Raw genomic sequence first — 72,089 nt, forward strand, 5'->3', positions numbered from 1 at the left:
GCCTCAGCCCAGTTAACCCCTTGTCTCCCTGGCGAGGTTAGAGGGGGGCCCTTGGGGGGTAACCCCGTTAATCCCGGGCCAAACCCTCCCTACCGCCACACCTCCCCTGCTCAAGGGCCCCTGGTACCCCAGCGGCCTCCCCATGGCCCTGGGATACCACTGGCGCTCTTGACGCACTCAATACGTCCTGAGGGATTGGCCTGGCAAAATTGTCCTCCAGCATTGACCAGTACACAGTGGATTGTAAAGTCCAGTTCCTGCAAAGCCGGGCATTCTCCTTTGCCTCCCTCTGCCCCCCACCCAGTGCCTTGGGAACCAAGTCCATGGTGAAAGGGGCTCCTGTGCAGTCCAGGCTGCACACTGCCCAGAGACTGGCATGTCTCTGCATCTGCAGGAGACCAGCTATCCAGCACAGACCGTCGCTTCCCTGTCAACCAAGTCTGGGAAAGGGTTATGTCACCAGTCTGTAGGGACCCTACCTGCCCTGGCTCTGTGCCCACCCGTAGCTGCTCCGCGATACTCATGACTCTCCTCCCTGGCTGCCTATCTACCCACAGCCTCTCCTTTGGGAACCCAGGGGTTTCTGTCAGAGGGGTCACTCCTGGCCAGTCAGAACAAGGGACCTTCTGCCTACCTAGCCCATCCCTAGCTTCTGCCAGCTGCCTCACACCCCACTGATCTCCTATCTCCCCCTGCTCCACGGTGCCTCCCTGCCTAGCCTCCCCTAGGCCCAGCACCTCAGCCTGCTGCTTACCTCCCTGCAGCCCACCTGCACTCCTCTCCTCCCTGGGCAATCCTAACCCAGACCCTGGAACTACCTGAGTGCACCTACCTCCCTGACCTTGTCTCCCCCTTACCAAGGATGAGCTCAGGGGCATCTCTCCAGATGCAACCGCCTTAGCGCTTGGCTGGCAGGTATCCCTGGGGTGGCACAAGCCTGCCACTGCCCCGGATACCCCCAGCCCATAGCTAGACTGCAACAGGGGGTTGCTGATCTGAGAAACCCCCTGGGGCTCTGCCAGGGTAACGGGAAACTCTAGCTGCAATACCTGATGCTTTCCCTCCCTGGCTACCACTAGCCCTCCTTCTCTCACAGAGATCTGCTGCTGGCTACCTACCTGCAGCCTCCCCTCACTCCGCTTCTCCCTAGCTAATCCTAGCCTGGACCCTAGGGACACTTGAGTGAGGCCATCTCCCTGACACTGTCTCCCCATTACCGGGGATGAGCCCAGGGGCATCTCTCCAGATGCAACCGCCTTAGCTCCTGGCTGGCAGGTAATCTGGGGGTGGTCTAACTGTGCCACAACCCCTGGTACCTCCAGCCCATAGCAAGGCTGCAACAGTGGGGCTCTTAACTGAGAGTCCCCTTGCTGCTCTGCCCAGGTAATGGGGAAGCCTGGCGGCCCTACAAGCTGCCCTTCCTTCCCCTCCCCTGGTAACTGATGCGGGCTACCTACCTGCAGCCTCCCCTCACTCCGTTTCTCCCTAACTAATCCTAACCTGGATCCTAGGGACACCTGAGTGAGGCCATCTCCCTGACACTGTCTCCCCATTACCGGGGATGAGCTCAGGGTTGCTGGTGCAGATGCACCCACCTTAGCTCCTGGCTGGCAGGTAATCCGGGGGTGGTCTAACTTTGCCACAACCCCTGATACCTCCAGCCCAGAGCAAGGCTGCAACAGTGGGGCTCTTAACTGAGAGTCCCCTTGCTGCCCCGCCAGGGTAATGGGGAATCCTGACTGCCCTACCAGCTGCCCTTCCTTCCCCTCCCCTGGTGCCCCTATCTCCTGCCACCCCCCAGTCACCCCTAGAGTGAAACAACAGGGTACAGTCATAGGGAAACATAAGTCAGAGTCAGTCTGCGACTTGGTCTGGCTTACCTTGCTGGTCCCCGCAGAGACCGCCGCCTTCGTTGGTCCCAATTGCAGGGGGACTGGAGCGGCCGCCGCCGGCCCCATCTGGGCTGGGCAGCGCCGGGCCGCTGCCGCAACAGCACCCGGGTTGGGTACAGGGAAAACGGTGCAGGACAAGGGTCCCAGGTCTTTGTGGAGGAACTCAGCTCCATGCAAACTTGGTAAAATAACCCCCTCCCGCAACCCCTGTCCCTCCCCCCGAATAAAACTGCCGCCGGCAGGATGCCGGAGTGGCGGCGTCTTCTCTGCCGCCGCCGCTGGTTCTCCGCCGGGATCAGGTGGATGGCCGCTGCTCTCCGCCACTGTTGCTGATGCAGCCCGTCCAGGTTCTCCAGGAGACGTCCCGAGGAGGGTTGTCGCCCCGGCTGGGCGGGAGCCATCAGAGGATGCCGCTAACTGGGTCATCTTTTCCGCAGCTCGTGAGCGTTGGCCCTGAGGGGCTTCTTCGCCTGACCGCGCACGGTCAGGGCACTGGGCATTATTGTGGCCCATTTGTTGGCAGTGCCGCAGCAGCTGCCGGTGCTTCTCCGCCACCGGTGGACTAACCCCAGCAAGGGGCAACGGAGTCCAGAGCAGAGTTGCCTGAGCGCCGGGCTCATTCCAGAGCTTCTCCGCCGCCGGTGGACTAACCCCAGCAAGGGGCAACGGAGTCCAGAGCGGAGAGGCTTGAGCGCCGGGCTCTGGGAGGGGATAAGTGGGTCGGATCATCGCCAGCTTCAGCTGCTCGAGCCGCTCAGCCGGGGACATCTCTCCCTGCGCAAACATCAGGGCCAGCAATTCTGGGTAAAATGGACTGGCCGCCGCAACGGCCAATACCTCTCCTGGTGCAAGACCACCCGCTCCCTCCACAAGTCTCTGCCGTCCCGGAGCTGGGTCCCTTCCCTGCTCTCCGGGCGGTGTGATGGTTACAGCAGCTGCAGCTGTGGATCTTTGCTCAGCCTGCCGGGTTTCATGCTCACCCATTGCTGTCTCTCTCTCAGCCTTGCTGGCTGCTGCTCCCCGCGCCGACTTGATGCACTCCTCTGGTCTCAGTGCCCGGCTCCAGTCAGACGGATGGCCGGCACTTTGGTTCTGGAGGAAATGCTTCTCACAAGTAGGGGAACAGTGAGGAGGTGCCATATCTTGTGTTATATGTTGTACACTGTGTGTTCAATATCTTTAGTCCCAGGAACTTGCAATTACCATCAAGTTCCCACTGGATCACAGTACCCCGCAGAATACTGTAATCCAGGTCCAGTTCAGTCCCGCCGCTGCCACCAGTTAATTACAAGCCTGTCACGAGAGCTTGCGACAGGCTGTAATTGTACACCAAAAAACTATATATATAAATATATATATATACCTGGGTTTGAACTGGGACGAGACTTAGATATGATAAATAGAATTTATTCCTTGATAAAGGTGAACACAACAGATTATACAATAACAGGCAAAATATAGACACTTACGTAAAAGATGAAAATAATGAAAACAGTCCCATCTGAACTGGCAGTTTCATCCAGCAATCAGCCCAAGACATTGCATGGCGACCAAAAATGAAGACAAAGGATAGATGGGAAACAGCAGGTTATAAACCCTTTGTCCCTCTATCTGTAACATTAAGACCCTGGGATTGGTTTGCAATTATCTCCAGCCAATCTTTGGTGGGGGAACACATTTTAGGACAGGCCCCCCTGCTAGCTGGCACATCTGCAGTAGAACTCTGGGGGGTCTCAGACAACCAAAAGTTCATATTTACTGCAAATCATTGCATAACTTCCGCTCCGTAATACATACAGTCAGGTGAGATATATTACTGCATTCTGGGACACCTGACGCTCGTAGGAAGACCAAAAATTACATTGTAATATGAACATTAATAGAGATATTAATATCTGGCATTTAGCAGCAGTTACATATTCAATGTTTAGACTTCCCAAGATTGGCTTACTCTCGCCAATACACTTATGTAATTCTTAGCCGGTTCAGCCAAGGACATCTCATAGTATCCTTATATTTAATAAAGTTCTCACTTTTGATATCCTGTTGGGGAATACCTTTTGCTGGAAGGTGTGAATAACAAACCCTTCCCTTCCTTTTGCCTGCTTCCCGCATAAACAATTCCCCTGGGAAGCCAGGCTCAAATCTAGCAGGATATCCTATTTAGCATCCTACTGGCCACGTCAATAAACCTTTTGAAGTGGGCTTTTGCTTTTCGCATAACCAATTAGGTCAGTTACCTATTGATCAGGGCGATGTATCACACCTCTCTGTTGATATACACTTCCAGTGAATACTCATATGAGGCACCATTTGGCTCCTCATGCATTACAAAGACAGGCATTCTGCCTGTACATTAGCACACCATTATTAGCATTCTGCCTGTGTATTTCAAAAACTACAAAAAGTCACTTTATCAAAAATATATGTTTCTCTTATGACACCGTTATATTTTTAATATGTGTGTACTTGGGGGGTGACCCGGAGGCTGTACCCCAAGGCTCAGGGTCCTGGCTTACTCAGTTACCAAATTACCAGTTTTCAGGTAACTGTTTATTCAGCACTGCATATAAGATTAACCCCTTAAGTCCCAGTGGGTGGGTTATGCAGACCCTGATCCAGCAACAACATCATTTACACAGGGGAATAAGCATTTTCATGTTATTTAACAAGGGTTAAGTCACAGTTCTGGGCCTCAGCCCAGTTAACCCCTTGTCTCCCTGGCGAGGTTAGAGGGGGGCCCTTGGGGGGTAACCCCGTTAATCCCGGGCCAAACCCTCCCTACCGCCACAAGCATCTCACCGGTCGTCTTCTCTGTAGCTGGGGAACGTTGCCCCAAACTGGGGTTACTGGATCGGGGGGCACCAGGAATTGCAGCGGGGGTCACTACCCGCTTCTCTGCCTGTGGCCATGCTGGCACACAGTTGGTCGCCATTTTGGTGGCCATGAGGCATGGCACCCGCGTGGCACCATCCTCCGCTATCATGGTGGCTTGCAGGGAGGCACGATCCCCAGCATCAGCTTGGCTGATCTCTCCCTCAGCCACATCGGTGTTCACTTGACACTCTGGGAATAGAGTGTCAGCTCTGGGGAGTGCCTGAGTCACTGGCACACCGGCGGGGGTTGGGACCCGCTTCTCTGCCTGTGGCCATGCTGGCAGACAGCTGGTCACCATTTTGGCGGCCATGAGGCAGGGCACCCGCGTGGCACCATCCTCCTCCATCATGGTGGCTTGCAGGGAGGCACGATCCCCAGCATCAGCATGGCTGATCTCTCCCTCAGCCACATTGACATTCAACTGACACTCTGGGACTAGAGTGTCAGCTCCTGGGACTACCCGGCTCACAGGCGCACCCGTGGGGGTTAAGACCCACTTCTCGGACTGTGCCCATGCCGGCACACAGCCCTCCACCACTTGGGTGGACATGAGGCAGGGCCCCAGGGTGGCGCCCTCCTCAGCCAGCACGGTGGCTTTCATGGGGATACACTCTCCGGCATCAGCGCGGCTGATTTCTCCCTCGGCTCCTTTTGTTCTCAGCTGACTCTCTGATACTAGAGTGTCAGCTCTTGGGAGTGCCCGATTCACCGGCCCTCCTGCGGGGGTTAAGACCCGCTTCTCTGACTGTGCCCATGCCGGCACACAGTCCTCCACCACTGGGGTGGACCCAAGGCAGGGCACCAGAGTGGTACCCTCAGCCTGCACAGAGGCTTTCCTTCGGGCAGCATCACTGGACTCAGTGCAGCTGCCCTCTCCAGCAACTCCCTTGGCGCTAAGCTGCTCCCTCCCCTGCTCTGAGACTAGAGGGGGTGCAACCACCGATGGCACTAGCTCCACCGGCACACCTGCGGAGTTCTGGACCTGCTGCTTGGGCTGTGTCTTGTGGGACACACAGCCCCCCACCATCTGGGTGGATGCAGCACCGGTCGCCCTTCCGGGGACCAAGAGGCATGGTGCTGGGGTGGCACCATCCTCAGCCAGTACGGTGGCTTTCCTGCGGGCAGCATCACTGGACTCAGTGCAGCTGCCCTCTCCAGCAACTCCCTTGGCGCTAAGCTGCTCCCTCCCCTGCTCTGAGACTAGAGGGGGTGCAACTACCGATGGCACTAGCTCCACCGGCACACCTGCGGAGTTCTGGACCTGCTGCTCGGGCTGTGTCTTGTGGGACACACAGCCCTCCCCCATCTGGGTGGACGCAGCACCGGTCGCCCTTCCGGGGAGCACGAGGCATGGTGCCGGGGTGGCACCATCCTCAGCCAGTACGGTGGCTTTCCTGCGGGCAGCATCACTGGACTCAGTGCAGCTGCCCTCTCCAGCAACTCCCTTGGCGCTAAGCTGCTCCCTCCCCTGCTCTGGGACTAGAGGGGGTGCAACTACCGATGGCACTAGCTCCACCGGCACACCTGCGGAGTTCTGGACCTGCTGCTCGGGCTGTGTCTTGTGGGACACACAGCCCTCCACCATCTGGGTGGACGCAGCACCGGTCGCCCTTCCGGGGACCACGAGGCATGGTGCCGGGGTGGCACCATCCTCAGCCAGTACGGTGGCTTTCAGGGAGACAAGATCCCCAGCATCAGCATGGCTGATCACTCCCTCTGCCACCTTGGCCTTCAGCTGACTCTCCCGGAGGAGAGTGTCAGCTCTGGGGAGTGCCTGATTCACTGGCACTCCTGCGGGGGTTACGACCCGCTTCTGGGACGGTGCCCACGCGGGCACACAGTCCTCCCCCACTGGGGTGGACCCAAGGCAGGGCACCAGAGTGGTACCCTCAGCCTGCACAGAGGCTTCCCTGTGGGCAGCATCACTGGACTCAGTGCAGCTGCCCTCTCCAGCAACTCCCTTGGCGCTAAGCTGCTCCCTCCCCTGCTCTGAGACTAGAGGGGGTGCAACTACCGATGGCACTAGCTCCACCGGCACACCTGCGGAGTTCTGGACCTGCTGCTTGGGCTGTGTCTTGTGGGACACACAGCCCTCCACCATCTGGGTGGATGCAGCACCGGTCGCCCTTCCGGGGACCACGAGGCATGGTGCCGGGGTGGCACCATCCTCAGCCAGTACGGTGGCTTTCAGGGAGGCAAGATCCCCAGCATCAGCATGGCTGATCACTCCCTCTGCCACCTTGGCCTTCAGCTGACTCTCCCGGAGGAGAGTGTCAGCTCTGGGGAGTGCCTGATTCACTGGCACTCCTGCGGGGTTTACGACCCGCTTCTGGGACTGTGCCCCCGTGGACACACCATCTGCCGCCTGGGCGCTCAGTACCACGGCCCAGGTTGCTCCAGCCCTCTCCCCAGGTGGGAGGAGGGCAATGTGTCCCGCAACGCGCTCTACTACTGGGCAGAACTGCATCCTCTGCTTTACCGTCGCGTTCGGACACAACCGGTCATAGAGTGTTAGCAGTTCGCATACCGTGGTAAGAACGGCTTCAGGGGGAGCCACAGGAGGGTTGAGGTCCCCCTCCAAGACACTCTTGAGGGGCTCGCTCTCCGGGCTCACTGTCCCGCCGGTAGTGGCTAGGACCACTACCCCAGGAGTGCAGTCAGCCCCGCGGGCTTCATGCCACTCCAAGTCCTGGCATAGGACTGCCATGGGTCTGCCGTGGGTAGGCAACCCATACTTCTCACACCGGCCAATCACAGATGCATGATCCCAGGACACATACCTTCCTGTTGGGGACCACATCTTCTCCTTTCAGGCACTAATAACCTAAGTGACACTGAACAGTGTGATTCCCTGCTTTGTATAGCGTGTTTTCCGAAACTACTTGTTTTGAGAGCTTGCAATCCACAAGCTCACTTTGTCCTATAATTCCCCGCAGGAAGTTATAGTGCAAAGCCCTATGATCCCACCAGCTGCCACCAGAAAATAAGCCTGTCACGGGAGACCAGGCCCAATTCACATTTATATTTAAGGGATCAGTCACAAGGCAAAACAGGCAGTAAAATAAATTGCGGTTTATTCGGACAAGACCTCGGAAACACACAGAAATACAAGAAACAGAGAATATACACACTTACGGGGGTCTGGGGAAGAGATCTACCCTTTCCTAGTTGCAAGGCGCCTGTTCAGGAAAGGCTTACCTTGATAGGACCTTGGGCTCCTGGACCGAAATCCAGCCTGCTGGCTAGGCCTCCCCATGCTTCCAGGTGTGAATAGCTCTTTCACAGAAGCATCAGAAGGGAGAGGCCTGCCAGAGGCTGCTTGTCTTCAGACCTCCACCAGGAACAATAGAGAGAGAGATGCTTTTACAGCACGCTCTTATATAGGCTGAAATCCTATCTAAATCATTGAGGAGAGTCATAGCCAATTAAAGCAGGGATTGAAATTACGCATTCACTCATAGGAGGGATAAATTCAAAACTTGCCAATAGAAACCTTGCTTATCAGTTCTGACATCCAGAGCCGTTTTATACCTGGCTCCGCTGTGTCTACTTAGAACAAAGACATCTTAATCAACATCCTGCTCACCAAATGGTTTCCCCCCTCTGCCATTCCTCTCCTCTTAGAACTATGGAATCTATGCAAACTAGCCAGCATATTAACCATATGCCTGTGCTTTCTGTATAGAACCTTATAGTAAACATTAAAACACAATATAAAGTACACTTCCTTACAGAATATAATCTGGGGAACCTTATACTTATAAGGGAAATAAATTGGGGAGATTTGGGCTTGGAAACCCTTTCTGAGCTGGGGCATTGAAATGCTAATTCACATGTAATTCACATGCTAATTCACACTGCCTTGTGTCACCAACCTGGGTTTAAATCACAGGACAAACATAATACATTGGAGTTTTAAAACACAGAGAACCAACATTTGGACACAAGAGCTGACACTCTCAGCCCATACCATATGGTTTCAGGGGCAGCCAGCCGGGTTCCCCCTTTATTAAGGAAGGCCGACACAGCCTATCGTCACAAAGGTCAAAAGAAGAGGTTAGAGAATGTGGGAAGCCCAATGGAGAGAGGGGTCAATATGGCAGTTGGAAGTCCCCAAGGTGAAGAACAGGTGAGTCAGAGGAGATAAAGGAGCCAGGATTCAAAGTGACAAAGACAGAAAGGGGATGAGTAGAAGCAGGTGGGCGATAGATGAGCGCCATGTGAACGGAGAGGAGAGCGAAACTTGACAGTGTGAGCCTCAAATGAGGGAAAAGAGGAAGGAATAGTAAAGGTTCAGTAATGGCAGATAGAAGAGGAACTCCACCCCTGCCATTAGGGCACGGAGTGTGGGAGAAAGAAAGGTCACTATAAAGAGGGCAGCTTCCAGTGCAGTCAAACTGAGTGAACCAAGTCTCAGTTATAGCAGAGAGTGAAAGAAAAAGAAGTCATGCACATAGAGGAACTTTATGGAAAGGAAGTGAGCATTCCAAAGGGCAAAGGAGAAAGGGAGGGACGAGGGAGGTTAGAGGGATTGACACCAGAAGGAGTACAAGTTGTATGTGGGAGATGAGAACAAGAGCATTTAGGAATAAGGCAGGGAACAGGATTGGGCGAGATTTCCCCAGAAGCAAGGAGGAGAAGCTTGGAAAGAAAGAGAATGCATGAGGATAAATTGTAGGGGTGTGTTTTAGTGCAGGGGGTATAGCTGTGTAGTGTCAGAGGGCACAGGTAGGAAAGGAGTTCATGTGAACTGAGAAATGGAAAGGAAGGAGATATGAACATATATGAATAGTGTTAAAAACATAGTGAGGCTGGTAGAAAAAAAACACGTATTGTGAAAGAAGTGATGTCAGAGCAAATATAAATAGTAGTGACGGCATGGCAGCAATAGTTTAGTGTTGAAATGTGCGGTCTGGGATATATAATGTCCTCCTTTCCAGCGCAGTTTGAATCCAGGAATCAGGGCCAGTTTGTGTTGTGTTGCCAACTCCTGTTTAACTACCTGTTAAACTCCACACTGCTTGCCACTTAAAAAAGGGCCACTTTAAATATGGGGTGCTGCAACACTTGCAGATGATGCTTCCCTAGTCTGTCTTTAGTTATATAGTATAGGTCTACAAAGTCACGACTGAATTAAGTTCTACCCAGACAGCTCAATTAAAACATGTGAGGCACATAAAAACAAATGGTATTTCTAAACAGTTGTCCTACCCAGGTGTTAGAAGTTGAATTTACTAAGCTACGCACAGCAAAGGGTGATTTGGAGAGAGAGGATGCAAAGATGGTTTTTACCCTGGTGTTAAAACATAAGACCAGTTATTTTGTATATATTTTTTCGGCTTTAATAATCAAATGCTTTGGAGAGATTCTATGATCTTTGCCTAATTTCTTATAGCTGCAGGGAAATTACTAAGCCACACTTTTCTCTTATGTAATTGTAAATGAATTATGGTGCTATCATTAGCCACACAGATATGAGTAGAGAACAATGAATATAAGATAAGATCCAACTCCACAGGAAACCAAGTAAAACTTACTTCAAGAACAATTTAAATTTGATGTTACATAGATGTTTAATTAGGAGCGGTTCTAAACTTTTGTTAAATCAGTCACTAATAGGCATTTACTTTGAGAATATGTCAGATATCTGCATGATTAAGATAATTGGGGGTTATACAGCAGATTAGTTTACCTGGTTTTCCATCAGAAATTACTAAATAAGGGGAGTATACTTTTTTAATGGCTGACTGTATAATATTTGATAAGTGGAGTTTATTTAGGAGCGGGACCAGGGGAGGTGCATAATAGCTTTGTGCTCTCTAATATATTTATTAATGACCCTACAAATGGATTGGAAGAAAAGTTATTCCATTGTGCGTCTGGCAAAGATTTGCCACAGTGACTACTACCTTCTAATTCAGTACAGTGAGAGGTGGGGGTTCATCTGAATGGAGGTTGGTGAAAAACTGTACATATCCCTGCTTCTTATTGTGAATATGTGCCCAGGAGAGTTAAAACAAAAGGGTAAGTAATTCTGATCAAAACAAAGACAGCAATCTACAATTAAACGCCAATATTTTCAAAATCATGCACGAAAATAGCTGATTACATTATCAATGGTACACTATGAAGCCCTAAGTAGTGAAAAGGCTGTTTTACCAGGGGTTTGCTTTGTTATATTGGCATCTTTTTAATCCATGAGGAAAGGAATTTTGAGATCATACCTCCACGGAACATGTGTAACAACCCCCCCCCCCCCACCATGGTGTGATATTGGTTCACCTGTTGTATATCAGATAGCCTGAGTCCCCACACTGGTATGGGGAAGGGCAAGGTAACGACTTCTAATCTGCCTGGTGCACCCCTCCATCCTGTAGGGATCTGCCAGGGGCAGAGAGTGACCCCACAGGAACCTCTTTCCAGTAAGTCAGACAGGAGACATGGAACTTTGTACCATTTATTGGCAGGACAGCTGATTCCATCTCCCATGCAAGAGAGATACTCCATGACACCCTGTTGATGATGATCACCTTCCCTCATATCTTGCTGTTGCTTTGTCCCTGACTAGACCCCCAAAGGCTAGAGGCTTGTTGTCACCCCCTCACAGGGTGAGGCAAACCACTTTACTCACTATGGAACAGGCTACATCCTGGAACATATAATAGATGGTGGGATACCGCTCAAACCCAAGTGTCAAGATGTATAGAAAACCTGGTGCATGGGGAAAATATATGTATCAAGACACAGAGAAAGTGACAAGGTCACAGCAGTCCCCTTTTCACATTTGCACTCAAGGTAAAAGAAATAGTAATGTACATAAAGATATAGTATCCACCAAATGAACTATTGTCCCATAAAGAGTGTAAATTTGTACATAAGGATACAATATCCAGTAAATAAACTGATGTGTCCACAAAAACGGAAAAAATGCATATGGTCAAACAGGAGACCATATACTCCCGCTCAAGTTATACCTAGTAGCCAAAGGTAATGGCACAGGCATCCACTGTTAAAATACAAAACAATAACATTTTAATAATATCAAATAATGACGCCGAAACATAAGTCTTTTACCTTGAGTGCAATATGAAAAGGGGACTGCTGTGACCTTGTCAATTTCTCTGTATCTTGATACATCCTGGAATACACTCTTCAATTTTAGAAGGAAGCATCTTATATATGTGGGGGAGAGGTTATTTACTCCAAAACTGGGCAGGTCTGAGGGCAGAACAGGCATCCCCCCACGGTGCTGACACCTATACGCCACCCCCCCACCAGGCATGATGCTTCCAACTGTCACTAGCCTGCATCTGGCTATGGCTACAATTACATACAATTAATAGTGTGTTGCCGGACTCTCATGCTGGCTCATGAGGAATGATTTAACCCTAACACTGCCTGCACTTACCAGGACTTATGTGCAGGAGCCAGGAAACCCATAGCCAGGGACACTTGGCTACATAAGCAAAAGCAGACGTGCTTTCTACTTTGCATCAAAGTTTATTAGGAAAATACTTCTGCAAAAAAAGGAATATGATCAAATCTTTCAAATACATTAAAGATGTGAAGCATTTTGCAGAAAGCCTCTTGCTGCAGCATTCCTCTGTGCTCTGGAGCTGGACGGTGGCAGGCCAAAGGTAAATTCAAGGGCGTTCTACTTCAATAAAACGGTTTAGGATTCATTGAACAAAAGCCTCCCTTGGGATGGGCATAAAGGGGTCCTAAATGCCGAAAAATATGGTGTTTTGAGATTTAAAATCAGGTTTGGAAATGTTCAGGTGTTAACAAGTGGTCTCTATCAGGTATCATTGTCGATCTATGTTTTTGTGATTGTCATGTGCTGATAACACAACATATTGCATCATAATACAGAATAATACAGTTTCCATTGTATTCAATGTTATTGATAATACAGAATATCCCACAATGCATGAGAGAAATAACTTTGCTACATCTATTTTGTAGCGCACCCCCCTGGCTCTTTGTTTTCTTTTTGGCGAATGTGTGTGCCCCTTTGACAACATTTTGCAGATTCCAGAAAGTAATTTTATATTCTGTCCAAATGTATTGAACATTACAACTCAACAGCAACCGATTTAAAGTAAAATATAAAATAGCAGCTGTCTTACTACTACTACAATTTTCACTCATTGGCTTTTTGTTGTATTTTAGGACTCTCAATGGCATCATCACAGCTGTTATGTATGAGATTTGCCTCTTGCTACACAAACGCATACATTTGCCAGTGGCAATGGCTTAAAAGAAGACCAGACTTACTTGGTTTTGACTTGTAGGGGCAAATTAAGAAAATACTATTGCAATTCAGTCTATATGTTCCCCATAGTTCTGCACACCACAATTTGTGGTGGATGTTTTAAACGCCCCATTCATGCATTCCATGTATGGGGTAAAACCAGGTGTCGGTATCTATCCTGTTACCTGTCCATGATGGAAACAATAATGCAATACAATTTAAATGCTGCCATGAAAATTAGCTGGATGTGTAGTGGCAACTTTAGCTTGTTGTTGCTCTCAAAACAATTACATGTCTCCATCAAGTGTTTCAGATCTAAGATGATGAACACATTCACAGGCTTCATTGTCCTTTTTTTGAGGTATGCCTAGGCATACTGCAGTATTCTGCTGCAAAATTACCATTGAAACGATGATATCCTGATGCATGACTGGGTATGTTCATTCTCTGAAGCAGAAGGGTAGCAGGCGATGGGGAAACAAGGGACTCCTACTTCATGGAAAGGGTAGTTCATGGAGTAGCCTCCCAGCAGCGGTGATAGGGGGCTAATACAGTAAGTGAATTAAAACATGTTTGGGATAGACCTAAGGCAGGGGTCTGCAACCTTAAGGAAAAAGAGCAGTTTGAAAAAAAATTGACAACTATTTCATGAGCCAAAACACATGCATGAATAGGATTACACCTCCACAAACATCATACATACAGTATATACTGCACACACCACCCTTGGGTAAAAAATGCAAAATGTTTCAAAATATGCTTGGTCCTGTGTATTTACTTCCCCTCCTCACTCAATACCCCCCAATCTCTCACTTAAGCTGCCTTTCACTCACCCCCCCCCCCCCCACAAACACACAATTCCCCACTTACATACACCTCCCTCCCCATACATGCTTCCACGCTTTCCAACCCCCACTGTCATGTGTGTGAGATATATATATATATATATATATATATATCACGGAGGGTCCATTATTACCACTATTGTATGTGTATGCAGTAAATCTTAGTTTATATACATAGTGTGGTGTATTATTCTTTACTGTGTATTGGTTCCTGTGAGGGGTTATCCATCCCACACTGGGATCTCTCATAGGTGGAGGCGCTGCACTGCAAGGAGAAAGCTCAGCCCAGGCTCCCAGAGGCAGAGGCCTCCTGTGAGCAAACAGGTATAGCAGCACGTGTAGTTGCCTTAGGCATGGGGAAAGGGGGGACAGACAGACACATACGTACGTATATATAGTGGGTGTCCTTTTTAAGGTACAGGCAGTTGAAGAGTGGCTGGGATCCTACTTCTACCACGTAGTTAAACTTGTAGCTGGATATCTTTTTGCCGCACAATTCTAATAATTAGAATAGTGTGGCAAGAAGCTGGGTAATTAGTTCTAGGCTTGTAAGGCAGACCAGCATTAAGATGTTATATTATGATGTGTCTTATCTCTTAAAAGGCAAGGTACCAATTGATGTTGCCTGCTAATAAAACCACAAGTGAGATATTCCTGTGTCCTTATTACACCTGCGCCCACCCACACAAAAAGATGAGGGGACCTCGGGAATCCATTTAGTCACCACACACACCATGATTAATGTAGCACAGAAACAAACAAATCAACTCAAAAGGCTGTATTTAATTAATAAATACTTTGTGGGCCCACTGTAGATGGCCCAATCCACCACATCGTTTTCTACAAGTCATCAGTTGTAACTTTAATCAGATATGTCTGATGCATACATTTTCCCTGACGAAAAGCTCAGTTTTCTGTTGATGTTCTCCATACAGGTGTCATTCAAAAGAAAGGAACATTCCCCCAAATAGTGATTATGAAGATTTGAAATCAGTTTGTTGTATAAACTGTATAAAAACATGAATGTTTAGAAAATTCTCATTTCTTTCTTACTTCACACATGTATATTTACAGAGTTTTCTTTTAGAAGATTGTTGTGGAGTGAGGAAGCTTTTCCAAGACGATTAACTTTGTCAGCAGCTTGACGTACACAGGAGGTAGAGATGTAAGATTAAATCCAATTCCGCTCACACCAGGTATGTTTACTAATATCTTGTGGGAATTCTTGTAGTGTGACAATTGAGACGTATTCAATTCCATGATGAGGTGTGTATAGGATAACATGGCTTCATCTTCTGACTTGACATCTTCGCTTTTGTCGTATCTTAAAAAGAATAAAATTACCTCTTCAATCTGATAATTCACAAATCCCGCCATTTTAGCAAAGAACGTTATGAAGAAAACATGTTCAACCAATATATTGCAGACCATGGCTCATTCATTTATTTTCCCATTATTATAATAGGACTTTTCATGCAAATATATTACTGCTTGATATTTTATTTATAAAAAGTTTTACAGGGAAAATAATGCATTGAGAGTTCTCTCGTTTTCAAGTATGCCCTGGATACAGAGTTACAATGACAATACATGGTTACATTACACCCTGATCCATACATCCTGATATGGGCAGAGGTGCTCAACTTCAGTCCTCAAGCTCGCCCAACAGGTCAGGTTTTCAGGATAGCTCAGCTCCAGCACAAGAGGCTCAATCACGAGCCTCTGATTGAGCCACCTGTGCTGAAACAGGGACTGATTAAGCCACCTGTGCTGAAGCAGGGATATCCTGAAAACCTGGCGGGGGAGCTTGAGGATTGGATATGAGCGCCCCTGCATTAGAGCATATTATCTTCAGCAACACTAAAGTAGGCATGTTTAATGTACACAAAGTATTACATACCTCCAATGTGGGTGAATTTCTAAAAACCTTGACACGCCCGTTTGTGCTGCGGCCTCGTCTATGTGCACAGACACATCTGCACATTGGAAAAACAAATGCAAGTTTTGTAAGCCCGTCATGCGGCTATCCTGAACTGCATTAGCAGTGCACATGCATCCAACTACACATACAAATTAGCAAAAAAATCAGCCTTCAAATTCAAGTGAGGGAAGCGGGAACATGATGTAAACCTGCTGAAGGGGGCACCAGTCTGTGCAATGTTTGCATTGCTACACCTCCAGGGTAATTGAAGTGGGACACGTATAGCGACACTCCAGAGTAAGCTGCATTTCCCAGCAGATGTGCTATGATCCAGAACGACCCCATTTTATACATCCAGGATTTCTGGTAGTTATTGAGTCTGGCAAAGTAGTAAAAGAGCAGTATTATAAAGGATGTACATTTTTGAGTAATGGGATATTAAATATATGCACCCTGATACCGAGGGATTTTAAAGTTATACATAATTACCTCCAATACACACTATAAATGTTAAAAAACGACTTCAAAGTAACTTAACGGCCAGCAATAGAATTAGCACTCAACATTCAATATTTTTATTTTCAGACTTTTAAATGACGACATGTATTTGTTAATAGTCAATGGATAAAACGGTAACCTAAACTATATGAAACTGTATATAAACTAGCATTACTGTATTTATATCACTCTTCATTATAAACTTTTTTTTGCAGATATGCAGTCTTAAGTCCAGGAGTCAATACCAGTTTTAAATGTTACATTTAAATATGCATCCAACACTTATATGTATACTGCTTTTCAGATCACAGGTTGCCTGTACCCTGCCATTTTCATCTTCATGCTCTCTTGTGGTTTTCCAAGAGTTTTGTATTTTGAAACAATATTAATGCAAGAATGTTTTCTTGCAGGGACTTTTAAAAATGACCAACAGTTTTTAAGGGTCATTTGTAAAACTCAGCACGGTTACCCAAAAATTGCTAGGACCAACCAAAATGTCATGCATGCTGCATATTCAGTGACATCTGTCACTGTTGATTAGGTAATTAAAAATACATTTCCAAACATAGCCTAAATTATTAAAACATAGTTAAATAGTATTATAGAGCTGCTTTCAAATGTTGCCATCCCACATTAGATGTATGGTGTTGACAATTTTTATTTTGCTAAATATCTCCAGAAACTGGCTCCAATAATCCAAGAAACAATAATATTTGATTAGCGAGTGTGTACATTGAAAGTAGCATTTTATATTCTGGACCCCCACCTGAAAATAAAAATACTTAAGCAATTGAATCTGCTTTTCCTATTAAGTAAGAACTGTATTCTGATTATGAATGTGCGTCCTAATAATATAAAGATATATGTAATGCTTCCTAAATGTGATTAAAAAGTATTCATACAGAATTGTAAAATGTTTTCATACAAAAGGATTGCGCGTGTTTGTTCTTACTTGGTATGTAACGATGTAATTTACATCTCTGTAACCTATTTGTACTGCGGAACAATACCGTGCACCCCAAAACTGGAACAATCTACCGGAGACTCTCACAGCCGCCAGTCTAAGTTCTTTCAAAACTAAAGCGGTCGCACATTTTAATCTGGCCTGTAACTGTTACATATGCCTGTAATATATATTATCTCTAACTGTGCATGCAATGTCTTGAATATAATGTATACCCTGTTCACTTATGTGACTGTATTTGTAACCATATGTCATCTTAACGCTATGCCCAGGACATACTTGAAAACGAGAGGTCACTCTCAATGTATTACTTCCTGGTAAACCATTTTATAAATAAACAATAATAATAAAAAGGAAAGTCCCTTGTACTTACATGTGTGAGCATCCTTTAGAAGCCACTATGTTTAACACAGGAAATGTGTAAATGATAAACCGTAATTCTTTGTGAGGAAGGAAAGAATACAAGAATATAAAACCTACAGTTGGTGCGATCAGTATATGGGTCCTTCTGTCAACCAGGCCAAATGGCAAAAAGAAAATGCTAAATGCCAGAGCCCGAGGTATTGCTGAATAAAAATACCACAAAAACGGGGAAGTCTTACACGGCGGTTAAGGAGAATGTTGACAGTATTAAGAAAATTCTTTCTACCAATGGCAGCTGCAACTAACGCAGGGGGGCTCAACTCCAGTACTCAAGACCTCCTAACAGGCCAGGTTTTAAGGATGTCCCAGCTTCAGCATGCATGGCTCAATCTTCTACTGAGCCCCTGATTGAGCCACCTGTGCTGGGATATCCTTAAAACCTGACCTGTTGGCAGTGTCTTGAGGACTGGAGTTGAGCATCTCTGAACTAAAGAAAACAAGTAGTTATGCTTTTTAAATGTAGGGGGCAGACTGGAAAGTACTTCAGAAGTACCTGTCCTGCTCCTGTCCCCTATGCCAGCTTGGACAGGGCTAACATCATGAGGAAACGACAGACCGCTTCAGAGACATGGATATCGTCAGCACCTCTCCCCTGCATCTCTGCTGTTGGGGTCTGTTTGCTACTCAGCTGTGTTCACTTCACCTCAGACGCTCTTATAAACAACACCCAAGCTGCAGCAAAGGCGGCAGCCAAAGGGTATTATTGGATACAATATTGAAGCATCTCCATCTTCACACTTTACCTGCTCTCACAGCTCTACCTGTGCATAATCCCACCTCTTCCCAACACCAACTCCTTCAGTTAACAAGCAGCTATCTGGAACACCCCACCTTCTCACACCCGGTACCGTATGTTTCCACTTACCCTTCCTTATAGATTGTAAGCTCCTTGAGGTAGAGCCCTCATTTACCTACTGAAATTATATCTGTTAATGTGTAATTTTATTGTTTTCGTCCTCCAACCCTATTGTACTGCGCTACGGAATATGTTGGCGTGTTATAAATAAATAATATCTTCTTTCAGCATAAATATACTATAAATATTTTACTATTCTATTTACATCATATACACACAAAATTACCAATGCTGCTCTACCTTTTAACAATGTTGAAAATATTTCACATGATACTCAATTCAGGGTGCAAGTAGAAAAACAAAAAAACAAAGGGTACTTTGTAGCATTTAGGAGCGTGGTACTATCCTACAAATGGCTATATTGTTGTGACATCTAGGTTGTATCCTACTTACACAGAAAGGTATGAGTGGGTTGTTACTATGTTTAACACTTTTTGCTACCAGCTCTCACTTTGAGTTTTCTGTACTAATTGCTGGCAACTCCAATCATGGATGTATAAATGGGTGACACCCATCAGTATATACTGGCCATTTGTTATCCGAAATATTAATAGTGTTATGTCGGCTATTATATCTATGCTATAGGTGTGTGAGACCCTGTATCAGTGGTACTGGGAACATTGAAGTGATATCTGTATCCAATGTTCCCTCTATAACTGCATATACTCTATATATCCCATTTTGTGACTACTAGTCCTATAATGGTTAAATAGGCCCATCTATATTGCACTAATTGCTGACAACTCCAATGATGGATATATAAACAGATTACACCCATCAGCATATACTGGCTACGTGTTATCCCAAGCATTAATAGGGCTGTGTCAGCTATTATACTTATTTGATTACATCTATGCTATAGGTTTGTGAGACATTATACCAGTGGAGTGCGGATATCTGTATCCAACGTTAAAGGGATATCTGTACCCAATGTTCTCTCTATAGCTGCACTGACAGCTCTATACACCCAACTTTGACTACCAGTCCTACAGTGGTCCAAAATACCTATCTATATTGAGCTCTGGTCACTATATATTCACATGCATTTTTATTATTAAGGTTTAGATAAAATTATATTATTTTTATGATCCTTACATGATCTATATAGGAGTTTGTGTACAAGTTAGCTAATTCACCTACTATATCCTGATTCTATACCTAGATAATATATCTTTAGGACTTATATGGTCATCATTGCATATCCACAGCGAGTGCATATTGTAGAATATTTTGTGGACTATCTTAGGTCTTATTGTAAACGTGACTTCATACCCTCAAATCTTTGATACAAGTCACAGTACATATTGCAGCCAGCTCTAAAACTGCACTGACAACTGTTCTTCACTGAAGGAAACAAGCAGAAAAGACATAGGTGGCAGAAGCAAGTATAGTAACATTCTTATCTGCTGTGAATTTCATGTTACAATTATGTCACAAATAGTATGTGACATATCCGAATATAAGATTGAGAAAGAGACCACTGAGTTCCACTAGTGCACAAACCACAGCACCCAAACAAAGTCAATGCAATTAATCTTGAAAGAGAAAAAGAGCTATGTGATCACAATCAGTAAGTGAGTATATTCTGGTCATCCAATAAACTTGATGGTGGTAGCAGTAGCTTCTGTACCCCTATTGTACAAGTGGACAACTAATTGCGAATATAATGTGTACTTTAGAGACTCTAATAATGATCAGAACGCTCTGTTAGGGTATTTCACAATTAGGCTGCGCTTGTGCCGACGACGCGACAAAACAAATGCATTGACCCGTCGCGTGCGCTTATAGTAAGCGTGACGCAGCGACGGATTGGTCGCGATCGCTGGAAGTCATCTCTATTTGATTTTCAAGCGACCGTCGCGTCGCAGGCACTATAAGCGCAGCCTTAGGAGGATGCATGGAGCACAATTTTGCCTCTGGTTCAGATTCAGTCAAAATTATATTTAAAAAAAAAAAAAGCATTTCTGTGGAACATTGCTGCTTCAGGTACTTGAAGTAACACCGGCTTAAAGGATACTCCCCAATACGAGCTTTTATTCAAAATCGTGTTGTACCACAGTACCTCTCCCTCAGGCCAAAGCACACGTTTCCACAAAAGTGAATCCACTGCCACAGAGAGTCCTAAAATACATTTGATAAAACATAGAAGAGTTCATAGATTTGACAGTACTACACGCTAAACACAAAGTGAAGCCTTTCTTATTTATATTGCCAAGATTTGTTATAAAATAATCTCATTGTAGCAGAGTAGCTGCTGTACTAGATTACAGGAGCTAAATACAATGTAATGCTTGTAAGATTATTTCTGGCATTCCACATACCAGCTGTATTTTGTTTGCAACATATCCTGGATTCACAATAAAATATATTTAATATAGGCCTTTTCCTAATTTATTTTTAACAGTAGTTATATTGTAGGCCTAAAAAGATAGCTACAAAAAAAAGTACATTAAAGGGGGGAAAAAAAGAGGAATTTATACTGAGAAAAGAATGCATCAAAAGTTGCAGTATTGCAGTGAACAGGACTAAAATCACAAGACGATAAATTTTTGCATCGAATTTTCCAAAAACATAAAATTACTGGAAATAAATATTTGATCATTGGGAAAATGTGAAGGCATTCTGAAAAAAAAAAAATGTTCTCGGGTTAAGTGGAACTGCACCTTAAAGCAAACTATTACTCAAACAATGGCATGCTTATACTCTCACTAATTGTTTTGATCCTTTTTTTAAATTGACCAGCATGAGTGCTCTTCATAGATGCAACTCATGTATAAAAAGTCAAAACTACTCAGATGACCACAGGTACAGCTCTTAAATACACCTACAAGAATCGGAAGCGATCTTGGTCACCAGACACATTCTTATATCTGAATTTAAAAACGTGAGCAAAATACGATATTAGCATCTTTAACACCTAAATACAAAATAAATATTATAAGTCACAATATGGCCCAGAAAATATAATCAGTCAAATATTTTTAAATTGTTCGTTTCGTTCATACAACCATTCAAAACAAGTAACATTGTAAATATTTTTTAGTTATCAATGTTCATTTTAAACATCTTAAAAAAAGGTTAAGGCATCAGTTAACGATCTTGTGCTGGGGATGAAGTAGATTCTATACACCCCACAGAAAATAAACCCGCTTCAGTACTTAACACAGTATTAGCATTTCCAAGCCCTCAAACAATCTTGCCAGGTGCTTTTTGCGAGCTACAGTTTCACGTTAACTTACCTAGTAGCCAACTGACATGCCAACCCCAAAGATGCTAATAATAATAGTTTTTCCTTATATTTCCTGAACCTGTTCAAATGTCCTCCCCCGTCTGGATTATTTTAATATACTGCTAACAGATCTCCCTGCCTCACAACTTCCTCCTTTACAATCTATCCAAAATTCTGCTGCTAGAATAATTTCACTCTCTCTCTACTCATTTCCTCCTTAAATCCCTTTCCTAGCTCCCCATCAAATTTCAGATAACCTACAAAGTTCTCCACCTTACCTTCAAGGCTCTCCACTCATCTGCTCCTCCCTACATATCAGATCTGATCTGATCTCTTGCTATGCCCCAGCTTTTTTCCTTTACTTTACCCATAACGGTCTCGTCTCCACCCCTTTCACTTCTAATGCGCTCGCTCTCCATAAACCGTTTCCCTCGCTGCCCCTTACCTGTGGAACTCCCTCACACACGGTATAGACCAAGCACCTTCTCTCCCCCACCTTGAAGTCAAACCTCAAACCCCACCGCTTAAATGAAGCATTCCAATAGCCTGGACTCATGATTACTGTCCCACACCCACTCATACCAACCATTGTGGCCAAGCACTGCCATCTACTGCACTTACTCCATCCCCTGCTTTCTCTAAGTCTCCCAACATATCACTTAGATTGTAAGCTCTCCAGGGTAGGGTTTTCCTTTCCTATTGTCTGACTTATTGTATTTATATTATAATTCCCTGTATTGTATTGTCTCTTTGTAAAGCACAGAGTATACTGCGGGCACTATGCATACAATATCCCCATTCTCGGTCACAGCAAACAGCATCGCCATCTATCCACTCACCAAATCACATTCGCTGGGTGTTACATTTGCACCCTCACTCGTCCCCATTCACATTCTGCCTAAAAAGTTATCGTTTCTTCCTCCGCCCCCGTACTGCTCAAACTCTAATCCATGTATCGCACATCTTGACTGTTGCAATCTACATCAGTCATTGTCACAAGGTTTCAGAGTAAGTGCCTTTACTCACTGAGCCGCCCCCTCTGCATGTTGTTCCTGCATCAATATTTTCCCTCGCAATCATTTGCCCAGAACAATGTCTGCTCATTTACTCCTTCAATTCCTATCCTGGCTTCCCAAACTCCGAATTACAAAAGGTTTTCTTCCTCACCTTTAAAGCAGCAAAACACACATTTTTTTTTTAAAATACAGTATTCAAGCAGGGGGTGTCTGGAGCTGAACGGTGTTAATTTCAACTCCGGGGAACCCCTGAATCTTGGCTCCATAAGGGCTGCCGGTATCTGTCTTCAGTTTAAAGCTTTCGGTCACGTGGGCCATGGGATGACGTCATGGCTTCCTATTGGCCTGCGAGACATTTAAAGCAGCCATTTCGTTACCCCGACAAGCTCCCTGTCTGCATAGATACCGGTACCCTTTAAGGAGGTAACGTCGTCCCTTGTGATTTACTACTGGTCCACGCGGCACGGGAGCTTTAAACTGGAGGCAAGTATCGCAGGAAGCAGGGAATCCCGGAGCTGAAATTAATGCGACTGCGACAAAATTGCCACCGGCGTTCCACCTCAGGTCATCTTGCCACCGGTCACCCAGCTGCCATCTTTAAATGACCGCTCAACATGCTTTGCGTCTGAGGACGCTCCGACAGCAGTTGAGAGTGCGCCCAGCAGGACCCTCATGGTGGCCGCCAGCATGCCTGGCTGCCGCCCTGAGTATCCTGCTGGACGCACATATGGGCGCACTCACAAATGCTGTAGAAGCGGCGGCCGAGCGAGGTGCCCAGCGGCTGGGGAGGACATTTCAAGATGGTGGCCTAGTGACCGGTGGCAAGATGACCAGCGAGGAGTTGTCCGACGGTGATTTGGTAGCAGCCAAAATCACAATCCGAAAAAATAAAAAAAAACACATAAAAGGTGTTACAAGGAGTGCTGCTTTCATCCTTTGGACTCTTGTTCCTATATCCCAGCTTTGATTTTTTTTCTATACTCCTGAACTCTGCTCATAGCCATCTCCTTTCCACCCATTTCCCATTTCCAGGTCTCTATACCAATAGTGTAGATTTCCAAACAACATTCTGAATGAAGCATTTAAAACAGCCGGGACTAGCGGTTACTACTCACCATAGCCACAAGTACCCAATGGTACTCTTGGCAAGGTATTGCCATCCACTTGACTTACGCCTTCCCCTAATGTCCCTGAGTCTTCCAACATACCATTTAGATTGTAAGCTCTGTGACAGGAATTTATTTTTCTTTATATGCTTTTATATTTCTTGCACTTATTGTATTATATTTCTCTGTATTCAAATGTCTGCTTAGTAAAGCGCTGCATTCAATATATGTGGCATAGAAGTATAAGGCCGAGGCCCCGCTGCTCGCGCCCGCACGGCCGCCCTGCTTCCCGGCAGCGCGTGCAAGACACTGCACCGCGATCTGCAGCCCACTTTTTTCCGCGCGGGGGGCGTGGCCAAGTCGGGTCGGGGGCACGGCCTTGAGAGGGGGTAATGTCCCTCTCCAGGCTATGCGGTCCCGCGGATGTCACAGCCCTCCCCCCCCCCGTCTCGGGGAGAGACAGTGAGCGGATCTGTGCCCTGTCACCCCCTCAGCAAAAACGGGGAGAGGGTAGCCACCTGCCTCCCGTAGCCGCCTCCCCTCTTCATTGGCTGACTGCTCCACCACGTGATGCGTCAGCGCTTCTGATCACCAGAAGCTTGCATCGGCCGGCTGACGCGTCACAGCACACAGTCAGCCACGTAGGAAGGAGCCAGCGGGGACCTCCAGACTGGAGGAAAGGAGTTGGTGACCCGCGGCTGTGCACGCTGCCGACCGCAGCGGGTCCTTAGCCTAAAGATATATAGACACAAATACATCACTTTTATATGCTTGCTCTCACACGTAATGGGATAATGCACAATACATATAGATCGATTTTTAAATATTATACCCTGCAGTCTGTGAAAGTAGTGTGACTATTACAAATCAGCATTTCAAGATAATAGATTGTCCAATGTTTCTGAGATATACACAATGTCCAGACTTAAGAAAACACATTGTAATAAATCAAGTAAACTTACCTAACCAAACACATCCAGCTGGGATTGCATGAGAAAGGATCTTTAAGACCGAAATCCTTTTCCTTGTAAGTGTCAGACACAGCATGAGCCCCAGGAATATACATAGCTCAGATCTGAACACAACGATGGCCAATGCAGAGAGCCAAATAAATGGGCCAGGTTTCTGCTGTATCCAGGATGTAAAAGCGAACAAAACTGAAATCAAAAAGGATTTCACCAACTCAAACAAATGTATTGGCAAACAAAATCATGAAAATATATGCAGTTTGCGCTATATTTTATCAGATTAAACATGAAAGTTCTTTATATATATTGTACACAAATTTTAGAACACACTAGTTATAGACTTAAAAGCCCATGAACAACATCTATGAGGAATTTTAAAGCTTGGTCCCAAAAGAAAAAGCCATAAAAGTTGTTTTTGTAAACTCTGGCCAGATGGTCTTACAATGTAATTATATATAGGAGGAGAGTTTTAACACCACATAGTATGTTTTCAACAAAGGCCTTGTGTCACACGCATAGATGGGCAAATCAATGATGCATTGCAGTAAAAAGCTGCTACTTAATAGTTTCGAACAAAAGACAAAAAGCCCTAGTGCAACATCCAACTTGACAAATTATATAGTTAAATACTTATCTGTTTATCTTCTCATAAACAAGGGTTGTTTAGTTCAATTCTTTGGTCAAACTATGTTAAGCCTACCACCCTTTCACAGTATGGTCCACCTGCAGGTCCTTTGATTTGGGTTCTTAGCTTACAGGGGTTGTGTTGTGTTTGTTAATTTCAGTTGGCAAAGGAACTTCGATGTAAGTGGCCCCCCTCCTGCCTGTTTTCATGCTCACTCCTTCCACCATTTTAATTGCAGTTCTTGCTAAGCAACTATGAATGACCAGCCTATAAAAGACAGTTCTCCTTCCATTACAGAGGTTATGAGAGCTTTTTGCAGGTACAGCAGTGTTAGGACCTACAGATGGGTCACACTGTGACATGGTTGTAGGCTTAAAAACTTTGGCCACAGAATTGAACTAAATGACCCTGGCTTATGAGAAGATAAACAGATAAGTATTTAACTATATAATATATGTCAGGTTAGATGTAGCACTAGGCCTTTTTGTCTTTTGTTCTAAACAGGAGGTCACAATCCTAGTAGCCCTCCTCGACACATACACACACGTATCTGTACCGTGTATGCTGAGCTTAATAAATCAAAAACGAATAGACAATATTGTTCTGTGGCTAATGAAATGCTTGTATTTGTGCGAGCTTTCGAGATACGCTGATCTCTTCTTCCGGCGGTGTTACAATGATAAAGCAAGAAAGGGTTTTAATTAAAAACAGTGAGTCCTGGAATGTATCTGTGACTAAAGCCTATTCCTCCCCCCTGTGCAGTATGCGATTTATGACTTAAGGTGTTAAATGGTCCCTGAATGTTAGTGATGTAAGAATGTGTGTGTGTGTGTGTATGTGTATGTAAATATTTATAAAGCGCCCACAGTGCTTTACAAAAGGTGTGTGTGGGAGTGTATGTATGTATGTATGTATAAATAAATAAGTGGTGGATTTGGGTTCTGAGCTTACTAGGGCTGTGTTTGTTACTTAATATTTTCCCCTAACTTATAAAATCCATCTTCCAAATCTACCGGTGTGGACATGAGAATAATTTGTAAGCGTGGGTGCCAGTTTAGAAAAGGGGGATAAATTACTCTGATTAAAGGAATTCCACACAAATATTCTCTTCATCATTCATGCTAGTCACACTGCAGAGTAACAAATATTCATTGCAAAAAATGATTTTTTAAATATGTGCAGTTTTTTCCCTCTGGAAGTACAGCAATTGCCATTGTCAGTATCTGTTTTGATTATTATTATAAGCATGATTTTGGAAGGGAAAGTGTGGGTTGATTTGCTTATTATTCAAAAACAATGTCACACATTCACAGTTTTGCTTTTTATGTCACCGTTCAATATACTGTGAAGGAAGCCGAGATTCTCCAAACTGCTGGGAAGAATGCTTTACAATAGGGCTGGGCAAACTGGGGGGCACGAGCGGGTTTCAGAGGTCCCGCACTCTTCCCCAAGGGATTTAAATGAAATGCCAGGGGACCGCACAGGGCCTCTGCAACCTCTACTTACAGAGATTCCGCCGGCTTCAGGACGCGTCACCATGGTAACAGACAAAAGGGACTGTTTAGTCAAGAAACAGTCAACTGATTAAAACATGTATCACCTGCACAATAATAAAACCTATGCTTACCTATAGGAAGGGCGAACATATTTGGAAGCGTCCGAGTGCAATAAAACATCAAATGAAATTGAGTGGCTGTCATCAAGCAGAAAAAGGTAGATGCAGTCGATCCAAACTGTTTCCGAACTTCTTTTTGTAACTTCCATAATGCAAAAATCACAGTCACCCCCAAGGCTCCTCGCACTATTTGTAAGGGGGGGGGGAAACAAACATTCATACAGAATTATTTAAGATCAAATTAGTACATTCTAAATATACAGTTTTTTGTGGTTCTAAATATGCAGGTGTGCATAGCTCTTAAGGGTCATTCCACTGAAGTCCATTGCAGGGTAACGCATCCGATCCAGCGTTAAAGGCTTTTGATGGAATGGCAGTTAATGCTGTATCGGGTGCATTAACCTGCAATGGGCCATATTGAAGCTGCCACTTAATTGGTAATTAAAGGACCAATGAAATGTCCAATGTGGTGCTCACTATGTTTGGAAGCAGACAAGTGGGAGTTTTTGAAGTGAAACTTGTTTAGCAGCACCTGCCACATGAGGGAAAATTGCACGGCAGTGAATGGAGTTGATGGAGACGCAAGTCACTGGTGACGTCACTGCTGGCAGAAGAGGCCATCAGCGACGTCAGCTTCCAACACCAGCAGTCACCGGAGCGGAGGAAGGGAAGTCAGCGTGCGGGTGGAGGGTAGAGGAGAAACACGATGAACACCCCCACCCTGTACCTCCGCCAGGGGGAGGAGAGGGTGGGGCTGGCCCGGGGCTCGCAGACTCACCACCGGCGGAAATTGTGTTTTGATTTTTAATTAAAAAAATTACCATCACAAATACAATTTCTGTGACAAGACAGTGACAAAAGACGAAGAAGCTTCACTTAAAATACGCGTGCTCGGGGCACACACAATTTTTTTTGTAATGTTTCATGGATAGATATGGATTTGTTGTAGGCAGCAATACTTTTTAGTGGACCAAGATAGAGTTCTTTAGACAAAAGTTTAGTGTACACTTCACTAGTGTCTTCAAGCAGCAAAACCTCCCCCCTCAAAATATTTTTTATTTTTACGCTTACCTGTACCTTATCTATGATCGCCCAACCTCACTAGACATCAGTAGAATTTTCGTGCCGGCTTTGACACAAAAAAAAAACCCTACAAATATAGCCGTGGGGTCACAAATAGAAACCTGCAATGTCATCTGCTGTCGATGTTGCACCTTTCTATTGGCCGACCGAGCAAACTCTGGCACTGAGGGGTTCCCGGAAGTCAGGGGATCACATTTCAGGTCACCAATGAGCAGCGCGGACTGCTGCTTCCAAGTTCCAACTTTGTGGCTTTGATCAGTACAATATAGTGCATCTATGAATTGCTCTGATGTTGTCCCCTTTAGTCTAAATGTCACCAGGACAAATACGACTACTATATCATAGATACATAGAAGAGGTGTGGTACAGACGGGCCCCGTTAATACGGCGGGTTCCATTCTATGGCCCCGCCGCAAATCGCGGGAAAGCGGAACCAGCGATTTTTGGCATCCCCTGCACAATCCCCCTTCTGCGCTTGCGCGATCTCCGTTCTGCGCATGCGCAACCTTGGCAGCCCCCATTCTGCGCATGCGCGACCCCCGGCAGCCCTCGTTCTTCACATGCGCAGACATGGCGGCCCCCTTCTTGGTACCACCGGATTGGCCCGTCTGTATACCAAATTAATTACTACCACATACAACAAGATATTCTAATTTTCTACAGTTCACTTATTTTTAAATAGTTTGTCTTACTATAAAATGCTGATTTGGGGCAAAATAAAAGCCAGACGATAATAGAGTTCTGATAAACACCAGGAGTAAGCATATTAACATGAACAGCTGCTTTATGATGTTCATCAGCATTAATTGCAACCGAAAGTGCTTTTTTTAAAGCTTGGCACTAATATACGCCTTAAAGCAACAGTTTGTACTAATAGCAATTTGTTTTGCCTTTTTAGTCGAAGAGATCTTGTCTTGCCCTTTCCAACGCAGATTTTATTTTTAAAATGCGCTGCTCTGTTCAGGAGATATTGAAGCATTTGAAAAATTAGGTGTCCAGGAGGTTAAAATACAGCTCTCCCCAGAGCAGTCGGAAAGGTATCCAGGTAAGCTCAGATGCTACAGCAGTATTGGTAAACTCCAGTCCTCAAGGACCACCAACAGGCCAGGTATTATGGATATCCCTGCATCAGCACTGAGCCACCTGTGCTGAAGCAGGGATATCCCTAACACCTGGCTTGTTGGTGGCCCTTGAGGACTGGAGTTGGCCACCTCTAGAGATGAACAAAATCAGGATTTTTAAACATTATAGAAGTTACTCATATACGCTACAGGAGACGATTGCTGCTATAAAAAGAAAACCTAATTTTTTCATGCAAACATTCCAGATGGGATCAACAATTATTTTGCTCCATTATGGAAATAGTTGGCGAGATTTCAAAATGAAAAACCATGTACGCCCGGGGATTGCCTTTATATTGTACTACTGAGAGCAACATAAATTATTAACATACAGAGGTGCTTTCCAGATGTTAAAAGGATTGTCTGCATCTCTTGTATTTATTTCCATACTACACAACTTTATTTCATATAGCAATTTTCCCCCAATGGGACACAAAGCGCTTCACAATTACAGTATAGCACGCGATGCACAGCACAGGAATTTTACAGTGTCCCTGCCAAAATGAGTTTATAATCTATGATTTTAGTGCCTGGGGGAGAGAAAGTGACCTGCCCAAGGTAACAAGGACTGACACTGGGAAGTGAACTAGGTTCCCCTGCTTCAAACTCAGGGCCATTGTTTACACTTTACAGTCTGTCTTTAATCACTGAGCCGCTACTTTTCCTTAGATGACAATAAGATTTTGTAATGAAAATCACCTTGGAGTAGCATAGTGGTGATGTTGGTCTTAAAAACATTAATTCTTAACAAGATTACTTACATTTTGTGTGCGCTCTTGGGAAAACTAATTTCTTCTCCCCGTGAGAGATATAAAATGTATTCCCTAGTGTGCATTTACAGTAAAAAAAAATAACTATTATAAACTGAGGGGTATCTATCTTTTTTCTTGCTTAATGTCATTTAAAAGTAGCGACTGAGCCCTTCATGTACATTTGATAATCTCCAGGAAATTTAAACATAACATCCACCTTTATTAATCCCCATTCCAGCCCGCTCAATACCCAGTTCTATGGTCAATGACCGCATCAGAACAATGAAGATTAAGATATATAGATATATCACAATAGTTCACAACCTTTGATCTTATTTTAAATGAGTGGTTTCAGATTTGATTATGAATAACATGGCATATTGGAAATGACAAGACATGCAAAGGACCCTTACCAGTCACTCCTACAAACTCTTGTTCTCTCTCTAAAGTTGCAGTTTGCCTTGGGACCAAATTAAACTAGGGTTTAATGAATTCAAGATATATAAATGAACTATGAATATTAAACCATTCAAAGCCAGAGAGGTCAGCAACACAGCAGCGAAAAGGCCAAGCATTTTAACTTTTGAAAGTTTTCCTGTCAATGTGTATCAACGTTGTAGTCTGTTTTTAGGGTGCGTTTTACTTCCCCAATCCCAGCCTGGTCTCTTCCTTTTCCCATCCTGTCTTTCTAGTTGGTTATTTGACATGCAGAGCCACAAATACAACCAATCACTGGTGTGCAGCAAACAAAAAACAAAAAAAACCCACAACAATCACCCACTTCCATGTTCACAAACCCCAATATAAAGGACAACAATGACAAATCCAAATGTGGTCCAATTTACATTAAAGGCATGAGTTTAGTTCGAGTTCCAATGCATTTTAAGGAACCCCCAACACTCCCTAATAGCGAGCCTGAGATCAGATGCATTGTAAATTCTTCTGTATTTGGTACCATTTTCAAATGACCATGAAAATTGTAGGGAATCCTTTAGTTAAGCCCAGGGAACCCAAGGGTTCCTAGGAACCAGTGTTGAAAAACACTGTGCTAGAGTCTCCACAACTTCACCCATGAGTTGTTTAGTGTAATTTAGAACACAGCCTGTGATTACCTGCACGAGTTTCTCTAACACCGAGGTGTCTGATTGCTGTGCTTTGCATTCATACCTATCAGCTGGGAATAAAACTTGGACACTTCCAGCAGGGAGAGAAGATACACCGCGGGAGCAGACAGGGCGGCGATGAACATCGGTCCGAGGAATGTCCTGGGCACCACCCCCGGGAACTCATGGTGATCATACTGCCAAGAAAAAATCGCATGAAAATCCACTCACTGCAGGAGACACAACGCGGAGCAGCAGCCTGCTGGCTTTACCTTATCTAGGTTGAGCCTGTGGTAGATGATATCGTGGGTTGCCTGCAGGTTGAAGCTTTCCTCCACCTTAGTGAACGGGCAGATAATTAAATGCACAAAAGCAACACAAGTAATTAGGAGCAGAAGCCAGGCGTGTCTCCCCGAGCTGTGTTTCTCAGCCATGTTGGATGGTGAGACACTCCCCCAGCACAGGGTCACAGGGAGGAGACACCCAGCATGTCAGTAAAATAATGCTACAGGTTGACATAGAACACAATAACCAGATGCCCAAGTTTTAATACAATGTTTTATTGTAACCTTGATTTCCAAAGATATGTCTGTATATTGTAAAAGAGACAAATTTAATTTAGTGTATATGTATATATATATATATATATATATATATTTTTTTTTTAAATACACTGTACTGGTGGGTTAAGTGTCTGGTTGTTAAACATGTTTCTTGCCTTGGTTAATACCAGCCTATGTTTCGGCGACACCTTGATATGTAGCCGACATGATCTGCTCCTACAAAGTCAATGGTTCACAAACACTGGTGGCTCGTAAAAGAAAGTTATTAAACCGATTGCTTAAGGAATAATGAGCAAATAAGTCTGATGCAAAGATCTGTAAGGCAACTAGCTGAAATGTTGAAGTTTAGTTGACATGATGATGTCATTAGTGCACAGTATTTACACCAACCTCTGATCTATTACATACACGTACATAGCGCTAACGCTTAGTCCTCCACATTGACACGTCCACGTGTGTCTTACTTTGCTGCCGCTCTCTGGCAATGAAGGGGTTCATGTAACTCAATTGCTAGGACTTTTAGTTGAAGGGTCCAAATGCATACAATGTGGTTTCATAGCAGCATCTTCTGTCAAAAACGAAGTGAGGCTCCACTTCAATAATATATGAGACGAATGGCACTTATACTGTATGAGAGCAATGAGACTCGCCCATCCAAGAGCATTTCCCATACAGGAGTGTAACAAGTGGGATTGTGTTGGACAGGTTCACACCTGTATACCGGGGACACAGTGAGCATGTTCTTCAACAAATACAGTAACCAAATGCGAGGAGGGTAACTCAGGCTGATCACATTCAATGCTATATAGATGAGTGTATAATTAAAGCTTAAACAATACGAAAAAAAATAATTCCAAATCTCTACAGATGTAGTTTTTTTTTTAATGTATTACTTCTCTCCCTCCCAACGCATGTCTTCCTGTCCATCCCAAGGGTTATTAGCTTTCCCAAACTTACACGTTGCTCTCTCCTGTTAGGATAATGCAATAATATCAATAAGGTATAAGAAGGAAAACCCGTGCAGACTAAATCACTGATTATGGATAGAGCCTGGCAGATTATTGATCATACAGATCCCCCCGGCTGCGCACTTCTGTGTTATGGTCTTTTCTTCTTCGGCATTTCATTCTTTGTCTTTGCTCAAACCCTTTTTTACTTCATCACCTTGATGCCCCTCTCCCGTATCTCCTCCCCTCCTCTTCCTCTCCCGTGTCTCCTCCTCCCCTCCTGGCAATGGACAGGGAGGAAAACACTCAGGACGCGTGAGGAGCGGATAGGCCCGCGCGTGGCGCATTCTCATTGGTCCACATCCTGACTGATTGTCTCTGCACAACCAATAGGGCGCCTCAATGAGGACTTTGGAGGCGGACGCGGAAGGAAGAGGCCGGCCCTGGCAGCTCTGCACAGAATACAGATGATGCTAGCAATGAATCAAATGCATGGTCTAGCATCAAACCCAGGCACAGTGATCCCGGGGGGTTGTTGACATTAACACCACTGTATAGGTATTTTGCAGTCTCTGTCCCACTTGTGGGCAGTTGAAAGAGTTGTTATATTGGTCACATCAATTGGTACTCCTGTGCTCCCATTCCAGTCATCAGATCTGGGATGGTGCCTGTGCCCTTGCAGTTAGCCGCTTGGCTGCTGATGCTACTGCTGTGCTCTTCTCCATCTGCCACCAAAAAGGAGGACTCCTGTCAAACGTGCAGAAAGCTGGTGGAGAGGTTCCACAAGGTGAGATTATTACCTAAACACACAGTCAGAGGTGACAGCTGATGTGCAAGGTGGGCTGTAGGTAGCTACTATTTTTCTGAGCATTCTACAGGTTGATTAGATTGAAGGAAAAACCTTTATATACTGTACTGCTATAAAAGATCAGACACATTACCTGCTCATATTTCCTTTTATGCCTCATCCATAATATACATCAGTAGTTCTCTTGTATATTTATACTGCATACTTAAAAGCACTAAGTGATAATTGCAATCAATTGGCTATAAAAAAAAAATCAATGTAGACTTATTTAAAAAAAAAAGGAAAAACATAATAAAAAATATTTACTTTTTTATATGAAACTGTGATCATTCATTGTTTTATTTTTGTGCTTGCCATAGTCCGTTAATTGCAAATATCGTTAGTGAGACATGCACACAATACCACACTGGTCCTCGTCTTTCAGATGTTTCCAGTGGTTTTTACAGAATAGAATATTTTACTGTATACATGCAAATAATCTGTAGTCTTTAAGAAACAAATGCAGTTTAATTTAACATCACTTTGTAATTGTTTGTCAGTCCGGGACAGTTGAGGGTTAAAAACTAGAGTTTTGGTTCATATAGAGATTACAGGACAGTTTTTTCACCTGTTGGAATACATTCACCAAAGCCTATAACAATCCATAATAACATTAGAATTTCAGAGCTGAACAATGCAGGCACCTCTGGGCAGCCCCGTGGTTAAGAAAGGTCATGTCACAAAAACTCAGTTGTTAGGACTTCAAAGCTAAACCGTGTAAGAATATAAATCAAGTGGCACAGAACAATCTATGTTGGGCTATTGTAACCAACCTTTAAATTATAAGACAGTTCCTTACTCCTAGGAATGGAGAGTAAGTGGATTGCAAAATGTATTCTCATGTTACATAAAAGAAAAGCTGCCTTTATTTTATTCACTAATTATAAATCAGAGTCTATTTAAAAACATTGTTTGAAATGTCACATCTATGTATATTTACGGATTATTGTCATTGGTTGCTGTGACAGGGTAAATAAAAGCCACCAGCTATATGCCTGGAAAACCTATGTCTTGTCTGCAGTGCAGCACTGACTATGTTAACTTCAGCTGGGAACCTCAGGACAATTAGTTGGATCCCAGCTGCCTAATCAAGGTGTGTTAAAACCCCAGGCTGTAGACACATGGAGCTGGCGGTTGAGGAGAGAGGAGTAAGGACTGAATTGAGATTACTGATACAAGGTCTGTAAAGCAAAGTACATGAATTATGAACTGCCTGTCTCCTGCATAGAAAAGGGTAGCTGCCTTATTCTTACACTGTCTACTAAAGAGAAACTGTTTTGTTTTGTCTGCTGAAGAAAAAGCCATTTTTCTTTTGTTTGCTGAGGAAAAGCTATTTTTGTTTTGTGTGCTGTATAATTTAAGGCTAAATAAATAAGCCTTATCCAAAGAACCTGAGTGTGTAGTTGCATTTACCCTGCAACAGTTGCCTTAACTTTTTAATGAAACTATAGGTGTGTCCTAGCCCTGACAGCTGTTGGAAACAGTTGTAGTAAAGGGTCAAACACTTATTCCCAAGCTTTGCAGTTATGGCATGGTTTTGTATACTTGCTGCATGCTAACTTTCACACTGTAGCCTATTTATATTATATTTGGGATGTTGTGCATATTGTTTAGAGGTATGGAATTCTTGGCCTGGCTTTGACCCTTAAGCATTCAGGGGTGGTCTATCTGCAAAAACTGTTCAAGTAGATGAGATTGAAAGCAGATTGTGGTAACCAGAATAGAACTGATCAGAGGGTCTACGTTAAGGACGCTCATTTGGAAACAATCTATTTTTTTGTTCACCTCTGCAATTCCAGGTTCTATGTTTCTAATGCCATTAGATGTTTCTTTTCTCTCTTAAATTATAATTTATACAGTCACCTCAAGTGTTACTGTTCCTTCCAGCGGTAAAAGTGTTAGAACAATATTTCACATTGGTTTTAGGATTTTTTTTTTTTTTACAAAATGAAAGCCCAGCTTTCTAAGATTTGTCTCCAGTTGCAGTCCTCAGTAGCCACATATAAGTATTTTATACTTCCAGAGCATTCATGTTTTGTTTTTTAATGGGCCATGGCACAGAGCATCAATATGGCGACTTAAAATGTCACGGGCCAATAGGAAGCTGTGACATCATCCCTTGTGGCTTCCTATTGGCCCACGTGACTCGGACAGGTTTTTTTACAAACATAAGGTGCTGCTTTTAAAGTAACAATTGTGGGTTTGCATCCTGCTAAAAATTGACGTTTCCCTTTTTTCTGGGCCCACTGAATTCAAGCATATCAGCTACTTATGTTTATTCGTTTGACTTATGATGGCTTCATAATTACTATGGAAGCAATACACAAAATAAACACAGCAATTCACCTCTAGTTTTGAGGATGGACTATCACTAAAAAACATTTAATAGAGATGGTAAAAACAAAACAAAGCTTGTTTACCATAGTAAAGTTAGTTTAAAACATAATTTTAGAATACTTATACCTCTCCTCCATTTATGTTTAAAAAGTGTTGGTTGGATACATGTAATCTGTTATATGTGCTGCTCTGCTTAGTTCACTTTTGACTTTGCAAATTAGTCTTGAGGACAGAATGCTAAAATCCTCACGGAATAGAAACTGGTGCAGAACAGGTTTACACTGTTGATTTAATATTCCAAGCAGAACTGTTATTTGTGTGTAACCCATGTTCCCCCACCCTAAGGGAGATTTACTGCGGTTACCTGGTGTTGGTGCTACCTGTTGGCTCACAGGAGGATCTGAGAATCCGCCGGTTGTAGTGGGGATTATCAGGACAGGCTTTTAGGGATCAACAGCTATTCAGTGCAGCGCCTTCATTCCAGCAAGACCCATCATGGACAGGTGCAGTCCCTGTAGGAAAACCTCTTCCCTCCCCCTCATATACGGCAGTCTCAGGCAGGAGTATAGAACATCAACAGTTATTTATTCTTCCATCAGTACAGCTTGAGGCCCCAAAAGTCTATCCCTTGTCTCCCATACCCCCTGGTGGAGTATAGGGTAGCTCTTTTCCACTTCCCTGCGGAAGGGAAGGTCTGGCACCAGGTCCCTGGCACAGGGTAGAATACATCCCACTCCCCCTGAGGGGAGAGTGACAGCACACACCCACCTCACCATTAAAAGGGAGAGGCAGAAGAAGACCCCTAAATTTGGCTGCAGTCCCTTTTTTGTGCCCAGGGGAGGGTCCCAGGTTGCCGTCCCTAATATGGGCAGTACCTCGGCCTTGGACCACCCCCCTGTCACTTTTAGGGAGTTGTTTACTGCAAGATGATCAAGATTAACCCTAACACTGCCTGCACTTGTACCAGGGCTTATGTGTTAGGCAGGGCAGATTACTAGCCCAGGGGTTACCTGGCTACATGTATTATACCGTGTACCTGTTGTGACACTTATTAGGTATCACTCTAATTCAGGGGAGAGCAACTGCTGCCCTCAAGGGTCACGAAAAGCAGGGCCGGCCTTAGGGCAAGGTTTTTGCCTTGAACCCCACGCTCACAATTCTCCTTTCTCCTGTTGGTGCTGGGATCCAAATTCCGCCTGACAGGAGAGGGGAGAGCTGGGGAGTACCTGAACCGGCGCACGACCGCACCACTGCTCAGCCCAAGGGGTGTGTGTGTGTGTGTGTGTGTGTGTGTGTGTATAGCAGGGAGAGGGAGGAGGTGTGTGTAGCTGGGGGAGGTGTGTGTAGCTGGGGGAGGTGTGTGTGTGTGTGTAGCTGGGGGAGGTGTGTGTAGCTGGGGGAGGTGTGTGTAGCTGGGGGAGGTGTGTGTAGCTGGGGGAGGTGTGTGTAGCTGGGGGAGGTGTGTGTAGCTGGGGGAGGTGTGTGTAGCTGGGGGAGGTGTGTGTAGCTGGGGGAGGTGTGTGTAGCTGCGGGAGGTGTGTGTAGCTGCGGGAGGCAGGAGGTGTGCATCGCTGGGGGAGGTGTGTAGCTGCGGGAGGTGTGTGTAGCTGCGGGAGGTGTGTGTAGCTGCGGGAGGTGTGTGTAGCTGCGGGAGGTGTGTGTAGCTGCGGGAGGTGTGTGTAGCTGGGGGAGGCAGGAGGTGTGCATCGCTGGGGGAGGTGTGTGTAGCTGGGGGAGGTGTGTGTAGCTGGGGGAGGCAGGAGGTGTGCATCGCTGGGGGAGGTATTACCTTGTGCGGAGCGGCCTCCTACAGTCTGTTTCAAGACAACGCGCCATCGTCACGCCGTGATGTCATTACGCCACAGGAGGAGAGCCCCGTTGCAGGCATGTCACCTTGGGTGTTACAAAAGGTGAGGGAGTGGGGAAAGTGAATGGACTGGGCGCTTCCCAAATAATAATAAATTGGTGTAATGAATAACACACCAGTGAATACACAAATAAACCTTACACCAAAAAGGTGAATAAAAATATATATATAGTGTAGGAAAAAGCAGCTCAACTTCCTCTGGTGGGACAGTTCCAAGTCCCAGGATGTGGAATTTTCTTTTCTTGGAGTTGAGGAGGAGCGCAGGGGAGGATCGTGATATGTAAAAAATAAGATATATATATAGTGCAGATGGTAGATCACTGCTAGAATAACATTCAATAACAGGAATAGAACTCACAAAAATCGTAGTAGGTTATAGCATGTCAGAGATCCATCTCTCTCTGACTGGAGCCCTTTGTATAGCAGGAATCAGGATACCCCTCAGTGGAGTGATTGATATGTAAATAATCACTGCTTCGAAGCAGTGTGCGAAACGCGTAGAGTTAATCAAGAGAATCCACACACTGAAGGACTGGCAATCTCATCGCTGACACCAGACCCATTTTGGCTTCACCGCCCTCACCGTGACGAGACCGGAAGTGACGCGACCGGAAGTGACGCGACGGCAGAGATTGATGCAGAAATCCACCGGGAGGTGCAAGTGAAGCACCGGGCAGCAGCTATACACAACGCCACCCTTCAATCGGCGGTTCTCTCCACCACCAGTTTTACTAAGGGAAAATGTGAGTTTCCTTAAACCATTTGTGATCAATACATGACTTATAGTTCAAATTGTATGCACTATTGTGATTCTCTTTATTTACATATCAATCACTCCACTGTTATTGAATGTTATTCTAGCAGTGATCTACCACCTGCACTATATATATATCTTATTTTTTACATGTCACGATCCTTCCCTGCGCTCCTCCTCAACTCCAAGAAAAGAAAATGTCACCTTGGGCCCCGCCAAAGGTAAGGCCGGCAACAGGTCAGGTTTTCAGGATATCTCTGCTACTGATCGAGGCACCTGGGTTGAAGCAGGGATATCCTGCAAACCTGACCTGTTAGTGGCCCTTGAGGACTTGAGTTGCTCACCCATGCTGTAATTGGGTAACATTGCACTCCTGATCCAAACTGGTCCAGTCCTATATTCGTGTACCTTTTGAAGTGAAACTTCCTTAGTGGCACCTCATTCGTGATGGGGCAAAAAAGAATTGTGGAGACAGAAATGAAACGGATGTGACGTCAGTGCTGGCAGTTGAGGCCGGGCTGTGTTCTGGCTCAGCCCGACCCCAACACTGACATCACACCCGCTGCGGCGCTCCTAATCACCACCCACCCAGCCCCACACCCCCCACACACCATGACATATGCGGCGGCGATAGCCGCCGCTCCTAACGGCCGCTGACATGCTGCGCAGCCTCTCTCCTCCCTACCTCCGCTTTCCTGCGTCCCGCTGACTCAGCGCCGCCGGGGTCGAGGAGAGGAGCCCAGGGATCATGGAGGGTATCCGCCGCCGCAGCTCATAACGAGCTCTGCTCCCCCCACCCGCTGACATGCGGCGGCGGCAGCCCTCAAAATTTAATTGCCGCCACTCCTGCTGACCTCCCTCGGCCGAGGCATGGAACGGGGGGGGGGGGGGGGGTAGAGTGAGCTGCGTTCCCCACAGCACCAAGCCAGCTCCCGCTGACGATGACACGCTGCCCCCCTTCCCCGCCGACACTGCCTCTGCCCACGCAGCACTTCCGGAGGGGGGGGGCCTTTATTAGGTATCTGCCCGGTGCCCGGTGCGGCCGCGTCTCACCGGGGGGTGGGGGGGGGGGCGAGGAGAGACTCAGGCAGAGCCGCCGCGGGTCCGCAGCTCTGCCTGTCTGTGAGGGGGGGGGGGGAGAGGAGAGTCTCAGGCAGAGCCGCCGCGGGTCCGCAGCTCTGCCTGTCTGTGAGGGGGGAGGGGGGGAGGGAGGAGAGTCTCAGGCAGAGCCGCCGCGGGTCCGCAGCTCTGCCTGTCTGTGAGGGGGGGGGGGGGGGAGGGAGGAGAGTCTCAGGCAGAGCCGCCGCGAGTCCGCAGCTCTGCCTGTCTGTGAGGGGGGGGGGAGGGAGGAGAGTCTCAGGCAGAGCCGCCGCGAGTCCGCAGCTCTGCCTGTCTGTGAGGGGGGGGGGGGAGGAGTCAGGAGAGAGGGGGCAGGACACAGAAAGAGAGACACACATACAGTGACAGACACACACACATACATATATACACACACAGACACACACACTGACTGACACACATACACACACACACACTGATTGACACACATACGCACACACTGACTGACACACATGCACACACACTGACACATACACACACACTGACTGACACACATGCACACACACTGACACATACACACACACTGACTGACATACACACACACTGACTGACATACACACACTGACTGTGAATAGGTTAGGGGGATGTGTGAGGTGCAGGGGGGCTGCGCATACGTCACACGGTCACACGCACGCACACGGTCACACACACACGCACATGGTCACGCACACACACACAGTCACACGCACACACACACAGTCACACGCACAGTCAGTCGCGCGCACAGTCAGTCGCGTGCACACGCACTGTCACGTGCACTGTCACGTGCACTGTCACGCGTACACGCACTGTCACGCGCACAGTCACACACAGTCACACAGTAACACGCACAGTCACACGCACAGTCGCACAGTCACACGCACAGTCGCACAGTCACACGCACAGTCGCACAGTCACACGCACACACACAGTCACACGCACACACACACAGTCACGCACACACACACAGTCACGCACACACGAGGAATTCACGCTTAGTGCAAATACAAGGGATGTGTACGCATGTTCTAAGTCAAATTTATTTGCGTTTTGTCAATGAAATTTTTTTTTGATTTTTAATTAAAACATCACCAATACAAATACAATTTCTGTGACAAAAGTCAAAGAAGTTTCACTTACTATGCGCGTGCACAGCACACACAGCTTTTTTTTTTTATGAAGCATTTCAAGCTCCTTCTTCTTCCATTCTATGTGCTCCAAAACTGCTGTGTATTCCACTATAAAGTCAATGAGGCTTTTCTGCTGAAAACCGGTGCGACGGCACCTGGCCCCGCGTTCTTCCCTACAACATTTAAAGGGGCTGCCGGGGGAGAGCGTGGGGCCTCTGTATGTTCCGGCATCTCCTCCTGCTAATATGTGTCGCTGCGTCGCCATGACAACGTGGCAGGAGGAGATGCCGGCTTCGGAGAAGGTAAAGGCCACGCCATGCTGCCACTGCATCGGGTCCCGCCAAATTCCCAGCCGGCCCTGTAACTATTACACAACTACTGTACTATTGCAACTCTTCACATCTCCAAACTGTTCATTATCCTACAAAGGTTTTGAAGCACACTGTGTTGTTTTTTTTAAATTAGATCATTTGTATAGCTCTTCGATTGATTCTAATCAAAAACGTAAGTTCTGCATTCACCCTGAAATAAACATATTTATTTTAACGACATGTTTTATTTTCTGCAGGGTTTAGAAGATACAGCAAAAAAGAATTTCGGAGGAGGTAATACCGCTTGGGAAGAAAAGACATTATCAAAATACGAATCTAGGTACAGTATTGAAATATCATGGCGCAAGTATGTGCTGAACAAGTATTTTCCTGTGTAAAATGCAATTTTGTTACATATTCTTACTGCTAAAGTTTTACATAAGCAAATATTTTTCTTGGATAGTAGTAATCTCTGATGTACAGTAAACACACGGTGACGTTGCAGTGCGCTTGTTTACATTTCAATTAGTTCTCCATTAGCTGAGCACTGAAGATAAATCAAATCCATTATAAATGTAAGTGGCAATGTTACTTAAAGGTGCAGAGACATACATGGTACTGTGAGTATTTCTGTTTGTCCTTTTAAAACAAATATGCTTGAAAGATAATACCAGGGGTGGCCAACTCCAGCCCTGAAGGACCACCACCAGATTCAGGTTTTCAGAATATCCCTGCTTCAGCACAGGTGGCTCAATCAGTGACTCAATCATAATGACTGAGCCACCTGTGCTGAAGCAGGGATATTCTGAATTTGTTGGTGGCCCTTGAGGACTGGAGTTGGCCACCCCTGGTTTATACTTTGTTTTTGAATCAGCTTACTTCCAAAGTACTTAGGACATATTAAGCCTTGGCATCGTCCACTCCTTACTTATTGAGGTACTAAAAAAAAAAAGCCTTATCTTTTTTGGCCGGGAATATATGACCTGTCACTTTTCATGTGACTGCCAATAAGAGGCTATGGAAGCACTGCTGGTTTTGTATTCAGCAGTTAGGCCGAGTCCATGATGCAGGCGCGTGACGGAGCGCATGGCCTCGCGTGTGCCTGTCAGCCGAGCGATCTGTGGCCTTCAGATCCTCGCGACGGGGATTCGTGGCCGATGACGTCACGGAGCTGGTTCGCCCTCAGTGGGTGAACCGATCACGTGACCCTGCCGTCACGAGACGAAGACAAAAAATGTTGTCTCGCAAAAAAATAACAGCCGCGCCGTCACGCACGCGCACTCTATGGATGTTCCCGTAGACTCAATGGGTTTGATCGCGCGGTCGCTCTAAGCATTGAAGCGGCCTTAGTAATCAGTACTTCCTTTACATAAATGAATGATTTGTATTTTAACTGTTTCCTTGTAGTGAAATCCGCCTGGTAGAGATTATTGAAAGCCTGTGTGATAGCAGTGACTTTGAATGCAACCACATGGTAGAAGAACATGAAGAACAGATTGAGAAATGGTGGTTCCAAATGTGAGTTTGGATTCGTTTTTGGGATGAATGATCTGGGAGGCTTGGAGGCGGCTTTCTTCTTCCCCTTAATGATTCACCAGCAGTGGACAGGAGCTCTGCAGATGCAGCAGCCAGTGCACAACAAATATTTATATTTGTATATATGTCTCTGTCTGCCTGTCTCTGCCTGTCTCTGTCTCTGCCTGTCTCTGTATGTCTGTGTCTGTCTCTGTCTCTGCCTGTCTCCGTCTGTCTGTCTCTGTCTCTCTGTGTGTCTCTCGGTGTGTCTGTCGCTCTTACCTCTTCCTTTCACCATAGACAAGTTAAACATTTAAGAAATGTAGATGTTCATACCTGTCCACATTTGTAGACATGTCTCTCAGATACGTTTAACCTGTTAAACATTGTCTTTAGTTGTTATCCTAGGAGGGACTGCCCATTTTTAAAGCTCTCATTACACTTTGAATGTCCAGAAAATATTTGATTTTAGTTTTCCTTTTTCATCATGATCATATTCTCCCAATAGTTTACTGCTTTTCGAGAATTATGGAACCAAAAAAAAAGTTTGTATGTGCATCGTTTTTATATTAATTTCTAAAAAAAAAAAAAAAAAAAAAACAGCTTTCATCACTGCAAATTTGGGTCTGCATTTGTATTGCTGGTTTAGAACCAGTAACTATCCACTAATATAAGCAGCAGACATAGCTTACTTTGTGATATTTTACTTGACTTTCGGCAATTAGACTCTAGGACCTACATGTATGCAACTATCAAATCCCCACAAGCCTCATGGCTTTAAAATGTTCCCAAAGTGAAAAGCAAAAAGACTTGAACATTAAAAAAAAGCATCTCTTTTTAATGAACAGCAATTTGGTGCATTAAAGAAGCAAACTGTGATGCCTGTTATTTAATTTTTTTAGCATCATTTAAAGCCAGGAGTTTCCCCCCCCCCAAACTCAACTGTGCCAATTTTGTAATTGCTTTATAAGAATTGTTACCTGGAAAAAATAATAGGGCAAGAGGAGTGTGCCCATTTCTTGTAGCCATTTGAAGGCTGTGTCAGCATCTTGAGACATTGCAGTTACTGGTTAGGCCATCCTGCAGCCATCTCTGTTTGTCCTAACAAGTACTGGCAAAAGTCCAAATGAAATCTCAGCAATTAGAGCATTCTGGGGGTTTAATTACAGCAAATCCCGCTGTGGAGGACCCTCTAGTTCAGGGGAGGCCAACTCTAGTCCTCCAGGGCCACCAACAGGTAAGGTTTTCAGAATATACCTGCTTCAGCATAAGTGTCTCAGTCGTTTTAAATTAAACCAAAATTGGGAGAGGGTGGGTGGTATTTCTGCTGCAATGTTAAGCAAATAACATGTTAATCTTTTCAGTCGAGGATGAGTTGTTGCAATCTTGATATTTTACAGGAAGAAGAAATATCCTGATTTACTGAAATGGTTTTGCATTGAAACTATTGAAGTTTGTTGCTCTCCTGGAACACATGGACCTGACTGCTTAAGTAAATGGCTTTTACCTCTGATATTTATGTTACAAATATGGAAAATGGTGTCATGTACAGCACACTTGTGAGCACGTGACCTGTATGTGGGACGAGGGTTAATACACAGCTATCTAGCTGACACACTTCACCTTCCGCAAAGGTCCCTCATAAGAACAATATCCCCCCTCAATCCGTCCTAATTTAGCATCTGTCACGAGCAGCACACAAGTGAGCACATGACATGCATATGCAACCATGGCTAATACACACTGCTTCAATAACTCACCTTTCGCCTCCGTAAGGTTCTTCAAATGAGTTAATATTTACCCCTTACTTGTTTTGCAATCATATCTATCCGCTGCTACCACCAAAGAAATATCAAATATGACATTTGCAGAGTGTAAAGTCCCTGTTTTTATTAAAGTAAAACTATACACTTTAGTGTGCGCGACGGATGACGTCACCCGTCGCCGCTAGCGAAAGTTGTAATTCGTTTTCCGGCGACATCGGCGACAGCCTCTGAAAAATTTGACTGGCTTCAGAAATTCACGGCGCTGCGTCGCACTTACTGTAAGCGCACGTGATGGCGGCAATACATTTGTTTTGCCGCGGCGTCGCCGGCACTATACGCGCAGCCTTACACACACATCTGTGTCCACAAATGTTCCTAACTCTACAAAGCGTGCAACGGTTCAATCATAGCCCAAACAATTACTTTTTAAAGTTTGCTTTAATATTGAAAAATAGTGCTTAGATTACAGAAAAATTATAATTACAAGAACATACAATAAATGCAGAGAAGTTTCTTAAAATAAAAGGATAATCCTAGCTGAATTCCTTATACTTTGCCACAGGTCATACAGTAAGTTCTTCCTAGAGAGGTCACTGGCGTAGAAAAGATGAAAATTCACGTGTCTGATCCCAAACACACCTCTGTTGAATTCGAATTTTCTATTCAAGTATGTCAACTTTTATGCCCAGAACTTTGGAATTGAAACACGCACAAAACTCACCCCTGTCGCAAATCGGCTCTCCTGACATTTATACGACTTACGAAAATAAACTGGTTCTGGGTGAATTTTTCTTACATTTTACTCTATATAAAAGGCCTCATAACTTTGTGGCCATAATACGTAGTCACACGTGAGTCATATCAGTACGTTCATGCAAGCTTGCCGAATATCACAAGGCTAATTTTGACTGACTTGCTCCAAAATGTGAGCGACGAATAGATATCTGTCCCTTGCCACCACCTAAGCATGAAGGATTTGGCCTTGTTGCATCCGTATTATTGCTACTGTTACGAATAGTTACAATTATTTTATTTAATATAGCCCTCAGACTAAGTAGTGACCTGTCTTGTAACCTCTCTCTGTGATGCATATGGGATATTTCAAGAATGTAAGGATTTATTTGAGGCTGACAGCCCATGATTTGGCTATTGTCTATAGCAGTGCTTCCCAACACCAGTCCTCAGGGAACCCCAACAGGTCAGGTTTTAAGGATATCCCTGCTTCAGCACAGGTGGCTCAGTCAAAATGACTGAGCCGCTGATTGACCCACCTGTGCTGGAGCAGGGATATCCTTAAGACCTGACCTGTTGGGGTTCCCTGAGGACTGGAGTTAGGAAACACTGGTCTATAGCTTTTAATGGGCCATCGTTGATTCCCCCCCGCTCCCTCCCCCCGAATGTTAAGCCCTCTTTGTAGATCAACACAGACACAGGAAGGGCATTGACCTGCATAAAACAATTCTTGTATCTTTAACACAATTTCAAACCATCGTTAACCCCTGAGGTACCAGATTGATAAAAATGTCAGGGAGTATTAAGTATTTTAGTTACAAATGGTTTATCCGGTTTCATAGTACATCGGCTGCATTTAACGGAAACTTTAAGGCAGATCCTAGTTCTTCAGAAGGTTAGAAAATGCATGCATATGCCAGATTAGATATTCAGATGGCAAATGAAAGTGTAATTGAGATATCCTAATTTTATCACCAAGAGTCAGCAGGTAGCATTTCATTTCTGATTGATATTTTTAACACTGGAAGTATCAGAGGAGCTGAACTACTTTGCTATTTTATTGCAGCACAAAGCATTAATTTTTATTGCAGCACAAAGCATTAATTTTCCTCTTTGCCGGGTACATACAAATTCAGTGCATTTTAACATTTTGAGTTTAAATTCTTTTAAAACGTTTAGTAACAGCCATGGTTTGGTCACATTTTGCTCTGAAGCTGTATATGACACTTAAGTAGCATCCAATTCGTATACAGTCATGTAAGAGTTGACCAGATAATATTTTTCTGTTCTATACACAAATATGATTTACATTTTCTTATTTAAATATTTCCCACTGTCTCCTTTTCAGCTTGTCTGGGTGGATCAGAAAGGCCTTGTTATGGGAATGGGTTTTGCAGTGGTGATGGCACAAGAGGTGGCGATGGGTCTTGTCGCTGTAAAGCTGAATATACGGGGCAATTATGTCTCGAGTGTGCAGATGGTTACTACACGTCTGAAAGAAATGACACACATTCAGTTTGCACTGGTAATTGGTATTTAAAATGTTTGAATGTAATATATAATTGTGACTCTTCCATGGTTTCAGTCCTGTATTTGAATACTGGACTGATCTAAACCTACAATAGTTGAAAGGAAATGCCATCGCTAAGGTGATCTTTTCTCTGTATATTACTTGCTGGACTACAACAACATGCTGTTACTTTGTATATTACTTATTCCAAATATATCATCACTTTGAAGGATTTGGGAAGGTTGGGTACAATTACCACGTTTCAAAGTCCACATTCCACTTTGCAACATATATTACGAAAATGAAGCCCTGACTAATCTCAAATTCAATGGACCTTACAATGCTTACTAGTTTAGTTCGTTTAGGTACCATCCCTTAATGAGGAGAGAATTCTGTAGTGAAGTGGTTTTCAACCTTTTTTTTGGTTAAGGAACCCTATAATTGTATTGTGAAATTCTGTGAACCCCAACCTTCTCTAATAGCGCGTCCGAGATCAGATGCATTGTAGGAACCCCAATCCTCTGAGGTCAGATGCTTTGTAATTAACCCGAACCCTCTCTAATAGCGTGTCTGAGATCAGATGCATTGTAAATTCTTTTGTATTTGGTATAATTTTCAATTGACCTGAAAATTTCAGGTAACCATTTAGGAAGTATACTGGACACCTTACAAGCTCCTATTGAACCCCCAAAATAACCACAACATATATATAAGCATATGAGTGTCACAGAGGAGTGCTACTGAGCATGGCAATATATATTTAAAACCAGAGACAGAACATAAAACACAGACAAAGCTCAGTTTTAGCACATCCAGTGAAACTCATACACGGTACAGTGCCTAAATATATATGTATAAATATCTATTAAGTAAAATGGTCTTTTAGTTTGACAGTTGGCTCAGGGGCTTACAACAATTTTGGCCAAAAATGTCAAACTAAAAGACCATTTTACTTAATAGATATTTATACATATATATTTAACCATTTAGGAAGTCCTTGGGGAACCCTAGTGTTCTAAGGAACCTGTGTTGAAAAACACTGCTCTAGTGATTACAAAGTTGCAGAGATGCATAAGATATTTTTAGATCATTCACAATGGTAGACATTTCAGAAGCCCAGCCAAAACTACCTTACATCGATTTTATTTTGGTGAGAAGTGCTGCAAAATATGACCATGAAGCATTTTATCTATGGTTACAAATTAAAACATAAAAGTTATTTCTAAATGAAAAATATTATTTCAGCCATCTTCGTGGGAATGGGACGGTGATGTGTGATAGGCCAATGTTTAGAGTGTATTTCAAATGATTAATATGGTACAGGTAGTCCTCGCTATCCAACGTTTCACTTTACAACGAATAGTATATCCAACGCTTTACAATGCAACCCTATGGGCCGTTTTTCGACGCCGTTTTCCAACGCTCACCGCCACTGATTAACATGAGACTCACTTTACAACGGTTTCATTATCCAACGCTACTTCCAGAATGGATTCCGTTGGATAACCGAGGACTGCCTTTATTCTGTATCTGTACCTCAGTGGCCATCATTATGTTATCTGATTCCTCGCTAGAATGGCTGACTCTTAACACTGGAGCATATCTGTAAATTACTTGTTCCATCTCCATTAACAATTGTCAAGTGCAAAAAAAACTTACTTAACTGTTACTTGATCAAAAATCACATTTGGGAATGTATCAACTTTGTTGTCTTTTACTATTGCTCCATACGTAAGCTCTTTAAATTGCTTGCGGACCTCATACATAGGGGTCTATTCACTAAGCGCCAAGATCATCATTGCATAATTAACAAGCATTGCCTTCCACTACTCCATTGAACTGGTATTAAAGACTGGTAACCATGTGTTCTCAAGCTTTAATGCCAGCGATTATTGTTTATCATTACATTACATATAATATATTATAGTGGAATCGTAGTAATGAATAATGTGCAAATCTTTGTGTGGTTTTAAGTAAAGTTTTCCATGACTGGAACTGAATGTTTACACAAAATAGATTTTGATCAAATAATTACCACAATATGAGTAGCACCCCCAATAATAACCTGTACAGTGCCAGGGGTCTGGAGGAACGATAACATGACTGTGACCAGGCCCTGGATGGTGGACACAGAAGTGGACGGGGCTTGACTTTCATTTCGATCAGTGTGCCTGTCTCATTTTTTACAGATATTTAAAAGTAGCATCTCCCAATGCATTGGAGGAGTAGAGACCTTTTAGCACCCAAACAATTAAGCTCTTGGTAACACAATGAAAACAGTACATATTGAAACCCAAAGGAGATGAACTAATTGAAGGCAATGTTTTAAGCAGATCATAAGTTAAAAGGCTAAGTTTCAAAGTATAATTCCTGAATGTAAACCGTAGTAAATGACATTTTGTATGTTATCCACAGTTTGCCATGAGGCATGTAAGACATGCCATGGATCAACTAATAAAGACTGCAAGAACTGTCAAGACAGTTGGGTCAAGGATGATGGAAGTTGTGTAGGTAAGAACTTGGAATGGCCAGGCTTAAAGTTCTCTTTGATGCCAAAGCAGAGAGCATTGCAGAGTAAAATTATGATCATATCTTATGAAAATGTAAGTAAAAAAAAGTCCTGTTTCAGACTTTTGGTCCTGGGATATTGATTTGTTATAGAGCAGCAAACTATAACCTAAAAGCAATGCATTGATATGTCTTGGAATAAACATGTAATGTGAGATGCACAGACAGAGCAGACGAGTTCTGAAATATATTTGAACAAAATCATAATTCTGTCAGAGAATGGCCATATCTTAAAAAAGAAAAAGAAATCTGTGATTGTGATCCATATCTTATAACAGTTTGATACAGGCAGGCCCTTTTTAAAGCAGCAATACTGCACCCCTGGCCCCTCCCCTTTTTAATTTCTTATTTTAATATGTAAAGCGTGTGACAGTGTATAATTTTGCCTTCTTACAACAGTTTGGTGCTCATTTATAAATCTGTAAAAGTCCTGATTCTGTGCCTAACTAAATGGCCACCTTCTAACGATGTACTGCAGTCTATGAAATGCTGCAGCTGATAGTAATATAATGTTACATAAGTGTAACACATTATTGTTACAGCTTTCAGAGCAATAGACAGTCAGCTGTTTGGAACACAGCAGCAGATCTGTTTGGGATACTTTGTTGCCAAAGGATGATTTAGTTAAGAATGCCTAGAAGAAAGCGCAAAGAAATGCCTCCATGGTGAAATAAGTATGGGATTTGAATGGATAAAATAATGATTAAAATACACTCCTTTCCTCCTACGCGTTTCGATAGATCAGTGTCACGAGTGCTCACCACAAACAGGACAGGACTGCAAGGCTGAGGTGGGGATGTTGGTAACCACCGAACTGCAACCGAGCAACCAAATCTGGAATGCAGTGTGAAGGTCATGTAGACGGGTCAGGGTAGGAGATGGTAGAATGATCGTGGTACTTGCCGTGGTCTAGGGTTGGAGAGATCGGATAGTCATAGTGCAGAGCCGGGGTTCAGGAGTAGAGAAGGTTGAAGTCCAAATACGAGCCGAAGTCAGGGGTCAGAGAAGGCAGAGGTCCAGGTACAAGCCGAAGTCAAACAGGAGCAAGGAAGGCAAAGCAAGGGTTAAACAAGGCAACAGCAAGGCAGCAGGATGCTTGAGGCAAGCACTAGTAACCTAAACAGAAGTTTATGCTCAGCCAACTTGTAGCAGGGTTGGCTGAGCATTTAAGGAACAGGTAGCCAATAGTTGGTTAGTACAAGGCTGCAGGGTAATGAATGAGAACCGCCCCCTCAGACATATTCAGTCCACTGATGGGCAGGGGCGGGGTGAAGAGCAGGTGAGGAATAATTATTGAGAGTCAGACTTCTCAGAGCTGTGCGGCGCTTGTGTGCGATTTCCCCCGGCTTGGTAGTGCAACGAGCCTCATGAGTCTCGTCGTGGGGTGGGCCACAGGGGGCGGAGCCTGGACACGGTGCGTGCAGTGTCCCCCAACCTGGCAGTGCGTCACCTGTCTCGTCACAGGACATGTCACAGGGGCAGAGCCAACGCCCAATCCTCACACACAGCTAGTAGATAGTTTGATGAGTGGTGCTTCACCTAATGTATACCCTTAGTAGTAGATGTTGATACTATTCAATATAGAGAATGCTGTCCTAGTGTCCATAAGGCATGTAAAATAATATCCAATATGTCTAGTAATATCCAACTTGGGGAGATTTGGGGACCTAGTGGTGCCCACCTGGCAACCACACAGATAAGTCCCTCTGTGAATAAAACCTCCCACAGGATAATAGCCAAAGGGATAACAGTCACTGAGAGGTAAAACAGAGGGGCAAGTGCCCTTTACCTTACAATAGTATCCAGCCAGGATAGGTTCTCCAGCGTGCAGTCCTCAGAAGTATGGATAGTCACAGAGTAAGATGAAGGAGCACAGCGTCCACTTGATAGTGCAAAAAATGTAGATCGGGCAACTCCCAAGAATAATGGAAAAATATTTATTGTACAAACCGCACCAATAAAGGAGGTATAGGAAACACACCAACGCGTTTCATCCAATAGGACTATCACCTTGATAAAGTCCTATTGGATGAAACGCGTTGGTGCGTTTTCTATACCTCCGTTGTTGGTGCTGTTTTGTACTTATATAGTTATACTAACTGTTATGTGTGTGTATGTATGTGTCTCTGTCTCTGGTGCCTGTGTGTGTGTTTTTGCCTGCCTCTGGCGCCTCTGTCTCCCAAGCTGGGTTGTTGTTGCTCCTGCGCATGAGCGGTGCGTCGAGCCACTGCGCTTGTGCGGCGAGACCTGGCATAGTGTTGTGTTTTTTTGGGCGCGACAGCCACACGTGACGGCGCACGCCTATTGGTACCGTGCCGTCACTCGCGTTACGGTTTTTCGTTGCAACGCAAAGATTTTTTCCCGTGAAAACACTGGAGGTGCCAGCAAAGAATTCTCACTTAAATTCATTAAGGTGTTTTTTATTTTATTTTTCACTTTTTGCTGCTTTAATGGACCAACATTAACATTTTTCACATATTGTTTTTGCATTTGGGTTTGTATCACATTGGTGTTGGTGAAGGATGCTGGGAAAAAAGCAACTGTGAAGCTCTTTAATCTCTGAGATATATCAGCTCCACTCTTGGCATAGATATTAATAATACAATTATACAGTAGCTGAGGTGGAAAAAAAAACAAGTTCACTGTGTTTAACATTTTTTAACGCTATACTAAGTTTTAAGGGGCTTTTTTTTATTGATAGAAATGGTGGTGCCAGCATTAATTGTGCAGATCTACATAGCCCACAAAAAATAATATTTTTTTAACATCAAGGGTTGGGGATGGTCTTTTGCACTTTATTATATGCAGCATTTGCCTTCCTCTTCATTTAAATATAACATTTCTTGTTTTGATAAACCTGATAAACATAAACCCGCGCTACTAATAAGCTTAAATTAAGCAGCTTGCCCCACCTCCCCCACCCCCCAAAAACCACAGAGTCTATTACATTTGTTTTCTCAGGATTCAAATACTAGAGGCATATTTCACTACTGGCCAAATTTAGTAAGGTTAGAGGGCTTTTACAGCTAATTCAAGACAATGTACATTTACAGCTAAGCACCACTTAATAAACATGGCCTTATACCTGCTCAAAAACATTGATTACACCTTTTAACAACATCTATGTATAACTTAGAAGTACCTCAAATGTTTATACTTGTACACACTGTCTTGTTTTGAGTTTAGATATTGATGAATGTCAAGCAGAAGAATCCCCTTGCATGGAAAGCCAGTATTGTGTGAACACTGAAGGATCTTTTTCCTGTAAAAGTGAGTATTATAGATATTTACTTAGAATGGATTAACTTTCTAACTATGTTCTTCTTCAATGTGCTCACATTGCTAAATACACATTTTTTTTATGTTCAGAATGAGTTGCGGATAGATTTTCTCACCTGTAACACTGCACAGTATTTATTTACACGTGTACACTGTGACACGGTCCAGTATTATCCATACAATGATTGCATCTGTTTGTATTTCAGCATGCGATGGCAGCTGCTCTGGCTGCACTGGGGAAGGTCCTGATAACTGTAAAACCTGCACATCAGGATATGAGTTAGAAGATGAAACATGCACAGGTCAGTGTCTTTCCAGTTGCATATTTAGAGGAATGCACATTAATTAATTCTTCAGTGTTTCCCTACATTTAGGAACACTGCCACAATCCCTAATGGAGTAAGGGGAAGTGGTCATAGTGTGATGGTACTGTATTTATGGGCATGGAGTTCCACTGCCTTTTAATTTACAACCCCCAGAGAACAACTATTTTTTTAATCACAAACTATTGGTTGCAATACTTTTCTTTAAATAAAAATTTGATTAGTCTTCCTAAATATATGGTCAACATAGTTTTTCCCTGATGCTAAATACATTTAGAATTTAAGTACAGTAAGTCACAGTACTACTACTTTTTAAGGCCACTTTGACCACTGATAAGGGTCTCGCTCTTGTTTCCACCCAATAGTATTGAATAATCGGAAATATTGTCACAGCATTAAGCACAAGCATCATTTCAACACGAATAGATCTGTGCACTAAACTTTCCATTTTCGGAAGTACAGTAATTCAAATTGAGTCAAGCTATTTTTTGTACATGATACAGTTTTGTGAAATGCAAACCTGTCACTGTACATTTTATACTTTTTAGATCTAAACGAGTGCAACTTTTCTGAAAAAGTATGTTTACGGGACAACGAAGATTGTGTAAACACTCCAGGCAGCTACACGTGTATTTGTGCTGAAGGTTTTGAAGAGGATGATGAGAAATGTGTAGAAGTTTTGAGGACTGGTAAGTTCGGCCATATATAATAAACGTTGATATATTTGAGAAACATGTTCAAAGTGTGTATCTCAGAGAAGAAAAAACCAGAGTTGAATAAGGTATAACATTATGTGTCGCATAAACTTTTTATTTCTGGCAGTGAGATGTTCTTGATCAATAGCAGAAAATATCTCCTGCTCTGGAATTTGAAACTTATTCTTTTTCCCATTCGACGTTCATGGCGGTGACACGTATGGGAAGCTCAGCCCAGGACAGAAAAAAACTCCTACAGGTGAACATAAAAGGCTCCTCCTCTCACCTGTAGTTAGTCTTTTTCTGTCGTCAGTAGAGTAGGTTTGTTGTTTTTTTGTGACACTCACTCCAGGACTACAGTGTAATTTTCCCGGCAGAGTAGTTCTCTCAGCCACTCTCTCATCCACCGATGTTCTACTGTCCGTCACGGGACAGCTATTCGTAGGCCCCAGGAATGACCAGGGCGGACTGCAGAGATGCTTCTGAGCGCAGCGGGAGATAGACCCCACGAGGAGATGTGCTAGAACCGGAAGTAAGTTTTGGCGGGACCGGAAGTACAGCGGTAATCTTGTTGAAGCTTAGTGGGAGACTATAAAGCACACAGCTGAGGCAATAGAATGTTGCTGGTGAGTTTTGGAGAAGAGTTAAGTGTTTGCAGCGAGCTATGGAGAGCAATACCCCGGCGGTTCAGCCAATGAGGGCCAACCTACCGGTTGGCATCATGACGGCACCCCCCGACACGCCCCCCATGTCTTTCCCCCTGCAGCTAACTGCAGACCGGGGAACTCGCCTGCACGTGCCGTAAGCCTGGCAAGCACGCGTGCAGGGCAGACAGCGGGGCCTTAGCCTTGGACTGACTACAGGTGAGAGAAGGGGCCTTCTCTGTACACCTGTAGAAGTGTTTTTGTTTTTCTTTTTTTTGCTACCCAAGACTGATGGGCGGAACTACCCATATGTGTCACCGCCATGAACTTTTTACGGGAAAAGAAAATTCTGGTAAGGAATACATTTTCTAGGTTTTACTTCAGTTGCTTATTAGCATACATTATTTGTGTTGGGCCAGACGGCATGGTACAGTAGTTTTATCTGGGCTGCTTCTGTATGTAAAGTAGGGACTTGGCTTTATAGAAGTTTAAGTGTATGAAGTCTGCTTCCTATGACTTGAACCTTTATTACAATAAAGATTATTATTATTATTATTATTATTAAAGCTTTTCACCTTGTAATTAATTTCAGCATGTAATTAAGTAAATATAACACAACAACACCAGAGGGTTTTGCAATGCATTGACGAGAAATGCATTGCTGGCGTCCTGGAACAGAAGGGGGGGTGGGAGGGGGGGGATTAATTGACTGGCAAACACGAAGGCATCCAGTGGTTTTAGAGCACATTTGGGTGCCAACAATAAGCTGGAACGCATAAATGCACAATAACTCGAGGGATCCTTTAGCTCAGGAGTGGGCATCTCCAGTCCTCAAGGGCCACCAAAAGGTCAGGCTTTAAGGAAATCCCTACTTCAGCACAGATGGCTCAATCAGTGACTCAGTCCATGGATATCCTAAAAACCGGACCTGTTGGAGGCCCTTGAGGACTGGAGTTGCCCACCCCGGCTCTAACTTAACAAAATGACACAGTGCTAAATAAAAACCTGATATTTTACTAATACAAATCACACCGTAAATCTTGTCATAATAGATATTATAACAAAGTAAATATACATGAAAAGGTCAGATTTCTAATGCCGCTACATGTGCTTAATTAATAACAGTAGGCAGCAATAAAAAAAACTCTTCTGTTGAAGCCTTTAGTATTTAAAGGTGCTATCCCATTTGTTTTGCCAGTGGAAACTGGGGCCTCTGAATGAGGAAGTGTTTGACAAACGTGTTTTCCGTACATTATCGCACCTTGTACTTGTCGGGGAACCAGTAAAGATGAGGGGAGGGGTGAGAAGGGACTGCCCAAACACTTGCCGAACACACAGTGACATCATACAAAAGGCAGCAGCCAGAAGAAATCAAACCCTCTCTAACTTAACAAAAATGAATACAAAATACTTATAGGCATATTCAGGTACAAAAGGTATCAACTACACAGATTAGATCCCTTAAACATGTGACTGGAATTAGTTCACCGTGGTCCTATGAAGGTTTGCCTCTTTAATCAGTCCACAATACATTGAAGACGCCTTCCAGCTTGGGGTTAAATATACAGTACTATATTTGCACAATGGGAGATATATTGTTGCATGTTGGCTTTACTTTGGTTAAGCATGGATTCATTTCTCATGTGGTTACAGGATCTCGTGTGGTTACAGGTCACGTTTTTTGGATAGCCCTGCTTCAGCACAGGTGTCTTAGTCAAAGACTGAGCCACTGATTGAGCCACCTGTGCTGAAGAACGGACTGATTGAGCCAGCTGTGCTGAAGCAGGGATATCCTGAAAACCTGACCTGTTATTGACCCTTGAGGTCTGGCGTTGGCCACCCCTGTATTAGGAGATAGATTGATTGTGATTATTTAAAGACAAGAAATAGTTTATTTTGTCAATTTTATAGAGACGGAGCTGTTGTCTTAATGTTTCATTTTATGATGTGTATTTTTCACTTTCTAGAAGAAGCAGAGACCGTCGAGGAGGAAACAGAGAAATTAACAAGCGAGCTGAAAAATTCAGTAGAAGTACACGAAGATCTCTGATGTACACCAAGAACTTAATTTAAATACCTTAAGTTATTTGAATCTAAACTCTACACTTGTTAAGCAAGATACTATGGCAATGTGTTTGTTAAATGAGTTACAAGTTTGCCAACATGTGATTAATATTTTTGCCTGGTATTGGAAAATCGATGAGATTGGACTTGCTGCATATGTTTCTTTAAAAACAAACGGAAAACTAAATGTGTTTTATATTTTGATACAATGCTTTCTAATAAACCTAGATTATTCTGTAGAAACATATTAGATTGTATCTGTCCCTTTTCTGAATGTGATTTATGAAATGATCTGTTTGTTGCGTATATATTCTGCATTCCTGTACTTAGTATTTTTATTTAGAAGATGCCAATATATTCTGCAGTGCAGAACATAAATAAGCACATTCATGTTCTTACTGATACAATCGGTATGGAGGTCCTGTAGGGTTGGACTATATACCGGTACCATAGTAATACAGCACAATGGCAACTGACGGTGAGTTGATATGGAAGATGATTTTATTACCGCGCTTGTGGGGTTAGGAGAACAGCTTTCAAAGCTGCTGTGGGTGTAAAGTCTCTCACAGAGCTGTCGCTTCTCGATCCCACGTCTTCCTCTCTTACAGCCGTTCGTCTAACTGCAAAGAGGGAGGAGCATCTTGCTGCTCCATGAGAGACAGTGTGCAGCAAGATAGGTGACAACCCCTCTCCTAACTTGGTTCCTGCTCCTGGCAGTCTTAACCCCTACCTTCCCCTCTTCTCCCCTCCCCCACCCCCCCGCACTGAGACTCGACCCTACCTCCCCCCCCCCCTAGGACTGTTGACGTTGACCCCCCCACCGTGCTCCCTGGGCCTCAGTCCCACCTCCACCCCTGGGACTTGACCACTTCCCCCCACCCCGTCCCTCCCCCTTGGGACACTTAACTCCACTCATATATGTCAACACGACAGACTCTGCTCCAACATGAGTTCCCCTTTCCCCTGTCGTGATAAGTAGTCTATATCATTCCTGTCGGGAGTCCATGTCACTTCTGGCTGGCACATTCTTGCTGACTGTACCACTCTATCTGGCTGTATCTAGAGCTCCCTCTCTCTCGCTCTCATTCTGTAAGGGTTCTGGTCCTGAGTTTGACTGGAACTTACACTTACATGGCTGTAGAGGTTCCAGGCAAATCTCTCCCTGAACTGAGCAATTGGGAACAGCTGTCTCTGGATTTATATTACAGTCTGCCTTGTTGCTGTCAGTTGTGCAGCTCTGCCCCTATTGGCTGTCTATGCCATTTTAGGGTCAGCCCCTTCCACCAGGAAGGGGTTGAGCATAACACTTGCTTTATTTCTGTGTAACCTGTGCTTGTCACAAGCATCTCCGCTTTGACTATCGGCAGTATATCCTGCTTCCAGAGACCTATACCCTGCTTCACGAGGCTGTTTCTGTGCTGAAGCACCTGTGCTGGATCCCTTGCGCTGAGGCTTCCCTATTCCTGAGGCCTTCCCTGTGCTGGATCTCCAGCGCTGAAGCTTCTCTATTCCTGGGGCCTTTCCTGCGCTGGATCTCCTGCACTGAAGCTTCTTACTTCCAGAGGTCTTCCCTGTGCTCTAGCCTCTGCGCTGAGGCTTCTCTCTCTTACAGAGGCCTTCACTATGCTGAAGCCTTCCCTGATGCTGACCCCAGCCTGTGACCCCGACCATCGCTCCTGTGCCTGCCTTGACTCTAGCCTGGATATCGAATACGCTGCTCTCTCCAATCCTGACCCGGCCACCCACGGCAACAGAATCCGGATACGGCTTCGCAGCTCCAGGTCGGTGTTTCCATATCCCCACTTCAGCCCTGTGGTCCAGTCCTGGTTTGTGGCCAGCACGTCCATTACACATTTTAAGCCCTTCCCCCTTCTAGCTGTCTCTTTCCATTTCTATTTTCCTGGCAAGCTCTCTTCCTGCCCCCTTCTGGCTGTCTGTCTTTCTTTCCCTGCCCTTCTCCTTCTGGCAGACTTGCTCTCGCTCTCTGGCTGTCTCTTTCTCACTTTTTTTCTCTCTTTCCCTGTCTGTTTTTTTTCTTGCTAGCTGTCCCTTAAGCTCTCTCTGATGGCCTTGCTTTCTTTCTGGCTGCTTCTCTTTCCCTGCATGCTGTCTCCCTCTTTCTCAGCCTCACACTCTCTTTCGCTGGCTGTCCCTCTTGCTCTGCCTTTCTTTTTCTGAGACAGTATAGTCTGTAATGATGGGCTGTAATGAGTCTCTGTACCCCCCACTTCGGTACAACCCCCTCAACCACGCCTTATGGGTCCCCTTGTTGATGAGCTATAATGGGGAGCTCTCTCTGGCCCCCACTTTTGGACAACACCCGTCAGTCATCCCCTCTTGGCCCACTGCAACTGTCTGGAATTGTGTGGCGGGTTTGTGAGCTTGTTGGGTCACAGTGATTGTCTATTAAGCAATCATCTTCCCAAAATCATTTCCCAGCAACACAGGAGGAATATCATAAATTATTCCCACCTCCCACAGACCCTTACCAGCACCCCAATGAAGGTAAACCTTTGCAACAGGCAAATCATTGTCACCTCCTCTCGCCACCTCCATATCCAGTGTCGATTCTTCAGGTCCCACCACCCGGTCCACACCAGGGTAACTGTAGCACCTGAGTCCCTCAGTCCTTTGAGTCTCTGTCACACAGCAGCCAGTTGCAAGTGGGCACCACATAAGCACCTGGGTGTGCTCCTGAGTGGTGATCCCATGGTGATGCAGTTACAGACTTCTTTTCTCGCTTGTGTCTTAGCTCTGAAGTGTGTTTCTTAGCCTCATGTACAGCAGCTTTTCTTAGGCTGTGCTTACAGTGCCGGCGATGCGAATTCGCCCGAAAACAAACGCATTGCCGGTGCCGTGTGCGCTTATAGTGCATGCAACGGCGACAAGCGACGGAGCCGTCGCAAAAACCTGCCGCCGGCAAAATTTGATTTTTCAAGGGCCGTCGCGTCACGTGACGGCCCTTGAACAAATCAAATTGCGGGAATCCCGCAATGCGGTCGACCGGCGAAAGATAACTTTGTGACGTCACCCATCATATCGCCGTCGCCATTGGCGGCACTATAGGCACATTTTGCACTTAGTGGGTGCTAGGGTATATAATTACACAGATGTAGATAGTGTAGGGAATAAAAAAACCTTCAAAACCAACCTCACAGACCTATAATCAAGGTGACTGCGAGATTGGTAAATAAAGGGTTAAACGTTCTTTGGTGCTGCGAGAAGTCTCTCATGGGTAGATTCATAGGACAATCCTAATTAGCTAGTTTTTCAGTCTCAAAGCAAATGGTCTATATGGGGGGTGGGGGGGGGGTTGGGGGATGAGTCCCCTCTACCAAGTACCTGGTGAAAATAGATACCTGCCAATCAAGCTGCGAAGTATACTGGTACTAGCGTTACTTGAACAGTCAGTAGGGAACTGCTGCATATGACTTAATATCCATGAGTAACTCAGGGAAGGCAATCCGTATAAGGGGGTTAATGCCCTTACTTTAGTGATAGACCATGGTGAGGTTTCACTATTAAGTAATCTAGACAAACAAGAAAAATCCAGTATACTGTCAGCCTCATAGCTGGCAAAGCATAAATATATACCTACTGAGCTACAAAGTACATAGGTGCTAGAGATAAATAAACAACTGGGTAATAAGCTGATGTATATAGCTAGGTCGGAGAAGAAAGAGAACTGGTGCACAGCCAAAGGAGTGGGTCACCAAAAAGTAGAATAAAAAATAATCCTTTATTGGTCCAAATAAAAAACGGAGATAGATACCCTCCTACGCGTTTCATGTATCAAAATACACTTTATCAAGGAGCTGGCAAAGCATAAATATATACCTACTGAGCTACAAAGTACATAGGTGCTAGAGATAATAAATAAACAACTGGGTAATAAGCTGCTGCATATAGCTAGGTCACCTAAGGTAGCTAAGTGGTAACTAGGTGGTAGCAATCTATATGAGGTGATCAGTATCTGTGTACCCAATAGTAGACACACTGTAGATCAAATCCACAAAACACTAGGAGTACATATAACCTCCTAGGAGGTAACCTATAGATGTGTGTATATATAGCAGTAATTAAATAGAAAAATGGATCCGTACCCTCCTATATGTAAACCAAATAAATATAGATATTAACCTACAAATGTTAAGAGGTTTCTCTAAGTCAAAATGTGGGAAGCTGAGGCTGGATCTCTTTTAAATGTCAGACATTACCCACAGTCATGCGCAGTGTGAGCATGAGAATAACCGGCGCTCCGGTCACAATTTTTGGCTACTGGTGATACATTATATAGACGTGTCCCTGCATGTGGCTGAGCTTATTATCTGCGTGCTCGTGCTAGCACGCGTGACAAGCACAAATTGCTGAATGCCTATGAAGGTGACCTTAGTGAACGAGCGCGATGGCGCAATCGCATTTTGAAGAGGCAAAAAAAAATTCCCCATTTTCCCCAGCATCCCGCATGATCTTCCCATCGTTCCCCATTTTCCTCAGCATCCCCCATAATCTTCCCATCGTTCCCCATTTTCCCCAGTGTCCCCCATGATCTTCCCATCGTTCCCCATTTTCCCCAGTGTCCCCCATGATCTTCCCATCATTCCCCATTTTCCCCGGCATCCCCCATGATCTTCCCATCGTTCCCAATATTCCCCAGCATCCCCCATGATCTTCCCATCGTTCCCCATTTTCCCCAGCGTACCCCATGATCTCCCCATCGTTACCCATTTTCCCCAGCGTCCCCCATGATCTTCCCATCGTTCACCATTTCCCCCAGCATTCCCCATGATCTTCCCATCGTTACCCATTTTCCCCAGCGTTCCTTATCTTCCCATCATTACCCATTTTCCCCATCGTCCCCCATGATCTTCCCATCATTCCCCATTTTCCCCAACATACCCCATGATATTCCCATCGTTCTCCATTTTCCCCAGCGTCCCCCATGATCCTCCCATCGTTCCCCATTTTCCCCAGCGTCCTGCATGATCTTCCCATCGTTCCTCATTTTTCCCAGCATCCCACATGATCTTCCCATTGTTACCCATTTTCCCCAGCGTCCCCATGATCTTCCCATCGTTGCCCATTTTCCCTAGCGTCCCCCATGATCTTCCCATCGTTCTCCATTTTCCCCAGCGTCCCCCATGATCTTCCCATCTTTCCCCAGCGTCCCCCATGATCTTCCCATCATTCCCAATATTCCCCAGCGTGCCCCATGATCTTCCCATCGTTCCCCATATTCCCCAGCGTCCCCCATGATCTTCCCATCGTTCCCCATTTTCCCCAGCGTCCCCCATGACCTTTCCATCGTTACCCATTTTCCCCAACATCCCCCATGATCTCCCCATCGTTATCTATTTTCCCCAGCGTCCCCCATGATCTCCCCATCGTTATCTATTTTCTCCAGTGTCCCCATGATCTTCCCAACGTTTCCCATTTTCTCCAGTGTCCCCCATGATATTCCCAACATTCCCCATTTTCTCCAGTGTCCCCATGATCTTCCCATCGTTCCCCATTTTCCCCAGTGTCCCCCATGATCTTCCCATCGTTCCCCATTTTCCCCAGCGTCCCCCATGATCTTCCCAACGTTCCCCATTTTCCCCAGCATCCCACATGATTTTGCCATCGTTCCCCATTTTCCCCAGCGTCCCTTATCTTCCCATCGTTCCCCATTTTCCCCAGCGTCCCCCATGATCTTCCCAACGTTCCCCATTTTCCCCAGCATCCCACATGATTTTGCCATCGTTTCCCATTTTCCCCAGCGTCCCCCATGATCTTCCCATCATTCCCCATATTCTCCAGCGTCCCCCATGATCTTCCCATCATTCCCCATATTCCCCAGCGTCCCCCATGATCTTCCCATCATTCCCCATATTCCCCAGCGTCCCCCATGATCTTCCCATCATTCCCCATTTTCCTCAGCGTCCCCCATGATCTTCCCATCATTCCCCATTTTCCCCAGCGTCCCCCATGATCTTCCCATCATTCCCAATATTCCCCAGCATGCCCCATGATCTTCCCATCGTTCCCCATATTCCCCAGCGTCCCCCATGATCTTCCCATCGTTCCCCATTTTCCCCAGCATCCCCCATGATCTTTCCATCATTCCCCATTTTCCTCAGAATCCCTCATGATCTTCCCATTGTTCCCCATTTTCTCCAGCGTCCCCCATGATCTTCCCATCATTCCCCATTTCCCCCAGCGTCCCCATGATCTTCACATCGTTCCCCATTTTCCCCAGCGTCCCCCATGACCTTCCCATCATTTCCCATTTTCCTCAGGATCCCCCATGATCTTCCCATCGTTCCCCATTTTCCCCAGCATCCCCCATGATCTTCCCATCGTTCCCCAGCGTCCCCCATGATCTTCCCATCGTTCCCAAAATTCCCCAGCGTTCCCCATTATGTTCCCATCATTCCCCATTTTCCCCAGCATCCCTCATGATCTTCCCATCGTTCCCCATTTTCCCAAGTGTCCCCCATGATCTTCCCATCATTCCCCAGCATCCCCATGATCTTCCCATCGTTCCCCATTTTCCCCAGCATCCCCCATGATTTTCCCATCGTTTCCCATTTTCCCCAATGATCTCCCCATTGTTACCCATTTTCCCCAGCGTCCCCAATGATCTTCCCATTGTTCCCCATTTCCCCCAGCGTGCCCCATGATCTTCCAATTGTTCCCCATTTTCCCCAGCGTCCCCCATGATATTCCCATCGTTCCCCATTTTCCCCAGCGTCCCCCATGATCTTTCCATCGTTCCCCATTTTCCCCAGCGTCCCACATGAACTTCCCATCGTTCCCCATTTTCCCCAGCGTCCCCCACGATCTTCCCATCTTTCCCAATATTCCCCAGCGTGCCCCATGATCTTCCCATCGTTCACCATATTCCCCAGCGTGCCCCATGATCTTCCCATCATTCCCCATATTCACCAGCGTCCCCCATGATCTTCCCATCGTTCCCCATTTTCCCCAGTGTCCCCCATGATCTTCCCATTGTTCCCCATTTTCCCCAGCGTCCCCCATGATCTTCCCATCATTCCCAATATTCCCCAGCATGCCCCATGATCTTTCCATCGTTCCCCATATTCCCCAGCATCCCCCATGATCTTCCCATCGTTCCCCATATTCCCCAGCATCCCCCATGATCTTCCCATCGTTCCCCATATTCCCCAGCGTCCCCCATGATCTTCCCATCGTTCCCAATATTCCCCAGCGTCCCCCATGATCTTCCCATCATTCCCCATTTCCCCAGTGTCTCCCTTGATCTTCACATCGTTCCTCATTTTCCCCAGCGTCCCCCATGATCTTCCCATTATTCCCCATTTTCCTCTGCATCCCCCATGATCTTCCCATCGTTCCCCATTTTCCCCAGCGTCCCCCATGATCTTCCCATCGTTCCCCAGCGTGCCCCATGATCTTTCCATTGTTCCCCATATTCCCCAGCATCCCCCATGATCTTCCCATCATTCCCAAAATTCCATAGCGTCCCCCATTATCTTCCCATCGTTCCCCATTTTCCCAGCATCCCCAATGATCTCCCCATTGTTCCCCATTTTCCCCAGCATCCCCAATGATCTTCCCATTGTTCCCCATTTTCCCCAGCGTCCCCCATGATCTTCCCATCGTTCTCAATATTCCCCAGCGTCCCCCATGTTCTTCCCATCGTTCCCAGCGTGACGTCCAGCCAATGAGGGCGAACCAGCTTTGTGACACATACGCCATGCCCCCACCATGCCTCCCCAGTTTCCTGCAGTCAAGTTCACAGATCACAGGGGCTACAGGCGTTCTCGAGGCTATGTGGTCTGTCGTGCATGGGCGGGCAGGTAGTATAATCTAAGCCTAAATCAGGAGTGGAGAGTGGATGAGAGGCTGCCCCTATGAGCCGATGAGGGCATAGATAACTACAGTGACAATGGATTAAATGGCTACTGTATTTTTTAATAGTATTATATTTTGTATTGTATTTTATTGCACTGTATTGTTTATTTGAATGGACAAAAGCGCTATTATCCATATTTTGCTAATGGCAATTTTGCACATTCCTGTGTGGTGTTGTTGGTGGGAGAGGGGGTAGGTGAAGGGGAAGTTGCCTCAGGGTGGGTGGTTAGGCCTCGTGGGATGGGTTAACCCCTTCATTACCTTAACGGCTGTAACCACTAAAGTAAGGGATGGGTTAATCCCTCCTGAGAGGCATAAATACCCACCCTGGGGCAATTATAACCTTCACCTACCCCCTCTATCACCAACAAACCAGGTACAGCTATTTAACCCCCTTCATTACCTTAGCGGTTAGCAACCTGCGGCTCGACTCTTCCAGCACCTACATGCAGCTTTCCTCACTGTGCTGCTCTCAGAGAGTTAAAGCAATCGGACCACAAAGCACATCTGATTTACAGTCTGTGGTACGGCTACTACAAGCTCAAAACAGAGAGACACAGAATGTATAAAAAATAATTATTAATAATGGGGACGACTGAGGAATATTGTGAGGGAAAATAAATACGTGGGTGTCAAGATCTGTTGTTTGGAGAGGTGACCAGGGACAGCAAGTGGCAGAAACGGAGCTCCAATGGACACCGCTACATGGGATGTATCAGCACTGGAGACAAAAATTTAATTACCTCCATGAATCCCTCTTGTAGCGCTCCGTTTTCACTGCCTCAGTCCCGCAAGCAGCATCGGCGTTGGTCGTCTCTAATTCAGCTGCGTCTCCTCACTCAAACTCTCTGGAGCTCCCGGTATCAGCTCCGTTCTCTCCGCTGTATCCGCGGAAACATCTGATTGCAAACACAGACTCCCATACGACGTACCCTCCTTCACTCAGCGTGTTCTTCCAATCAAAGGGCAATGCAAGTGGAAAAATGGATTGGAAACAAGCTGCAGCGTCCAAAAAGCACCATCAGCTCACCAGGAGTGAAAAATTAAAATACTTTTAATGAACTACATAAAAATGAAAAAGGACAAACAAAATACAAAATACAAAAAACACACAACCTCCTACGCGTTTCAGGCTCTAAGAGCCCTTGAGAAAGGGCTAATTTTTCACTCCTGGTGAGCTTATGGGGCTTTTTGGACGCTGCAGTTTGTTTCCAATCCATTTTTCCACTTACATCTGATTTACAGCCTTGTCTACAGGCAAAGGGGATTTTACTGTTGTACTGCAGTCAATAACTAATGAGGCAATACTCTGGAATGTGGTTAGTACTATGTGACTGATTCTACTCCCCTCCCTTTTGACCAATGAAGCACCCTATACTGACTATTTAACCATTAGATGCTGATATGTTCTGTCCCTTTCCATTCCCCTACTGTATGTTCATTTTAAAGCAAGCCTGCACAACTCGTAACGTGAGAAGGGCCGAACTGTTCCAAGGAAAAAAAAAATTGGGCAGCACGGGTAAAATCATCATTCTCCTCCTCCTCCTCCTCCTCCTCCTCCTCCTCCTCCTCCTCCTCCTCCTCCTCTCTCCCCCAGCACCCTTCATCATCCTCCTCCTATCTCCCCCAGCACCCTTCATCATCCTCCTCCTATCTCCCCCAGAACCCTTCATCATCCTCCTCCTATCTCCCCCAGAACCCCTCACTATCAAGCTTTGTGATACTCCCTATCTATCTCTCGTACCCCCATCTCTCCCCCTCACCCACACACATAGTACTCCCCCTCCACATCAAACACACAATACCCCCCTGCACACCACACATATCCCACCCCTCCTTCACCTCACATCCCTCTCCCCCGACACCTCACATCATTCACCCCCCTGCACCTCACATCACTCTCCCCCCCTGCACCTCACATCAACCCCCTTGCACCTCAATTCAACGCCCCCTGCACCTCACATCAACCCCCCCTGCACCTCACATCAACCCCCCCTGCACCTCACATCAACCCCCCCTGCACCTCACATCAACCCCCCCTGCACCTCACATCAAACCCCCCTGCACCTCACATCAACTCCCCCTGCACCTCACATCAACTCCCCCTGCACCTCACATCAACCCCCTTGCACCTCACATCAACCCCCTTGCACCTCACATCAACCCCCCCTGCATCTCACATCAACCCCCCCTGCACCTCACATAACCCCCCCCCTGCACCTCACATAACCCCCCCCCTGCACCTCACATAAACTCCCCCTGCACCTCACATCAACCCCCCCTGCACCTCACATCAATCCCCCCTGCACCACACATCAATCCCCCAGCACCTCTCATTAACCCCCCAGCACCACACATTAACCCCCAGCACCTCACATCAAGCCCCCAGCACCTCACATTAACCCCCCAGCACCTCACATTAACCCCCCAGCACCTCACATTAACCCCCCAGCACCTCACATTAACCCCCCAGCACCTCACATCAACCCCCCAGCACCTCACATCAACCCCCCTGCACCTCACATCAACTCCCCCTGTACCACACATCAAGCCCCCCAGCACCTCACATTAACCCCCCCAGAACCTCACATCAAGCCCCCAGCACCTCACATCAAGCCCCCAGCACCTCACATTAACCCCCCTGCACCTCACATCAAGCCCCCAGCACCTCACATCAACCCCCTGCACCTCCCATCACTCTCCCCCTGCACCACACATCAACCCCCCCTGCACCTCACATCAACCCCCCCCTGCACCTCACATCAACCCCCCCTGCACCTCACATCAACCCCCCTGCACCTATCATCACTCTCCCCCTGCACCTCACATCAACTCCCCCTGCACCTCACATCAACTCCCCCTGCACCACACATCAACTCCTCCTGCACCTCACATCAATCCCCCCTGCACCTCACATCAATCCCCCCTGCACCTCACATCAATCCCCCCTGCACCTCACATCAACCCCCCTGCACCTCACATCAACCCCCTTGCACCTATCATCACTCTCCCCCTGCACCTCACATCAACTCTCCCTGCACCTCACATCGACCCCCCTCCACCTCACATCAACCCCCCCAGCACCTCACATCAACCCCCCTGCACCTCACATCAACCCCCCTGCAACTCACATCAACTCCCCCTTCACCTCACATCAACTCCCCCTGCACCTCACATCAACTCCCCATGCACCTCACATCAATCCCCCCTGCACCACACATCAAGCCCCCAGCACCTCACATCAAGCCCCCAGCACCTCACATCAAGCCCCCAGCACCTCACATTAACCCCCCCAGCACCTCACATTAACCCCCCCAGCACCTCACATCAACCCCCCTGCACCTCCCATCACTCTCCCCCTGCACCTCACATCAACTCCCCCTGTACCACACATCAAGCCCCCCAGCACCTCACATTAACCCCCCCAGCACCTCACATCAAGCCCCCAGCACCTCACATCAAGCCCCCAGCACCTTACATCAACCCCCCTGCACCTCACATCAACCCCCCTGCACCTCACATCAACCCCCCTGCACCTCCCATCACTCTCCCCTGCACCTCACATCAACTCCCCCTGTACCACACATCAAGCCCCCCAGCACCTCACATTAACCCCCCAGCACCTCACATCAAGCCCCCAGCACCTCACATCAAGCCCCCAGCACCTTACATTAACCCCCCTGCACATCACATCAAGCCCCCAGCACCTCGCATTAACCCCCCAGCACCTCACATCAAGCCCCCAGCACCTCACATCAAGCCCCCAGCACCTCACATTAACCCCCAGCACCTCACATTAACCCCCCCAGCACCTCACATTAACCCCCCCAGCACCTCACATCAACCCCCCTGCACCTCACATCAACCCCCCTGCAACTCACATCAACTCCCCCTGCAACTCACATCAACTCCCCCTGCAACTCACATCAACTCCCCCTGCACCTCACATAAACTCCCCATGCACCTCACATCAATCCCCCCTGCACCACACATCAAGCCCCCAGCACCTCACATTAACCCCCCAGCACCTCATATCAAGCCCCCAGCACCTCACATCAAGCCCCCAGCACCTCACATTAACCCCCCAGCACCTCACATTAACCCCCCCCCAGCACCTCACATTAACCCCCCCCAGCACCTCACATCAACCCCCCTGCACCTCCCATCACTCTCCCCCTGCACCTCACATCAACTCCCCCTGTACCTCACATTAACCCCCCCAGCACCTCACATTAACCCCCCCAGCACCTCACATCAAGCCCCCAGCACCTCACATCAAGCCCCCAGCACCTTACATTAACCCCCCTGCACATCACATCAAGCCCCCAGCACCTCACATCAACCCCCTGCACCTCCCATCACTCTCCCCCTGCACCACACATCAACCCCCCCTGCACCTCACATCAACCCCCCTGCACCTCACATCAACCCCCCTGCACCTATCATCACTCTCCCCCTGCACCTCACATCAACTCCCCCTGCACCACATATCAACTCCCCCTGCACCACACATCAACTCCCCCTGCACCACACATCAACTCCCCCTGCACCACACATCAACTCCCCCTGCACCTCACATCAACCCCCCCTGCACCTCACATCAACTCCCCCTGCATCTCACATCAACTCCCCCTGCACCTCACATCAACTCCCCCTGCACCTCACATCAATCCCCCCTACACCACACATCAAGCCCCCAGCACCTCACATCAAGCCCCCAGCACCTCACATCAAGCCCCCAGCACCTCACATCAAGCCCCCAGCACCTCACATTAACCCCCCAGCACCACCCATTAACCCCCCAGCACCACACATCAAGCCCCCAGCACCTCACATCAAGCCCCCAGCACCTCACATCAAGCCCCCAGCACCTCACATCAAGCCCCCAGCACCTCACATTAACCCCCCAGCACCTCACATTAACCCCCCAGCACCTCACATTAACCCCCCAGCACCTCACATTAACCCCCCAGCACCTCACATTAACCCCCCAGCACCTCACATTAACCCCCCAGCACCTCACATTAACCCCCCAGCACCTCACATTAACCCCCCCAGCACCTCACATTAACCCCCCAGCACCTCACATTAACCCCCCAGCACCTCACATTAACCCCCCAGCACCTCACATTAACCCCCCAGCACCTCACATTAACCCCCCAGCACCTCACATTAACCCCCCAGCACCTCACATTAACCCCCCAGCACCTCACATTAACCCCCAGCACCTCACATTAACCCCCCAGCACCTCACATTAACCCCCCAGCACCTCACATTAACCCCCCAGCACCTCACATCACTCGCCCCCCAGCACCTCACATTAACCCCCCCAGCACCACACATCAAGCCCCCCAGCACCTCACATTAACCCCCCAGCACCTCACATTAACCCCCCAGCACCTCACATCAAGCCCCCAGCACCTCACATCAACCCCCCCTGCACCACACATCAAGCCCCCCAGCATCTCACATTAACCCCTGAGCACCTCACATCAAGCCCCCAGCACCCCACATTAACCCCCCGGCACCTCACATTAACCAGTAAATACCTCTGCCGTCCAAGCAGTAAATACCTCTGCCGTCCAAGCAGTAAATACCTCTGCCGTCCAAGCAGGAGTGCACGCACGCACGATCTAGCAAGCAGCAGGCAGGAAGTGCCTCAATGCTAGAGCGCACTACTACTCTGCGAGGGGGAGAGCGGGCTCGCGGGGGATGGTGACAGCGGGCTCGCGGGGGATGGTGACAGCGAGCTCGCGGGGGGGGGGGGCGCGCGGGAGAGTGGACTCGGGAGGGAGGGGGAGAGCAGAAAGCCGCCGCACAGTGAGTACAGGCGGGCCGCATGCGGCCCGCAGGCCGCGTTTTGTGCAGGTCTGCTTTAAAGAATACTACTTTGTGGGACTGCTACTGTTTGACTACGATTTGAACAGCATCCGTTTGACTTGCAACATACATACTGCTCTGTTACATTGTTGCAGCAATCATCTCTCTTTTGCTACACTTTTAAATTCCTTAAATGACCAACCATCACAAGGGTTTACAACTATTCTGCTAGATACATTGTATATGCCATTACTTGCAGGCAGTTTCAGCTACTTAATGTAGCTTATTCACATGACATATTGCTCTTTGGTGACATTTTCCTCTGGGGTGACAATGCATTGCTCTGCTTGAATTTGATGGCTTATTTATCATCTATGTCTTACTTTTGATTCAATATTTTGTAACCTACATTGAGTATATAGCTTTTGTTGTGCCTTGTCTACCTGGGTACAATCCACGAGGGGATTTATCAGTTACTCTCCTGTTTTGTGGTTCTCTGTGGGGCACTTTACATGATTTGCATTTACAACAATCTTTTTTGACGAAGGGGCGTATTCTTGCTGTGTATGATTTTTTGTTTTAACATTTTGTGTGTGTGTGTGGGGGGGTAGAGTGTGTGTTTATTGCGGGTTTTGTGGGTGCATGTATTTGGGGGAAAGTGTGTGTATTTGAGGGGTAGTGTATGTGTATGTAATGGTATTTGAAAATGTTTTACACAGAAAAATAAATAAATAAAGGGACTTATTATTGTGAGATGCATTTTATTCCCCTACATTTTTCTTTCCCCTAATTATGATTAAGGTAAGTTTGTCATATGTTAATGCTTATAACGTTTAGACCTATAGTGTGTGTACAGTATATGTATGTTTGTGGGGGTGTAATATTCATCTATATGTCGCGGCTCTCTGAATATTTTGGACAAATATTTTATTTTTTAAGTGTCTCTTCTGTGTAAGGTTGCAGACCTCTGCACTAAGGTAATGGTCTGTTTTTTTTTTTAATTAAATAGTATTGACTTGGGGTCTCCAAGCCTGAACCGCATTTATTTCAGGTCCGGGGACCCCCTGATTCTAGAGATACAGGCCCCTGTATGGGGTGCCAGTATCTCTGGCAAGTTTAATTCTCCCGTGACTCGACCTCCATTTTGAATGTTTTCAAGGATTTCAAGTGGGAGTCCGGGTACCGTTGGGTTACATGTGACATTCAGTCACTATATACAAGCATGCCCCACACCAAGGGGATAGAATCAATTGAACAATTTTTGGCACAAGATTCTAATCTTCATTCTTCCAATTCTCATTTAATCATTGAATGTATCACGTTCATATTATCTCTTAATTAATTTCTCTTCTTGGATCAATTTTACCTCCAAAATTGCGGTATAGTGATGTGTACATGCTTTGCCCCAGTTACGATAACGTGTAAATGAGGACATGGGAGCATCGCTGCATATGGAAAAATAATCCTTACTCACATCAGATAAAACACACAAACACACGTCAGTTAATAGTCTGGAACCATTTCATTGATGATATCCTCTTGGTGTGCAATGGGGATGAGGAATCCTTTGCCTCAGACTCCCATATCAAACTGACTACCTGTTAAACCTCCTGGTAATTTCTCATGTGGCAAATGCTTAGCTTGTCAATATTTGCATTAGAATCGTAAAATCTTTTTTTCCCTCTATTTCATCCAACAATTACATTATCAAGGATTGTATATCTTGTACAACAACACATGTAGTTTACCTCCTTGAGTATCCATGTGGTCTCCTCTATGTAGGTAGAAGTAAGAGACACTTGAGGAGGCAAATTTTGGAACATGTACAAAATATTTTAATTGGTTTAAGCAAGCATAGTGTTTCACAGCATTTTAAGGCATGTCATGGCCAGGATTCATCTTTTCTTCAATATTAAGGCTTCCACGTTGTTCCAATAGACCGAAGGGGATGAGGATAGAGTCAAGGCACATTCCAAACAAGAAAGCTATTGGATCTTAATACTATGGTTCCTTTAGGGTTAAATGAGGATCTTGATATTCTCTCTCTCTATTGAAATTAGGTGTCACTCACTGTTTATAAATGTAGGCATTTGGAGAGTTTTACCAATATACGTCCTCCCACTGGTTCCATTTCTATGTAGCTTTGTAGTTGGTGCGATGCCCTCTTCTCTATTTTGTCTATTCTTTTTTGTCTGTGGTGACATTCAATTTCATCTCCTGATCCCTATTCTGGTATCCTGGGGGATTTGTCTTGCAGTGGATCTTATGGTTATTTTTAGCTTTCTATAGAGGTAC

The 72,089-nt window shown here is 45.5% G+C and overlaps 2 protein-coding genes across 4 annotated transcripts; one reads left to right on the forward strand and one right to left on the reverse strand.

Moving 5' to 3' along the window:
• Positions 1-14,631: 14,631 nt before the first annotated feature.
• ALG12 (ALG12 alpha-1,6-mannosyltransferase) lies at positions 14,632-31,727 on the reverse strand. Of its 3 annotated transcripts, XM_075599819.1 has the most exons (9): positions 31,421-31,710; positions 31,213-31,345; positions 27,102-27,275; positions 24,844-25,038; positions 20,548-20,651; positions 17,625-17,848; positions 15,999-16,168; positions 15,769-15,844; positions 14,632-15,192 (listed from the first exon to the last, which is right to left on the reverse strand). In XM_075599819.1, the coding sequence occupies exons 1-9, from the start codon at positions 31,580-31,582 to the stop codon at positions 14,952-14,954; spliced, it is 1,479 nt and encodes a 492-aa protein (XP_075455934.1). In that variant the 5' UTR covers positions 31,583-31,710; the 3' UTR covers positions 14,632-14,951. The 3 variants fall into 3 exon arrangements, with proteins under 3 accessions (XP_075455934.1, XP_075455935.1, XP_075455936.1); XM_075599820.1 differs by lacking the exon at positions 31,421-31,710 and having other exon boundaries at positions 31,158-31,293; XM_075599821.1 differs by lacking the exons at positions 15,769-15,844; positions 15,999-16,168 and having other exon boundaries at positions 31,421-31,727.
• Positions 31,728-33,081: 1,354 nt separating this feature from the next.
• CRELD2 (CRELD disulfide isomerase 2) lies at positions 33,082-56,345 on the forward strand. Its single transcript, XM_075599822.1, has 10 exons — positions 33,082-33,445; positions 41,260-41,342; positions 42,410-42,520; positions 43,918-44,009; positions 46,364-46,540; positions 48,941-49,036; positions 52,280-52,363; positions 52,579-52,674; positions 53,244-53,384; positions 56,002-56,345. The coding sequence occupies exons 1-10, from the start codon at positions 33,320-33,322 to the stop codon at positions 56,082-56,084; spliced, it is 1,089 nt and encodes a 362-aa protein (XP_075455937.1). The 5' UTR covers positions 33,082-33,319; the 3' UTR covers positions 56,085-56,345.
• The last annotated feature ends 15,744 nt before the right edge of the window (positions 56,346-72,089 follow it).

The sequence above is a fragment of the Ascaphus truei genome, chromosome 5 (assembly GCF_040206685.1).
Source record: "Ascaphus truei isolate aAscTru1 chromosome 5, aAscTru1.hap1, whole genome shotgun sequence".
Classification (NCBI taxonomy): Eukaryota; Metazoa; Chordata; class Amphibia; order Anura; family Ascaphidae; genus Ascaphus; species Ascaphus truei.

What these genes read in the sequence shown, in the direction of transcription:
- ALG12 (XM_075599819.1), bottom strand. Translation starts at nt 31,582, where the DNA reads ATGGCTGAGAAACACAGCTCGGGGAGACACGCCTGGCTTCTGCTCCTA. An exon ending in GTTTTATTCCCAGCTGATAG is followed by an intron (nt 27,276 to 31,212) that starts GTATGAATGCAA and finishes CCTTACAAATAG; the next exon opens with TGCGAGGAGCCTTGGGGGTG. An exon ending in AGCTGGATGTGTTTGGTTAG is followed by an intron (nt 20,652 to 24,843) that starts GTAAGTTTACTT and finishes AATGTATTTTAG; the next exon opens with GACTCTCTGTGGCAGTGGAT.
- CRELD2 (XM_075599822.1), top strand. Translation starts at nt 33,320, where the DNA reads ATGGTGCCTGTGCCCTTGCAGTTAGCCGCTTGGCTGCTGATGCTACTG. An exon ending in ACATGGACCTGACTGCTTAA is followed by an intron (nt 44,010 to 46,363) that starts GTAAATGGCTTT and finishes TCTCCTTTTCAG; the next exon opens with CTTGTCTGGGTGGATCAGAA. An exon ending in AGAAGATGAAACATGCACAG is followed by an intron (nt 52,675 to 53,243) that starts GTCAGTGTCTTT and finishes TATACTTTTTAG; the next exon opens with ATCTAAACGAGTGCAACTTT.